This window comes from Arachis hypogaea, chromosome 20, assembly GCF_003086295.3.
Source record: "Arachis hypogaea cultivar Tifrunner chromosome 20, arahy.Tifrunner.gnm2.J5K5, whole genome shotgun sequence".
Classification (NCBI taxonomy): domain Eukaryota; kingdom Viridiplantae; phylum Streptophyta; class Magnoliopsida; order Fabales; family Fabaceae; genus Arachis; species Arachis hypogaea.
In genome coordinates, this window is record NC_092055.1 from 90,948,821 (window position 1) to 91,017,984 (window position 69,164).

Consider the following 69,164-nt stretch of genomic DNA (forward strand, 5'->3'; position numbering starts at 1 on the left):
TGTAATCATACAACTGGCTGACAAAACTCCGAAGCAAGCTGAAGGGGTAGTTGAGAATGTGCTGGTGAAAGTGGGAGATTATTACTTCCCCACAGACTTTGTCATTTTGGACATGGAGGAAAGCTACCTACACCCTATCATTCTGGGAAGACCATTTCTAGCCACTACTAGAGCGCTCATAGATGTAGAACAAGGAGAGCTAATTCTGAGAATACATGATGAACAGCTCATTTTCAAAGTTTTCAAACCTGCATCTGAGCCTGAACCAGAACCTGAAAAGCCTAAGGATGATAGTAGCCATCTGTGTTTGGAGGAAAGTAATCCAGCAGCTGAAACTCTAAAACAGTCTTTGGAAGGCAAACAGGAGTTGCAAGAGTTAAAGCCACAAGAATCAATGGAAACAGATCAGAAGGATCCTCCTGGCATAAGGGTCAATGAAGAAAGCTTCAAGAGAAAGGGAAGAATTGTAAAGAAATTGCCAAGAGGGTGGAGAAACAAGAAAATTCCCACTGAAGGTTTTTCTCCGGGAGATAAAGTGATATCAAGTCATTATCTGCCAATCCCACCTGACCTCAAAACCATTCCTTCCCAGCTCCCTCAAGTGTTCACAATCAGGAAAGTTCTTTCTATGGAACATTTAGAGGTCATGAAGGAATCAAGTGGGGACGTTTGCATAGTGAGAGGAGAAAACGTCAAGCACTACAATCCACCCTAACAAGGGACAACCGTCAAGCTAGTGACGTTAAAGAAGCGCTTCATGGGAGGCAACCCATGTTTTTAATATCCTTACTCTTTTTTTTGTTTTGTTTTGCATCTAATAAAGCATGGTTTCTTATGCATGAACTTGAATCCTCAGGACAACTGCTGAAAGAGTGCACTAAACATTGCATATAAAATACAATTTGTCTCTAAGTTTGGTGTACCTGAAGGCACCCCAAACTTTATTCAAAATGCATTCAATTTTTCATGCAAAGAGCACAACCAAACATTAAGTTTGGTGTTCCTCCTTGAACACGGTTCATGAAAAGCAAGAAGTTCCTCTGGATTTCGAAATTCATGACAAGTAGACCATTCGCATGTTTTTGGTTTCAATTACTTAGGGTAGTAAATTTGTTTAGAATCAAAGAGCCAAAGTGACTATGATTTATTAGAATTATGCACATTCATTAAGGACAACCAATATGGATTTAATGTCATCAGGAGACTTTACCAAACACTAAGTTTGGTGTCCAATAATAAGTGTACATACATACAAAAGTCACGGCTATAAGCTCATGAAGTCAATCATTGATTTACATGTGCAAGTACTATTCATCATTCACATGGACTGAAAAATGATAGCAAACTTGTTTGTTTGTGCAGGTACAAAAGAAAAGACAAAAATGGAGGAAAAAGACAAAGGAAGCACAAGTGGTCAAAAAGAGGCAGGAAGCAAGAAGAAGCAGGATCCCAAGAATTAAGAAGAACCAAGCAATAAATAAGAGGTGGTCTCGTTCCTTAATAATCAAATGATAATTGGTGAATTGTCTTTATGAGCTTTCTTTCATCACAAGTCATTTAAGTGTTATGTGGAGTTTTTTTTTTTAGTATGAGTGTCTGTTTATTGCTTTGAATAAAGTGAATGCCTAGATGTTTGGATATAACTTCACCTTCTTAATCAAATGCTTGCCATGCTTGTTCTGTTTCCAAAAATAAAAGAAAAGTTTGAACAAAAGTAACTTGGCTCAATTAGTGACAAATTAAGTAGAATTAAGTGGTGGTATGCATGCTTGATTGTTTAAGTCACATCACTGGAAATAGAGTGTAGAATTATCATTTTTTTTGTGTAGAAATTGAAAACTGTCTATGGATCTTGATGAATAAATGTCTTTGGCCATGAAAAAGAAAGAAAAAGAAGAAGAAAAAGCCACTGAAAAAGGGCAACCAAAAAGCAAAAAAAATTGAGAAAATAAGCTAGGCACCAATGGTTTGAACTTCTGAGACAAATGCCTGTGGTGTTTATGTATTAAGGATATGCTTGGATGAATAGGTTCTGAGGAGTGTTTCAACACTCGGTAACTTGGGTTAACTAACCCGGGATTATCAACCAAAAGTCCATTATCAAGAGCAACCTAAATACAAAACATTTAGTCACACAAAGAGGTGCTGGGCACCAATGTCTCAAGAAGAAATGTGAACTAAAATGCCTAAAGTGGATATGTGTAGTGCACTGATAAGAAAAAGAAAATGCCAAAGGCTTGTGCAACACATGACACTAAGCAAACAAGGAGCAAAGGAGCTCTAAGAAAAAGAAAAGAAAAACAAAGAAGAGAAAAGTGCCAAGGACATAAGAATAACAAGAGGCCATAGCAGTGTTTGATGGATGCAATGAAAAAGTGATAATCTTACCTGATAAGAATAAAAAAGTGATGCTGCAACTTTCTGCATAAAACCCTTCTGAAGAACTTCAAATGCTTGCTAATATAGCCAATGTAATTGCTTTCTGTTTCATACTTTCTTCTCAAATAACTCAGGACTTGCTTAGGGACAAGCAAGTATTAAGTTTGGTGTTGTGATGCCAAGGCATCTTAGGCTAGTTTCACTAGCATTTTTCTGTTAGTTTTAGTTGTTTTATGCATTTTCTTGAGCTTAAAGTAACCAAGAATGGTTAAAATAAGAACAAAGCAATGAACCATCCAAACAGTATGATTTTGATGCAAATTCCATGAGTTTTTAGTTATATTACTTGAATGCTATGAATGGAAGATTTCTCATGAAATTTTGCAAGACTTTGATGCAATTGTTTGGATGATTTCAGGGAAGAAGAGGCTAGGCAAGGAAGCAACAAAGTCAATAAAGGAAGCTTGAATATCACATGTGGAGTTTAAGTTCCAGTTTAAGCCTAAACTGGAGCTTAAACGCCAGAATCATGAAGGCTAAGAAATGCTGGAATTGAAGTTTAACCTCCAGTTTAACCTTAAACTGGAGGTTAAACGCCAGAATTAGAATTCCAATCAGGAAGCACTTCCACGTTTAACCTCCAGTTTAACCTTAAACTGGAGGTTAAACGCCAGAAGTGAGAAGGACACCAAGGGGGGCAGTTCCACGTTTAACCTCCAGTTTAACCTTAAACTGGAGGTTAAACGCCAGAAAGGGGAAAAGCACCAGGGAGCCATTTCCACGTTTAAGCTCCAGTTTGACCTTAAACTGGAGCTTTAAACGTGTTCGACCAAGTTTCTCCTCCAGGGTTGCTTTCTCCATTTCCACGTTTAAGCTCCAGTTTAACCTTAAACTGGAGCTTAAACGTGTTCGACACCTCCAGGGCTACCTTTCTAAGCTTCCACGTTTAAGCTCCAGTTTAACCTTAAACTGGAGCTTAAACGTGTTCGACCTCCAGGGCTACCTTTCTCAGCTTCCACGTTTAAGCTCCAGTTTAACCTTAAACTGGAGCTTAAACGTGTTCGACCTCCAGGATGCCTTCTTCCATTCCCACGTTTAAGCTCCAGTTTAACCTTAAACTGGAGCTTAAACGTGTTCGACCTCCAGGGCTGCCCTTTCTATCTCCACGTTTAAGCTTCAGTTTAACCTTAAATTGAAGCTTAAACGTGTTCGACTAAGTTACCCTCCAGGGCTGCCTTCTTCCATTTCCACGTTTAAGCTTCCGTTTAACCTTAAACTGAAGCTTAAACGTGCTCCCACAAAAGGCATCACTGGAAGTGTCTGACGTTTAAGCTGCAGTTTAAGCTTAAACTGCAACTTAAACGCCACTCTTGGAAAAGGTTTCTGGGCCAAAAATATTGTGGTTTAAGTTAGTATTTGAACACAAACATTAACTTAAACTTACTCTGGTATGAAACCCAATTGAATATCATGGTTTATGGGATTGGGCCTGAAGGATTGATGAGTCTGAAATTTCAATTTATTGAGTCATGTGTCATTATTTGATTATCACTAAGTTGGCTCAATGAATGTTACAGAATTTGGATCAGCAGCCTCATCAAGATTATGGATCATAAACCCAAGGCAAAAGGAAAGCAGGGAGAGGCCTCAAAGCCCAAGAAACACGACAGAAGCTCAATATAGAAAGTGTATAAATAGGATAGAATTGAAGTTAGGAAGGACTTTTGAACGTTTACCTTTTCATTTGGCTAGTTTTCATATCTTTGTAATTGAATTCAGAGCTATGACTCACTAAACCCCCTTTCATTGGGTTAGGGAGCTCTATTGTAATTCAATGAATCAATAATAGTTTATCTTCTTCTTCAATCTTTTCTCTTGAATTTTGTTAGAAAGCTTCTCAATCTAATTCCATTGGGTAGTTGTCTTGGGAAAGAAACTACCCATAATTGGAATCCTTCGGAACCTTGGGAAAGGAATGGAGGATTCATGCTAGAGAAGCTTTCTCACAGTGAATTGGATTGGGGTTTGGATGGATATTGTGACATGTAATCCTACCAAATTGTGGTTCATGAAGCTGTGTGGTATAATCAGTGATCGAGCATCATCTCTTCTTATGAACATTTAAACCAAGGGATTGGGAATTTGTTTGTTTTTAGAGAGAATTGGTGAGCCAAGGGATTGGGATCCAATCATATAAGATTGCCAAGCAAAATTCAATGAACGCATTGGTTGAGGAAGAGATAAACATATTTTGATTCGGAGATCTCAATATCTCCTAACACCCAATGAATTCCCCATTTCTGATTTCCACTTTCTCTTTACATTCTGCAACTCAATTCATGCAATCACCCCCATTCCCTTTTAATTTCAGCAATTTAGCTTTTGCTCTTTAATTCATGCAATTTAAGATTCCGCCATTTCAATTTCTTGTCATTTACTTTTCCCGCCAATTTTACATTCCGCAATTCTCATCTAAATCTTGATTCCGCTCAACTAGAACACACTTCTAATCTGAATTGCTCACTCAACCAATCCTTGTGGGATTCGACCTCACTCTATTGTGAGTTTTTACTTGACGATAACCGCTGCACTTGCCGGAAGGAATTTTGCCGATCGTGCAATTTCCTAAATCGTAGCATAACTAGTTTATGCCGCATCAAGTTTATGGCGCCGTTGCCGGGGAATTGGTTTTCGATTGACAATTCTCAAATTGGAAGTTAACTAGATTGAGCATTTTTTTTTGTTTTGATTAATTCAGTACAAGTTGCTTGTTGAATTTTAATTTCTGCACTCTGTTACATGCTTTCTTTCTTTATGCCTTTAAATTCAAGCAACTAACTCACTGACTCACTAACTGTTTGAATTAATTCCTCAATTGCTCTAACCATACTCTTCCATTAACCAAGAGTATTTCACTTGTTTCTTGCCTGTGCTGTGTTCTTGTATGACAGGTAGGAGAGGAGAGACATCAACTCCTCCATATACCGAACCAGAGAGGACCCTTCATAGACTTAGAAGGGAAGCAAGAGGGAAGAGAGTACTGGGAGAAGAAGAATCTGAAGGAGAATCTGAGGACAATTTTGAGGAAGCTCTAGATCTCAACATGGATAGAGAAGTTCACAACCATGAAAGAGCTGATGGAAACAATGCCATTCCTGAGAGGAGGGTTCTTAGTTCATACATAAACCCAACCTCTGGGAATTGTGGTAGCAGCATTCAGAAACCACCCATTCAGGCCAACAATTTTGAACTCAAACCACAGCTAATATCACTTGTGGAGAATCATTGTTCATTTGGTGGGAGTGCTAATGAAGATCCCAACCAACATCTCACAAAATTCCTGAGAATTTGTGACACTGTGAAGTCCAATGGAGTCCAGGAAGATGCCTATAAACTGCTTTTGTTCCCATTTTCACTTAGGGACAAAGCAGCTAAGTGGCTGGAATCATTCCCAAGGGGGAGTCTAACAACATGGGATGAGGTGGAAAGCAAGTTTCTGGCACGTTTCTACCCCCCACAAAAGGTCAATAGGCTTCGATCTGAGGTTCAGACTTTTAGACAACAAGATGGTGAAACTCTCTACGAGGCATGGGAGAGATTCAAGGATTTGACAAGGAAATGCCCACCAGACATGTTCCATGATTGGGTGCAATTGCATATTTTCTATGATGGACTCTCTTATGAATCAAGGAAGGCTGTAGACCATTCATCAGGAGGTTCATTGAACAGGAAAAAGACTGTGGAAGAAGCCATTGAAGTGATTGAGACAGTGGCTGAGAATGAGTACTACTATGCATCAGAGAGGCACAACACTAAGGGAGTCATGGAGCTGAACCATGTTGATACAATTCTAGCCCAAAACAAGGTGTTTGCCAAGCAACTAGCAGAGCTTACCAGGCAATTAGAAACAAAGCAAGTGGCTGCAATACACACACAAGATCAAGAGGAAGTAAGCATTGAAGGAGGTGATTGGGAAGAGGCCAACTATGTGGGAAACCAACAAAGGCAATCATATGATCCACATTCCAACACTTACAACCCAGGATGGAAAAATCACCCAAACTTTGGGTGGGGGAACCAACAAACCCAACCACAAAACCACAAACCTTACAACCACAACCAACATAACAATTCCACATACCAAAACTCCAACCAAAGATCATACCAAGCCACACAAAACACTTACTCTCAACCACCATATCATGGCCAAAATAATCAACCTACCCAACCTAATCCGAACCAACAATTTCAAGATCAATTAAACCGGATAGAAGGAATGATGGCAACCATGAGTCAAGACATAACCGAATTGAAAAGCTTCAGGGATGATGTGAGAGCTACCTTAAGAAACCATGGTGAAAAACTCAAGAGGATGGAGTCTCAAGTAGGAGAGCTATCTCAACAGGCCCCCAAATCAACTGCAGTGTTCCCTAGTGACACAGAAAAGAATCCTAAAGGGGAACAAAAGAGAGTGAGATGGGAAGAATGCAAAGCCATCACCATATTGAAAGAAGTCTCAGAAGAAGAAGGAATCAGATCCTCAGAACAGGAGCCAGAAATCTTGAAGGAAGGTGTAGAGGAAGCTAAGCAGGAAAGTGAAACTGAGCAAGCCAAGGAACTGCAAAAAGGCACGATGGAAACATACCAACCAAAAGCACCATTTCCTCAGAGGTTAGGAGGAGGTGAAAAAGGGAAAACCTATTCAAGGTTTTTAGAGACATTTAAGTCTCTCCATATCAATATTCCCTTTCTTGAGATTCTCCATCAAATGCCTACACACATCAAGTATTTAAAGGAATTGTTGAGCAAGAAAAGAGTTTTGAAGGGAGGACAAATGGTAACAATGAACAAAGAATGCAGTGCTCTCATCAAGAAGGACACAGTCTCTAAGAAAACAGACCCAGGAAGTTTTCATATTCCTTGCATCATAGGAGAAACAAAAATTGACAGAGGATTCTGTGATCTAGGAGCTAGCATAAATGTGATGCCTCTAACTCTTATGAAGAGGCTACAACTGAATGAGGTGAGATCCACTGATGTAATCATACAACTGGCTGACAAAACTCAGAAGCAAGCTGAAGGGGTAGTTGAGAATGTGCTGGTGAAAGTGGGAGATTATTACTTCCCCACAGACTTTGTCATTTTGGACATGGAGGAAAGCTACCTACACCCTATCATTCTGGGAAGACCATTTCTAGCCACTACTAGAGCGCTCATAGATGTAGAACAAGGAGAGCTAATTCTGAGAATACATGATGAACAGCTCATTTTCAAAGTTTTCAAACCTGCATCTGAGCCTGAACCAGAACCTGAAAAGCCTAAGGATGATAGTAGCCATCTGTGTTTGGAGGAAAGTAATCCAGCAGCTGAAACTCTAAAACAGTCTTTGGAAGGCAAACAGGAGTTGCAAGAGTTAAAGCCACAAGAATCAATGGAAACATATCAGAAGGATCCTCCTGGCATAAGGGTCAATGAAGAAAGCTTCAAGAGAAAGGGAAGAATTGTAAAGAAATTGCCAAGAGGGTGGAGAAACAAGAAAATTCCCACTGAAGGTTTTTCTCCGGGAGATAAAGTGATATCAAGTCATTATCTGCCAATCCCACCTGACCTCAAAACCATTCCTTCCCAGCTCCCTCAAGTGTTCACAATCAGGAAAGTTCTTTCTATGGAACATTTAGAGGTCATGAAGGAATCAAGTGGGGACGTTTGCATAGTGAGAGGAGAAAACGTCAAGCACTACAATCCACCCTAACAAGGGACAACCGTCAAGCTAGTGACGTTAAAGAAGCGCTTCATGGGAGGCAACCCATGTTTTTAATATCCTTACTCTTTTTTTTGTTTTGTTTTGCATCTAATAAAGCATGGTTTCTTATGCATGAACTTGAATCCTCAGGACAACTGCTGAAAGAGTGCACTAAACATTGCATATAAAATACAATTTGTCTCTAAGTTTGGTGTGCCTGAAGGCACCCCAAACTTTATTCAAAATGCATTCAATTTTTCATGCAAAGAGCACAACCAAACATTAAGTTTGGTGTTCCTCCTTGAACACGGTTCATGAAAAGCAAGAAGTTCCTCTGGATTTCGAAATTCATGACAAGTAGACCATTCGCATGTTTTTGGTTTCAATTACTTAGGGTAGTAAATTTGTTTAGAATCAAAGAGCCAAAGTGACTATGATTTATTAGAATTATGCACATTCATTAAGGACAACCAATATGGATTTCATGTCATCAGGAGACTTTACCAAACACTAAGTTTGGTGTCCAATAATAAGTGTACATACATACAAAAGTCACGGCTATAAGCTCATGAAGTCAATCATTGATTTACATGTGCAAGTACTATTCATCATTCACATGGACTGAAAAATGATAGCAAACTTGTTTGTTTGTGCAGGTACAAAAGAAAAGACAAAAATGGAGGAAAAAGACAAAGGAAGCACAAGTGGTCAAAAAGAGGCAGGAAGCAAGAAGAAGCAGGATCCCAAGAATTAAGAAGAACCAAGCAATAAATAAGAGGTGGTCTCATTCCTTAATAATCAAATGATAATTGGTGAATTGTCTTTATGAGCTTTCTTTCATCACAAGTCATTTAAGTGTTATGTGGAGTTTTTTTTTTAGTATGAGTGTCTGTTTATTGCTTTGAATAAAGTGAATGCCTAGATGTTTGGATATAACTTCACCTTCTTAATCAAATGCTTGCCATGCTTGTTCTGTTTCCAAAAATAAAAGAAAAGTTTGAACAAAAGTAACTTGGCTCAATTAGTTACAAATTAAGTAGAATTAAGTGGTGGTATGCATGCTTGATTGTTTAAGTCACATCACTGGAAATAGAGTGTAGAATTATCATTTTTTTTGTGTAGAAATTGAAAACTGTCTATGGATCTTGATGAATAAATGTCTTTGGCCATGAAAAAGAAAGAAAAAGAAGAAGAAAAAGCCACTGAAAAAGGGCAACCAAAAAGCAAAAAAAATTGAGAAAATAAGCTAGGCACCAATGGTTTGAACTTCTGAGACAAATGCCTGTGGTGTTTATGTATTAAGGATATGCTTGGATGAATAGGTTCTGAGGAGTATTTCAACACTCGGTAACTTGGGTTAACTAACCCGGGATTATCAACCAAAAGTCCATTATCAAGAGCAACCTAAATACAAAACATTTAGTCACACAAAGAGGTGCTGGGCACCAATGTCTCAAGAAGAAATGTGAACTAAAATGCCTAAAGTGGATATGTGTAGTGCACTGATAAGAAAAAGAAAATGCCAAAGGCTTGTGCAACACATGACACTAAGCAAACAAGGAGCAAAGGAGCTCTAAGAAAAAGAAAAGAAAAACAAAGAAGAGAAAAGTGCCAAGGACATAAGAATAACAAGAGGCCATAGCAGTGTTTGATGGATGCAATGAAAAAGTGATAATCTTACCTGATAAGAATAAAAAAGTGATGCTGCAACTTTCTGCATAAAACCCTTCTGATGAACTTCAAATGCTTGCTAATATAGCCAATGTAATTGCTTTCTGTTTCATACTTTCTTCTCAAATAACTCAGGACTTGCTTAGGGACAAGCAAGTATTAAGTTTGGTGTTGTGATGCCAAGGCATCTTAGGCTAGTTTCACTAGCATTTTTCTGTTAGTTTTAGTTGTTTTATGCATTTTCTTGAGCTTAAAGTAACCAAGAATGGTTAAAATAAGAACAAAGCAATGAACCATCCAAACAGTATGATTTTGATGCAAATTCCATGAGTTTTTAGTTATATTACTTGAATGCTATGAATGGAAGATTTCTCATGAAATTTTGCAAGACTTTGATGCAATTGTTTGGATGATTTCAGGGAAGAAGAGGCTAGGCAAGGAAGCAACAAAGTCAATAAAGGAAGCTTGAATATCACATGTGGAGTTTAAGTTCCAGTTTAAGCCTAAACTGGAGCTTAAACGCCAAAATCATGAAGGCTAAGAAATGCTGGAATTGAAGTTTAACCTCCAGTTTAACCTTAAACTGGAGGTTAAACGCCAGAATGAAAGTCTCACCAAAGAAGCATTTCCACGTTTAACCTCCAGTTTAACCTTAAACTGGAGGTTAAACGCCAGAAGTGAGAAGGACACCAAGGGGGGCAGTTCCACGTTTAACCTCCAGTTTAACCTTAAACTGGAGGTTAAACGCCAGAAAGGGGAAAAGCACCAGGGAGCCATTTCCACGTTTAAGCTCCAGTTTGACCTTAAACTGGAGCTTAAACGTGTTCGACCAAGTTTCTCCTCCAGGGTTGCTTTCTCCATTTCCACGTTTAAGCTCCAGTTTAACCTTAAACTGGAGCTTAAACGTGTTCGACACCTCCAGGGCTACCTTTCTAAGCTTCCACGTTTAAGCTCCAGTTTAACCTTAAACTGGAGCTTAATCGTGTTCGACCTCCAGGGCTACCTTTCTCAGCTTCCACGTTTAAGCTCCAGTTTAACCTTAAACTGGAGCTTAAACGTGTTCGACCTCCAGGATGCCTTCTTCCATTTCCACGTTTAAGCTCCAGTTTAACCTTAAACTGGAGCTTAAACGTGTTCGACCTCCAGGGCTGCCTTTCTATCTCCACGTTTAAGCTTCAGTTTAACCTTAAACTGAAGCTTAAACGTGTTCGACTATATTACCCTCCAGGGCTGCCTTCTTCCATTTCCACGTTTAAGCTTCAGTTTAACCTTAAACTGAAGCTTAAACGTGCTCCCACAAAAGGCATCACTGGAAGTGTCTGACGTTTAAGCTGCAGTTTAAGCTTAAACTGCAACTTAAACGCCACTCTTGGAAAAGGTTTCTGGGCCAAAAATATTGTGGTTTAAGTTAGTATTTGAACACAAACATTAACTTAAACTTACTCTGGTATGAAACCCAATTGAATATCATGGTTTATGGGATTGGGCCTGAAGGATTGATGAGTCTGAAATTTCAATTTATTGAGTCATGTGTCATTATTTGATTATCACTAAGTTGGCTCAATGAATGTTACAGAATTTGGATCAGCAGCCTCATCAAGATTATGGATCATAAACCCAAGGCAAAAGGAAAGCAGGGAGAGGCCTCAAAGCCCAAGAAACACAACAGAAGCTCAATATAGAAAGTGTATAAATAGGATCGAATTGAAGTTAGCAAGGACTTTTGAACTTTTACCTTTTCATTTGGCTAGTTTTCATATCTTTGTAATTGAATTCAGAGCTATGACTCACTAAACCCCCTTTCATTGGGTTAGGGAGCTCTATTGTAATTCAATGAATCAATAATAGTTTATCTTCTTCTTCAATCTTTTCTCTTGAATTTTGTTAGAAAGCTTCTCAATCTAATTCCATTGGGTAGTTGTCTTGGGAAAGAAACTACCCATAATTGGAATCCTTCGGAACCTTGGGAAAGGAATGGAGGATTCATGCTAGAGAAGCTTTCTCACAGTGAATTGGATTGGGGTTTGGATGGATATTGTGACATGTAATCCTACCAAATTGTGGTTCATGAAGCTGTGTGGTATAATCAGTGATCGAGCATCATCTCTTCTTATGAACATTTAAACTAAGGGATTGGGAATTTGTTTGTTTTTAGAGAGAATTGGTGAGCCAAGGGATTGGGATCCAATCATATAAGATTGCCAAGCAAAATTCAATGAACGCATTGGTTGAGGAAGAGATAAACATGTTTTGATTCGGAGATCTCAATATCTCCTAACACCCAATGAATTCCCCATTTCTGATTTCCACTTTCTCTTTACATTCTGCAACTCAATTCATGCAATCACCCCCATTCCCTTTTAATTTCAGCAATTTAGCTTTTGCTCTTTAATTCATGCAATTTAAGATTCCGCCATTTCAATTTCTTGTCATTTACTTTTCCCGCCAATTTTACATTCCGCAATTCTCATCTAAATCTTGATTCCGCTCAACTAGAACACACTTCTAATCTGAATTGCTCACTCAACCAATCCTTGTAGGATTCGACCTCACTCTATTGTGAGTTTTTACTTGACGATAACCGGTGCACTTGCCGGAAGGAATTTTGCCGATCGTGCAATTTCCTAAATCGTAGCATAACTAGTTTATGCGCATCAAGTTTATGGCGCCGTTGCCGGGGATTGGTTTTCGATTGACAATTCTCCAATTGGAAGTTAACTAGATTGAGCAATTTTTCTTTTCTTTTGTTAATAGTTTTTGTTTCAGTTTATTACTGCTAATTTCTGCAAATTTTAATTTGTTTTCTTTGCTTATTCACTTGTTAGCATACTAACCACTAGCTGTTTGTGATATTGCCTCACTATGGAATTTCCACTATCTTTGGATGAGTATTGTTTGAGACTGAGCACATTGCAAAAAAGAAAGGAGTATCCATCATCTTTTGGTCAATCAAAATTCATGAGAAACTCTCCACCACCACAGAATGATTCATGTTATTATGCTCATGGTGGGTGGGAGTATCAGGAACAGGAAACGGGGTACTTCCCAGAGCCACAAAATGATCCATGTTTTGGTGAATTTGATCACTACTCAAGTTGTGGCTGGGAAGATCAAAACCAAAGAGATTTCACTTATTCACACCCCATTCATCAAGAGCCATCAACTCTGAATTATCCAACCTCACCTCCTAGTTTTACATATCCAAATTCTTCATCACTTGAGCATTTCTCAGCACAAAATTCCTTCTCAAATTCATACAATTCATTCCACTATCCACAAGACTCATTCCACTACACACAAGAGTCATACCACTACCAACACTCCAACCAAAGACTCTATCAGCCCACACAAAACACATACTCCCAGCCACCATATCACAGCCAAGATAATCAACCTCATCAACCCAATCCGAACCAACAATTTCAAGATCAATTAAACAGGATAGAAGGAATGATTGCAACTATGGGCAGAGATGTGGCCGATTTGAAAGGCTTTAAGGAAGAAGTGATATCCAACTTACAAAATCAAGGTGCTGCCATTCAAAAGCTAGAAGCACAAATTGGATATCTATCAAAGCAAATCCCTACCCACAATTCTTCTAGTGATACCATGGCAAACCCAAGGGAGGAATCAGAAGAACAAGAAAGGGAGAAAGTCAATCAAGGGAGATCACACTCCAATGAAACAGAGAGTTGCAAAGAGGAAGGGTTCATTGAACCACAAATTCAGGAAGCTTTTGATGAACAGGATACTCCAAATGTCCAACAACAACCAAGTTCTGAGATCAAGGATGTGAAGGCAGTAGAAACAAGCACCAAAATGAGGATTGTGACCGAGAAACAAAGGACCATATCCATGAAGAAGAGAAGGTCGAAGAACAATCCAACTCCTGAGCCAACAAGCAAGTTCACTCAAGCCAATCACAAGGGAAAGCTTGCTGGAAAGAAGCATTCACAACAAGGGGCACTAACTAGCTCCTTTATCCACTTGAAGTCATTCCTCTTAACAAACTGGAGGAAGAGGAAGAAAGTCAGGAACAGCATGTCAAGCTAATGACGTTAAAGAAGCGCTTGTTGGGAGGCAACCCAACCAAAGGTAGTTTTTCTTTTCTAGTTATTTCAATAAAAGAGTTAAGTAGATTTATCTGTATTGCAAGGAGCTAAGTTTGGTGTTGCACACCAAAATAATTCAAGGGTGAATGTGAGATTCTAAGTTTGGTGTTCCACCAAAAAACTTCATTAAAAGCACATTTCTACCTCAGCATGACTAGTCACTAGCTCCAACCAATCAGGGAAACTACTTAAACAATAGTTTAATTTCTAGTTCATAGTTTCTTTTTCTAGTTCATAGTTATTTTCTTAATAAAAGCACATGAGGTTTTCTGCATATGATCCCAATTGCTGCACATGGCAAGGAACTAAGTTTCGTGTTCACACACCAATCTAAGTTCAGAGGCCTACAAACATCCATGCATGCTAACCAATTCTCAAAGTGCTTGGGGAACAAGCAACTTCTAATAGCTTTGCAGGAAGACAATCAATCTCATGGAAGGAATATACATCATCATCAAAGAGAACACCAAGGCTAGGAAGGATGATGAACAACAAAGAAGATGCTAAAAGGTTGTATTGTCACTTAATTACTTGTACTTTGAATTGCTGATATTTGAAGTTTGCATGCACCCCTGCTTTAAGTTTGAGTCATTGCAGTTTTTGTTTGTCTGTTTGTTTAATTTTCAAATAAGTGATAGTCTAAGTGTCTGGATAACTTCATCTTCTTAAACAAATGCTTGCCATGCTTGTTCTGTTTCCATAAAATAAAAGAAATGTTTGAACAAAAGTAACTCAATTCCATTTGGTAAGAAATCAAATAAGATTAAGTGTTGGTATGCATGTTTGATTGAATAGTCAGCTCACTAAGAAATAAAGTTAGAATTGTCACTTTTAGTGGAAATTAGGATGCTGTCTATGGATCTTGATGAATAAATGTCTTTGGCCATGAAAAAGAAAGAAAAAGAAGAAGAAAAAAAAACCACTGAAAAAGGGCAACCAAAAAGCAAAAAAAAATTGAGAAAATAAGCTAGGCACCAATGGTTTGAACTTCTGAGACAAATGCCTGTGGTGTTTATGTATTAAGGATATGCTTGGATGAATAGGTTCTGAGGAGTGTTTCAACACTTGGTAACTTGGGTTAACTAACCCGGGATTATCAACCAAAAGTCCATTATCAAGAGCAACCTAAATACAAAACATTTAGTCACACAAAGAGGTGCTGGGCACCAATGTCTCAAGAAGAAATGTGAACTAAAATGCCTGTAGTGGATATGTGTAGTGCACTAATAAGAAAAAGAAAATGCCAAAGGCTTGAGCAACACATGACACTGAGCAACAAGGAGCAAATAAGCTCAAAGAAAAAGAAAAACAAAGAAAAGAAACTTGCCAAGGATATGTGAATAACAAGAGGCCATAAGCAGTGTTTTAGTGGAAACATAAAAAGTGACATTCTTACCTAAGAAACAATAAAGTGATGCTGCAACAACTTTCTGCATGAACACCCCATTAATCAATGTCAATTACTTACTGATATGGCTAATGAATTTACTTTCTGTTTCATTCTTTCTTCTCAATAATTCAGAACTTGCTTGGGGACAAGCAAGGATTAAGTTTGGTGTTGTGATGCCAAGGCATCTTAGGCTAGTTTCACTAGCCTTTTTCTTTTATTTTTAGTTGTTTTATGCATTTTGTTGAGCCTTAAGTAATCATTTGGGCCAAATAGTCATGCTTGTCTTAAATCATTCAACATGAAGATTTTGATGCAAATTCCATGAGTTTTTAGTTATATTACTTGAATGCTATGAATGGAAGATTTCTCATGAAATTTTGCAAGACTTTGATGCAATTGTTTGGATGATTTCAGGGAAGAAGAGGCTGGGCAAGGAAGCAACAAAATCAATAAAGGAAGCTTGAATATCACATGTGGAGTTTAAGTTCCAGTTTAAGCTTAAACTGGAACTTAAACTACCAAGCCATATAATGCTGGAATTGAAGTTTAACCTCCAGTTTAACCTTAAACTGGAGGTTAAACGCCAGAAGTAAGAAAGGCACCAGGAGCATTCCACGTTTAAGCTCCAGTTTAACCTTAAACTGGAGCTTAAACGTGTTCGACTATTTTTCTCCTCCAGGGTTGCTTTCTCATTTCCACGTTTAAGCTTCAGTTTGCTCGAGCTTGTGCCTCCAGGGAGTGCCAGCGTTTAAGCTCCAGTTTAAGCTTAAACTGGAGCTTAAACGTGTTATATGGAACAGCTTGACCATGCCTTCTTCAAACATAAATAACTTGAGCTACAAAATTCCAAATGAGGTGATTCAAAATGCATTGGAAAGGAGACATCTAGAGCTTTCCAAGCATATATGGCATGCATGGTGGATACTAAAAATTGAGGGAGAAAACAGCCCCGTAATGTGCATAGAAGAGCATAGTACCAACATGCAATCAGGCCAGCTGACCTCTTCACCTTCCATGGAGTATAACTCGAGTTGTAGAAATCCAATTGAGGTGCTTCCAGTTGCGTTAGAAAGCTGACATCCATAGCTTTCCAACGAGGTATAATAGTCTATATTTGGCATCAAATTGGCAAGGTTGACAAGAGAACAAAGTGACGACTCAAGAAAGGGGGGTGCAACATTTGAGTGTAGTTTAATGGATCATTATCCTTTTTGGATCAATTATGTCACTCTACCCTTCAAGCAAGCAAGGCCCATCAACAACACCAAATCAAGGCCACAAGAATCATCTAGAATAGTTTATTTTCATTTGATTGTAATTTGCTTTGAATTTCATTTTCATTTTGTAATTTAGGGAGCCTATTTAAAGGCCTTAGTTTCTGCATTTGAGAGACGGGGGATTGAAGGGGAATCCAGCCCCTGAGGGGGACTAACTTTTACCTTTTCATTTGGCTAGTTTTCATATCTTTGTAATTGAATTCAGAGCTATGACTCACTAAACCCCCTTTCATTGGGTTAGGGAGCTCTATTGTAATTCAATGAATCAATAATAGTTTATCTTCTTCTTCAATCTTTTCTCTTGAATTTTGTTACAAAGCTTCTCAATCTAATTCCATTGGGTAGTTGTCTTGGGAAAGAAACTACCCATAATTGGAATCCTTCGGAACCTTGGGAAAGGAATGGAGGATTCATGCTAGAGAAGCTTTCTCACAGTGAATTGGATTGGGGTTTGGATGGATATTGTGACATGTAATCCTACCAAATTGTGGTTCATGAAGCTGTGTGGTATAATCAGTGATGCGCATAAACTTGTTATGCTACGATTTAGGAAATTGCACGATCGGCAAAATTCCTTCCGGCAAGTGCACCGGTTATCGTCAAGTAAAAACTCACAATAGAGTGAGGTCGAATCCCACAAGGATTGGTTGAATGAGCAATTCGGATTAGAAGTGTGTTCTAGTTGAGCGGAATCAAGATTTAGATGAGAATTGCGGAATGTAAAATTGGCGGGAAAACGTAAATGACAAGAAATTGAAATGGCAGAATCTTAAATTGCATGAATTAAAGAGCAGAAGCTAAATTGCTGAAATTAAAAGGGAATGGGGGTGATTGCATGAATTGAGTTGCAGAATGTAAAGAGAAAGTGGAAATCAGAAATGGGGAATTCATTGGGTGTTAGGAGATATTGAGATCTCCGAATCAAAACATGTATATCTCTTCCTCAACCAATGCGTTCATTGAATTTTGCTTGGCAATCTTATATGATTGGATCCCAATCCCTTGGCTCACCAATTCTCTCTAAAAACAAACAAATTCCCAATCCCTTGGTTTAAATGTTCATAAGAAGAGATGATGCTCGATCACTGATTATACCACACAGTTTCATGAACCACAATTTGGTAGGATTACATGTCACAATATCCATCCAAACCCCAATCCAATTCACTGTGAGAAAGCTTCTCTAGCATGAATCCTCCATTCCTTTCCCAAGGTTCCGAAGGATTCCAATTATGGGTAGTTTCTTTCCCAAGACAACTACCCAATGGAATTAGATCGAGAAGCTTTCTAACAAAATTCAAGAGAAAAGATTGAAGAAGAAGATAAACTATTATTGATTCATTGAATTACAATAGAGCTCCCTAACCCAATGAAAGGGGGTTTAGTGAGTCATAGCTCTGAATTCAATTACAAAGATATGAAAACTAGCTCAATGAAAAGGTAAAAGTTCTCTCTAACTTAAATTCTATCCTATTTATACACTTTCTATATTGAGCTTCTGTTGTGTTTCTTGGGCTTTGAGGCCTCTTCCTGCTTTCCTTTTGCCTTGGGTTTATGATCCATAATCTTGATGAGGCTGTTGATCCAAATTCTGTAACATTCATTGAGCCAACTTAGTGATAATCAAATAATGACACATGACTCAATAAATGGAAATTTCAGACTCATCAATCCTTCAGGCCCAATCCTATAAACCATGATATTCAATTGGGTTTCATACCAGAGTAAGTTTAAGTTAATGTTTGTGCTCAAATACTAACTTAAACCGCAATATTTTTGGCCCAGAAACCCTTTTCCAAGAGTGGCGTTTAAGTTGCAGTTTAAGCTTAAACTGCAGCTTAAACGCCAGACACTTCCAGTGATGCCTTTTGTGGAAGCACGTTTAAGCTTCAGTTTAAGGTTAAACTGAAGCTTAAACGTGGAAATGGAATAAGGCAGCCCTGGAGGGTAATATAGTCGAACACGTTTAAGCTTCAGTTTAAGGTTAAACTGAAGCTTAAACGTGGAGATAGAAAAGGCAGCCCTGGAGGTCGAACACGTTTAAGCTCCAGTTTAAGGTTAAACTGGAGCTTAAACGTGGAAATGGAAGAAGGCATCCTGGAGGTCGAACACGTTTAAGCTCCAGTTTAAGGTTAAACTGGAGCTTAAACGTGGAAGCTGAGAAAGGTAGCCCTGGAGGTCGAACACGTTTAAGCTCCAGTTTAAGGTTAAACTGGAGCTTAAACGTGGAAGCTTAGAAAGGTAGCCCTGGAGGTGTCGAACACGTTTAAGCTCCAGTTTAAGGTTAAACTGGAGCTTAAACGTGGAAATGGAGAAAGCAACCCTGGAGGAGAAACTTGGTCGAACACGTTTAAGCTCCAGTTTAAGGTCAAACTGGAGCTTAAACGTGGAAATGGCTCCCTGGTGCTTTTCCCCTTTCTGGCGTTTAACCTCCAGTTTAAGGTTAAACTGGAGGTTAAACGTGGAACTGCCCCCCTTGGTGTCCTTCTCACTTCTGGCGTTTAACCTCCAGTTTAAGGTTAAACTGGAGGTTAAACGTGGAAATGCTTCTATGGTGAGACTTTCATTCTGGCGTTTAACCTCCAGTTTAAGGTTAAACTGGAGGTTAAACTTCAATTCCAGCATTTCTTAGCCTTCATGATTTTGGCGTTTAAGCTCCAGTTTAGGCTTAAACTGGAACTTAAACTCCACATGTGATATTCAAGCTTCCTTTATTGACTTTGTTGCTTCCTTGCCTAGCCTCTTCTTCCCTGAAATCATCCAAACAATTGCATCAAAGTCTTGCAAAATTTCATGAGAAATCTTCCATTCATAGCATTCAAGTAATATAACTAAAACTCATGGAATTTGCATCAAAATCATACTGTTTGGATGGTTCATTGCTTTGTTCTTATTTAACCATTCTTGGTTACTTTAAACTCAAGAAAATGCATAAAACAACTAAAACTAACAGAAAAATGCTAGTGAAACTAGCCTAAGATGCCTTGGCATCACAACACCAAACTTAATACTTGCTTGTCCCTAAGCAAGTCCTGAGTTATTTGAGAAGAAAGTATGAAACAGAAAGCAATTACATTGGCTATATTAGCAAGCATTTGAAGTTCATCAGAAGGGTTTTATGCAGAAAGTTGCAGCATCACTTTTTCATACTTATCAGGTAAGATTATCACTTTTTCATTGCATCCATCAAACACTGCTATGGCCTCTTGTTATTCTTATGTCCTTGGCACTTTTCTCTTCTTTGTTTTTCTTTTCTTTTTCTTAGAGCTCCTTTGCTCCTTGTTTGCTTAGTGTCATGTGTTGCACAAGCCTTTGGCATTTTCTTTTTCTTATCAGTGCACTACACATATCCACTTTAGGCATTTTAGTTCACATTTCTTCTTGAGACATTGGTGCCCAGCACCTCTTTGTGTGACTAAATGTTTTGTATTTAGGTTGCTCTTGATAATGGACTTTTGGTTGATAATCCCGGGTTAGTTAACCCAAGTTACCGAGTGTTGAAATACTCCTCAGAACCTATTCATCCAAGCATATCCTTAATACATAAACACCACAGGCATTTGTCTCAGAAGTTCAAACCATTGGTGCCTAGCTTATTTTCTCAATTTTTTTTGCTTTTTGGTTGCCCTTTTTCAGTGGCTTTTTCTTCTTCTTTTTCTTTCTTTTTCATGGCCAAAGACATTTATTCATCAAGATCCATTGACAGTTTTCAATTTCTACACAAAAAAAATGATAATTCTACACTCTATTTCCAGTGATGTGACTTAAACAATCAAGCATGCATACCACCACTTAATTCTACTTAATTTGTAACTAATTGAGCCAAGTTACTTTTGTTCAAACTTTTCTTTTATTTTTGGAAACAGAACAAGCATGGCAAGCATTTGATTAAGAAGGTGAAGTTATATCCAAACATCTAGGCATTCACTTTATTCAAAGCAATAAACAGACACTCATACTAAAAAAAAAACTCCACATAACACTTAAATGACTTGTGATGAAAGAAAGCTCATAAAGACAATTCACCAATTATCATTTGATTATTAAGGAACGAGACCACCTCTTATTTATTGCTTGGTTCTTCTTAATTCTTGGGATCCTGCTTCTTCTTGCTTCCTGCCTCTTTTTGACCACTTGTGCTTCCTTTGTCTTTTTCCTCCATTTTTGTCTTTTCTTTTGTACCTGCACAAACAAACAAGTTTGCTATCATTTTTCAGTCCATGTGAATGATGAATAGTACTTGCACATGTAAATCAATGATTGACTTCATGAGCTTATAGCCGTGACTTTTGTATGTATGTACACTTATTATTGGACACCAAACTTAGTGTTTGGTAAAGTCTCCTGATGACATGAAATCCATATTGGTTGTCCTTAATGAATGTGCATAATTCTAATAAATCATAGTCACTTTGGCTCTTTGATTCTAAACAAATTTACTACCCTAAGTAATTGAAACCAAAAACATGCGAATGGTCTACTTGTCATGAATTTCGAAATCCAGAGGAACTTCTTGCTTTTCATGAACCGTGTTCAAGGAGGAACACCAAACTTAATGTTTGGTTGTGCTCTTTGCATGAAAAATTGAATGCATTTTGAATAAAGTTTGGGGTGCCTTCAGGCACACCAAACTTAGAGACAAATTGTATTTTATATGCAATGTTTAGTGCACTCTTTCAGCAGTTGTCCTGAGGATTCAAGTTCATGCATAAGAAACCATGCTTTATTAGATGCAAAACAAAACAAAAAAAAGAGTAAGGATATTAAAAACATGGGTTGCCTCCCATGAAGCGCTTCTTTAACGTCACTAGCTTGACGGTTGTCCCTTGTTAGGGTGGATTGTAGTGCTTGACGTTTTCTCCTCTCACTATGCAAACGTCCCCACTTGATTCCTTCATGACCTCTAAATGTTCCATAGAAAGAACTTTTCTGATTGTGAACACTTGAGGGAGCTGGGAAGGAATGGTTTTGAGGTCAGGTGGGATTGGCAGATAATGACTTGATATCACTTTATCTCCCGGAGAAAAACCTTCAGTGGGAATTTTCTTGTTTCTCCACCCTCTTGGCAATTTCTTTACAATTCTTCCCTTTCTCTTGAAGCTTTCTTCATTGACCCTTATGCCAGGAGGATCCTTCTGATCTGTTTCCATTGATTCTTGTGGCTTTAACTCTTGCAACTCCTGTTTGCCTTCCAAAGACTGTTTTAGAGTTTCAGCTGCTGGATTACTTTCCTCCAAACACAGATGGCTACTATCATCCTTAGGCTTTTCAGGTTCTGGTTCAGGCTCAGATGCAGGTTTGAAAACTTTGAAAATGAGCTGTTCATCATGTATTCTCAGAATTAGCTCTCCTTGTTCTACATCTATGAGCGCTCTAGTAGTGGCTAGAAATGGTCTTCCCAGAATGATAGGGTGTAGGTAGCTTTCCTCCATGTCCAAAATGACAAAGTCTGTGGGGAAGTAATAATCTCCCACTTTCACCAGCACATTCTCAACTACCCCTTCAGCTTGCTTCTGAGTTTTGTCAGCCAGTTGTATGATTACATCAGTGGATCTCACCTCATTCAGTTGTAGCCTCTTCATAAGAGTTAGAGGCATCACATTTATGCTAGCTCCTAGATCACAGAATCCTCTGTCAATTTTTGTTTCTCCTATGATGCAAGGAATATGAAAACTTCCTGGGTCTGTTTTCTTAGAGACTGTGTCCTTCTTGATGAGAGCACTGCATTCTTTGTTCATTGTTACCGTTTGTCCTCCCTTCAAAACTCTTTTCTTGCTCAACAATTCCTTTAAATACTTGATGTGTGTAGGCATTTGATGGAGAATCTCAAGAAAGGGAATATTGATATGGAGAGACTTAAATGTCTCTAAAAACCTTGAATAGGTTTTCCCTTTTTCACCTCCTCCTAACCTCTGAGGAAATGGTGCTTTTGGTTGGTATGTTTCCATCGTGCCTTTTTGCAGTTCCTTGGCTTGCTCAGTTTCACTTTCCTGCTTAGCTTCCTCTACACCTTCCTTCAAGATTTCTGGCTCCTGTTCTGAGGATCTGATTCCTTCTTCTTCTGAGACTTCTTTCAATATGGTGATGGCTTTGCATTCTTCCCATCTCACTCTCTTTTGTTCCCCTTTAGGATTCTTTTCTGTGTCACTAGGGAACACTGCAGTTGATTTGGGGGCCTGTTGAGATAGCTCTCCTACTTGAGACTCCATCCTCTTGAGTTTTTCACCATGGTTTCTTAAGGTAGCTCTCACATCATCCCTGAAGCTTTTCAATTCGGTTATGTCTTGACTCATGGTTGCCATCATTCCTTCTATCCGGTTTAATTGATCTTGAAATTGTTGGTTCGGATTAGGTTGGGTAGGTTGATTATTTTGGCCATGATATGGTGGTTGAGAGTAAGTGTTTTGTGTGGCTTGGTATGATCTTTGGTTGGAGTTTTGGTATGTGGAATTGTTATGTTGGTTGTGGTTGTAAGGTTTGTGGTTTTGTGGTTGGGTTTGTTGGTTCCCCCACCCAAAGTTTGGGTGATTTTTCCATCCTGGGTTGTAAGTGTTGGAATGTGGATCATATGATTGCCTTTGTTGGTTTCCCACATAGTTGGCCTCTTCCCAATCACCTCCTTCAATGCTTACTTCCTCTTGATCTTGTGTGTGTATTGCAGCCACTTGCTTTGTTTCTAATTGCCTGGTAAGCTCTGCTAGTTGCTTGGCAAACACCTTGTTTTGGGCTAGAATTGTATCAACATGGTTCAGCTCCATGACTCCCTTAGTGTTGTGCCTCTCTGATGCATAGTAGTACTCATTCTCAGCCACTGTCTCAATCACTTCAATGGCTTCTTCCACAGTCTTTTTCCTGTTCAATGAACCTCCTGATGAATGGTCTACAGCCTTCCTTGATTCATAAGAGAGTCCATCATAGAAAATATGCAATTGCACCCAATCATGGAACATGTCTGGTGGGCATTTCCTTGTCAAATCCTTGAATCTCTCCCATGCCTCGTAGAAAGTTTCACCATCTTGTTGTCTAAAAGTCTGAACCTCAGATCGAAGCCTATTGACCTTTTGTGGGGGGTAGAAACGTGCCAGAAACTTGCTTTCCACCTCATCCCATGTTGTTAGACTCCCCCTTGGGAATGATTCCAGCCACTTAGCTGCTTTGTCCCTAAGTGAAAATGGGAACAAAAGCAGTTTATAGGCATCTTCCTGGACTCCATTGGACTTCACAGTGTCACAAATTCTCAGGAATTTTGTGAGATGTTGGTTGGGATCTTCATTAGCACTCCCACCAAATGAACAATGATTCTCCACAAGTGATATTAGCTGTGGTTTGAGTTCAAAATTGTTGGCCTGAATGGGTGGTTTCTGAATGCTGCTACCACAATTCCCAGAGGTTGGGTTTATGTATGAACTAAGAACCCTCCTCTCAGGAATGGCATTGTTTCCATCAGCTCTCTCATGGTTGTGAACTTCTCTATCCATGTTGAGATCTAAAGCTTCCTCAAAATTGTCCTCAGATTCTCCTTCAGATTCCTCTTCTCCCAGTACTCTCTTCCCTCTTGCTTCCCTTCTCAGTCTATGAAGGGTCCTCTCTGGTTCGGTATATGGAGGAGTTGATGTCTCTCCTCTCCTACCTGTCATACAAGAACACAGCACAGGCAACAAACAAGTGAAATACTCTTGGTTAATGGAAGAGTATGGTTAGAGCAATTGAGGAATTAATTCAAACAGTTAGTGAGTCAGTGAGTTAGTTGCTTGAATTTAAAGGCATAAAGAAAGAAAGCATGTAACAGAGTGCAGAAAGGGGGTTTAGTGAGTCATAGCTCTGAATTCAATTACAAAGATATGAAAACTAGCCAAATGAAAAGGTAAAAGTTCAAAAGTCCTTCCTAACTTCAATTCTATCCTATTTATACACTTTCTATATTGAGCTTCTGTCGTGTTTCTTGGGCTTTGAGGCCTCTCCCTGCTTTCCTTTTGCCTTGGGTTTATGATCCATAATCTTGATGAGGCTGCTGATCCAAATTCTGTAACATTCATTGAGCCAACTTAGTGATAATCAAATAATGACACATGACTCAATAAATTGAAATTTCAGACTCATCAATCCTTCAGGCCCAATCCCATAAACCATGATATTCAATTGGGTTTCATACCAGAGTAAGTTTAAGTTAATGTTTGTGTTCAAATACTAACTTAAACCACAATATTTTTGGCCCAGAAACCTTTTCCAAGAGTGGCGTTTAAGTTGCAGTTTAAGCTTAAACTGCAGCTTAAACGTCAGACACTTCCAGTGATGCCTTTTGTGGGAGCACGTTTAAGCTTCAGCTTAAGGTTAAACTGAAGCTTAAACGTGGAAATGGAAGAAGGCAGCCCTGGAGGGTAACTTAGTCGAACACGTTTAAGCTTCAGTTTAAGGTTAAACTGAAGCTTAAACGTGGAGATAGAAAGGGCAGCCCTGGAGGTCGAACACGTTTAAGCTCCAGTTTAAGGTTAAACTGGAGCTTAAACGTGGAAATGGAAGAAGGCATCCTGGAGGTCAAACACGTTTAAGCTCCAGTTTAAGGTTAAACTGGAGCTTAAACGTGGAAGCTGAGAAAGGTAGCCCTGGAGGTTGAACACGTTTAAGCTCCAGTTTAAGGTTAAACTGGAGCTTAAACGTGGAAGCATAGAAAGGTAGCCCTGGAGGTGTCGAACACGTTTAAGCTCCAGTTTAAGGTTAAACTGGAGCTTAAACGTGGAAATGGAGAAAGCAACCCTGGAGGAGAAACTTGGTCGAACACGTTTAAGCTCCAGTTTAAGGTCAAACTGGAGCTTAAACGTGGAAATGGCTCCCTGGTGCTTTTCCCCTTTCTGGCGTTTAACCTCCAGTTTAAGGTTAAACTGGAGGTTAAACGTGGAACTGCCCCCCTTGGTGTCCTTCTCACTTCTGGCGTTTAACCTCCAGTTTAAGGTTAAACGTGGAAGTGCTTCCTGATTGGAATTCTAATTCTGGCGTTTAACCTCCAGTTTAAGGTTAAACTGGAGGTTAAACTTCAATTCCAGCATTTCTTAGCCTTCATGATTCTGGCGTTTAAGCTCCAGTTTAGGCTTAAACTGGAACTTAAACTCCACATGTGATATTCAAGCTTCCTTTATTGACTTTGTTGCTTCCTTGCCTAGCCTCTTCTTCCCTGAAATCATCCAAACAATTGCATCAAAGTCTTGCAAAATTTCATGAGAAATCTTCCATTCATAGCATTCAAGTAATATAACTAAAAACTCATGAAATTTGCATCAAATCATACTGTTTGGATGGTTCATTGCTTTGTTCTTATTTTAACCATTCTTGGTTACTTTAAGCTCAAGAAAATGCATAAAACAACTAAAACTAACAGAAAAATGCTAGTGAAACTAGCCTAAGATACCTTGGCATCACAACACCAAACTTAATACTTGCTTGTCCCTAAGCAAGTCCTGAGTTATTTGAGAAGAAAGTATGAAACAGGAAGCAATTACATTGGCTATATTAGCAAGCATTTGAAGTTCATCAGAAGGGTTTTATGCAGAAAGTTGCAGCATCACTTTTTTATTCTTATCAGGTAAGATTATCACTTTTTCATTGCATCCATCAAACACTGCTATGGCCTCTTGTTATTCTTATGTCCTTGGCACTTTTCTCTTCTTTGTTTTTCTTTTTTTTTCTTAGAGCTCCTTTGCTCCTTGTTTGCTTAGTGTCATGTGTTGCACAAGCCTTTGGCATTTTCTTTTTCTTATCAGTGCACTACACATATCCACTTTAGGCATTTTAGTTCACATTTCTTCTTGAGACATTGGTGCCCAGCACCTCTTTGTGTGACTAAATGTTTTGTATTTAGGTTGCTCTTGATAATGGACTTTTGGTTGATAATCCTGGGTTAGTTAACCCAAGTTACCGAGTGTTGAAACACTCCTCAGAACCTATTCATCCAAGCATATCCTTAATACATAAACACCACAGGCATTTGTCTCAGAAGTTCAAACCATTGGTGCCCAGCTTATTTTCTCAATTTTTTTGCTTTTTGGTTGCCCTTTTTCAGTGGCTTTTTCTTCTTCTTTTTCTTTCTTTTTTTATGGCCAAAGACATTTATTCATCAAGATCCATAGACAGTTTTCAATTTCTACACAAAAAATATGATAATTCTACACTCTATTTCCAGTGATCTGACTTAAACAATCAAGCATGCATACCACCACTTAATTCTACTTGATTTGTCACTAATTGAGCCAAGTCACTTTTGTTCAACTTTTCTTTTATTTTTGGAAACAGAACAAGCATGGCAAGCACTTGTTTAAGAAGGTGAAGTTATATCCAAACATCTAGGCATTCACTTTATTCAAAGCAATAAACAGACACTCATACTAAAAAACTTCACATTCCAGAAAGATTCAACATTTACAGTTTAAACCAGAACAAGCATGCTTTTGTTTTGCCCTTTTTAAAGAATTATCAAGGAACAATACCACCTTGTGAAATTCCTTGTTTTCTCTTTGTTGCCAGGAAACACTTTGATTTCTCCTTCTTCTCCTAATTGTTGCTTCATGCTTTAAAATCCTTGTTTCCTTTCCTGCAAAGAGTGATGAAGTTGCTTGCTTCTCAAGCACTTGAGTGGTTAGCTCAACTATGTGTGGGTAAGTATCTGAGTCTTAAGTTGGTGTGTGAACACCAAACTTAGTCTCCCACTTACTTCTCTGTTCTTTGAATCCTTGAGTTCTCTTTGGAATGAAGTTGCTGCTAAGGGTTTTAAGCATTTCTGTGACTGCTTAGAATGGTTGTTCCTTTCATACAATTCAAAGGTTGTTGTGTTCAGTTGATCTTTATGGTGGAACACCAAACTTAGAGTCACACATTCCCCTTTGAATTATTGATCCACGAATTCATTGTTTGGTGTGAAACACCAAACTTAATTCTTTGCAATGCACAGAAACTACTTCACCCTTTTTATTGAAACAAATAAAAGAAACAGCAAAAGGGTATTACCTCAGGTTGGGTTGCCTCCCAACAAGCGCTTCTTTAACGTCATTAGCTTGACGGTCAGCTTCCTCAGTTGAGGTGATATTTAACTTTGTCCTTCTCCTCCACATCTCCCAAGTAATGTTTGAGTCTTTGACCGTTCACAATGAAGGTTCGTTGTGACTTTTCTTCCATGATTTCTACTTGTCCATATTTGGAGACCTTGGTGACAAGGAATGGTCCAGACCACCTTGATTTTAGCTTCCCTGGAAATAGCTTTAGCCTAGAATTGTAGAGCAATACTTTTTGTCCTTCTTCAAAATTCCTTGGGGCTATGTTGCTGTCATGCTTCTTCTTTGCTCTTTCTTTGTAAATTTTGGCATTCTCATAAGCTTCCGCTCTGAATTCTTCCAACTCTTGAATTTGCAACATCCTTCTTTCTCCAGCAGCTTTGTTGTCCAAGTTCAAAAGTTTCAAGGCCCAGTATGCCTTGTGCTCCAACTCCAGTGGCAAATGGCAAGCCTTTCCATATACTAGTTGGTAAGGAGACATTCCAATTGGTGTTTTGAAAGCTGTCCTATATGCCCAAAGAGCATCATCTAGCTTAATCGACCAGTCCTTCCTTGAAGTTCCCACAGTCTTTTCCAGGATCCTTTTGAGTTCTCTGTTAGATATTTCGGCTTGCCCACTTGTCTGTGGATGGTATGGTGTGGCTACTGTGTTTGACTCCATATTTTAGAAGCAATGCCTCTAATGGTTTGTTGCAGAAGTGGCTTCCTCCATCACTGATGATTGCTCTTGGAACCCCAAACGGCAAAAAATGTATTTTCTGAGGAAGTTCATGACTACCTTATTATCATTGGTTGGAGTTGCTATTGCTTCAACCCATTTGGAGACATAGTCTACTGCCACAAGAATGTAATTATTTGAGTATGAGGAGGGAAAGGGTCCCTGAAATCTATCCCCCATACATCAAACAATTCAAGTTCCAGAATGAATTGTTGTGGCATTTCATTTCTTCTTGGCAGGTTCCCCGCTTTCTGGCATTCATGGCAGTGCTTCACTAATTTTTTTGCATCTTTGAAGATAGTGGGCCAATAAAAACCACACTGCAACACCTTAGCTGCTGTTCTTTCTCCTGCAAAATGTCCTCCATAAGTGGAGCCATGGCAGTCCCATAAGACTTCCCTTCCTTCTTCCTCGGATATGCATCTTCTGAGTATGCCATCGGAACATTTTTTGAACAAGTATGGTTTGTCCCAGATGAAGTATTTGGCATCATTTACCAATTTCTTCCTTTGATGTTTGTTAAATTCCAACGGTAAACTCCCAATGGCCTTGAAGTTTGCTATGTCTGCAAACCAGGGTGCTTTGTGAATTACCATGAGTTGTTCATCAGGGAAGCACTCATTTATATGTGTGCTTTGTGCCTTCCTTCTTCACATGGTATCCTTGATAAATGGTCTGCCACCTTGTTTTCTACACCCTTCTTGTCTTTGATTTCAATGTCAAATTCCTGCAACAAAAGAACCCATCTAATAAGTCTTGGTTTGGATTCTTGTTTAGCAAGTAAGTACTTTAAAGCTGAATGATCAGTGAAGACAATGACTTTAGATCCAATGAGATAGGATCTAAATTTGTCAAATGCAAAGACTATTGCCAAGAGTTCTTTTTCAGTGGTTGTGTAATTCCTTTGGTTATCATTCAAGACTTTACTGGCATAATAAATCACATGTACCAAATTGTCTTTCCTTTGTCCTAACACTGCCCCAATAGCAAGGTCTGATGCATCACACATCAGTTCAAAAGGTAAGTTCCAATCAGGTGGGGCAATGATAGGTGCAGAGGAAAGTTTTTGCTTCAAAAGTTCATAGGCTAGCATGCAATTTTTATCAAATACAAAGGGTGTATCAGAGACAAGCAAGTTACTCAAAGGTTTGGCTATTTTAGAAAAGTCTCTAATAAACCTTCTGTAAAAACCAGCGTGTCCCAAAAAACTCCTAACTGCCTTGACATTACTTGGTGGAGGTAGTTTTTCAATGAGTTCCACCTTAGCTCTGTCCACCTCAATGCCTCTATTAGAGATTTTGTGGCCAAGGACTATTCCTTCTGTGACCATGAAATGACATTTTTCCCAGTTTAATACTAGGTTAGTCTCTTGGCACCTCTTAAGCACCAAGGCAAGGTGGTGTAGGCAGCTAGGAAAAGAATCTCCAAACACAGAAAAATTGTCCATGAAGACCTCAATAAATTTTTCAATCATGTCCGAAAAGATGGACAGCATGCATCTTTGGAAAGTGGCAGGTGCATTGCACAATCCAAAGGGCATGCGTCTATAAGCAAAAACTCCATATGGACAAACAAATGATGTTTTCTCTTGAACTCTAGGATCAACTACTATTTGATTGTAGCCTGAATATCCATCCAAAAAGCAATAGTAAGCATGTCCGGCAAGCCTTTCAAGCATCTGATCCATGAATGGGAGTGGGAAATGATCTTTTCTGGTGGCTTCATTGAGCTTCCTGTAGTCTATGCACATCCTCCACCCAGTGACAGTTCTTGTGGGTATGAGTTCGTTCCTCTCATTTGGCACCACAGTTATGCCACCTTTCTTGGGAACTACATGGATGGGACTAACCCATGGGCTATCAGAAATGGGGTAGATTACCCTGCCTGCCATAACTTCATGACCTCCTTTTGTACCACTTCTTTCATGACGGGATTCAATCTTCTCTGAGCTTGGATGGAGGGTCTAGCATCCTCTTCTAACAAGATTTTATGCATGCATATGGATGAACTTATCCCCTTCAAATCAGCTAGGGTCCATCCAATGGCATCTTGATGAGTTTGTAGCACCTTGATCAATTCTTCTTCCTGTTCTTGACTCAGGGCAGAGCTAATGATAACAGGATGACTCTCATCACTACCCAAGTATGCATACTTGAGATTAGGGGGCAATGCTTTGAGCTCAGGTTTTGGTGCTTCCTTCTCTTCTTTCACTATCTCTGGCATGTTTGGCATGGTTGTTTCAGCAGCCTTGATGTCACTAACTTCTATGTCCTTGGTGAACTCCTCCTCTGCCACTTCCTTTGTTGTTTCCTCAAAGGTTTCTTGTACTGCAATGTCCACTACATCCACCCTCATGCATTCCCTTAGTGATTCTGATGGATAGCTCATTGCCTTGAATACGTTAAACACCAATTTCTCATCATGTAGTCTAAGAGTGAGTTCACCCTTTTGTACATCTATGATGGCTCCAGCAGTAGCTAGGAAGGGTCTTCCCAGAATTATTGAAGCTTTGGCTTCTTCCTCCATATCTAACACCACAAAATCAGCAGGAAATATAAAATCTCCCACTTTCACCAACAAATCTTCAACTATCCCATGAGGGAATTTAAAAGTTCGATCTGCCAATTGGAGGGCCATTCTTGTTGGTTTGGCTTCCTCAATCTTCATTCTTCTCATCATTGTTAGAGACATCAAATTGATGCTGGCCCCTAAGTCACACAAGGCCTTCTCCACCATGACTTCTCCTATGATGCCGGGGATTGGTTTTCGATTGACAATTCTCCAATTGGAAGTTAACTAGATTGAGCATTTTTTTTTGTTTTGATTAATTCAGTACAAGTTACTTGTTGAATTTTAATTTCTGCACTCTGTTACATGCTTTCTTTCTTTATGCCTTTAAATTCAAGCAACTAACTCACTGACTCACTAACTGTTTGAATTAATTCCTCAATTGCTCTAACCATACTCTTCATTAACCAAGAGTATTTCACTTGTTTGTTGCCTGTGCTGTGTTCTTGTATGACAGGTAGGAGAGGAGAGACATCAACTCCTCCATATACCGAACCAGAGAGGACCCTTCATAGACTTAGAAGGGAAGCAAGAGGGAAGAGAGTACTGGGAGAAGAAGAATCTGAAGGAGAATCTGAGGACAATTTTGAGGAAGCTCTAGATCTCAACATGGATAGAGAAGTTCACAACCATGAAAGAGCTGATGGAAACAATGCCATTCCTGAGAGGAGGGTTCTTAGTTCATACATAAACCCAACCTCTGGGAATTGTGGTAGCAGCATTCAGAAACCACCCATTCAGGCCAACAATTTTGAACTCAAACCACAGCTAATATCACTTGTGGAGAATCATTGTTCATTTGGTGGGGAGTGCTAATGAAGATCCCAACCAACATCTCACAAAATTCCTGAGAATTTGTGACACTGTGAAGTCCAATGGAGTCCAGGAAGATGCCTATAAACTGCTTTTGTTCCCATTTTCACTTAGGGACAAAGCAGCTAAGTGGCTGGAATCATTCCCAAGGGGGAGTCTAACAACATGGGATGAGGTGGAAAGCAAGTTTCTGGCACGTTTCTACCCCCCACAAAAGGTCAATAGGCTTCGATCTGAGGTTCAGACTTTTAGACAACAAGATGGTGAAACTCTCTACGAGGCATGGGAGAGATTCAAGGATTTGACAAGGAAATGCCCACCAGACATGTTCCATGATTGGGTGCAATTGCATATTTTCTATGATGGACTCTCTTATGAATCAAGGAAGGCTGTAGACCATTCATCAGGAGGTTCATTGAACAGGAAAAAGACTGTGGAAGAAGCCATTGAAGTGATTGAGACAGTGGCTGAGAATGAGTACTACTATGCATCAGAGAGGCACAACACTAAGGGAGTCATGGAGCTGAACCATGTTGATACAATTCTAGCCCAAAACAAGGTGTTTGCCAAGCAACTAGCAGAGCTTACCAGGCAATTAGAAACAAAGCAAGTGGCTGCAATACACACACAAGATCAAGAGGAAGTAAGCATTGAAGGAGGTGATTGGGAAGAGGCCAACTATGTGGGAAACCAACAAAGGCAATCATATGATCCACATTCCAACACTTACAACCCAGGATGGAAAAATCACCCAAACTTTGGGTGGGGGAACCAACAAACCCAACCACAAAACCACAAACCTTACAACCACAACCAACATAACAATTCCACATACCAAAACTCCAACCAAAGATCATACCAAGCCACACAAAACACTTACTCTCAACCACCATATCATGGCCAAAATAATCAACCTACCCAACCTAATCCGAACCAACAATTTCACGATCAATTAAACCGGATAGAAGGAATAATGGCAACCATGAGTCAAGACATAACCGAATTGAAAAGCTTCAGGGATGATGTGAGAGCTACCTTAAGAAACCATGGTGAAAAACTCAAGAGGATGGAGTCTCAAGTAGGAGAGCTATCTCAACAGGCCCCCAAATCAACTGCAGTGTTCCCTAGTGACACAGAAAAGAATCCTAAAGGGGAACAAAAGAGAGTGAGATGGGAAGAATGCAAAGCCATCACCATATTGAAAGAAGTCTCAGAAGAAGAAGGAATCAGATCCTCAGAACAGGAGCCAGAAATCTTGAAGGAAGGTGTAGAGGAAGCTAAGCAGGAAAGTGAAACTGAGCAAGCCAAGGAACTGCAAAAAGGCACGATGGAAACATACCAACCAAAAGCACCATTTCCTCAGAGGTTAGGAGGAGGTGAAAAAGGGAAAACCTATTCAAGGTTTTTAGAGACATTTAAGTCTCTCCATATCAATATTCCCTTTCTTGAGATTCTCCATCAAATGCCTACACACATCAAGTATTTAAAGGAATTGTTGAGCAAGAAAAGAGTTTTGAAGGGAGGACAAACGGTAACAATGAACAAAGAATGCAGTGCTCTCATCAAGAAGGACACAGTCTCTAAGAAAACAGACCCAGGAAGTTTTCATATTCCTTGCATCATAGGAGAAACAAAAATTGACAGAGGATTCTGTGATCTAGGAGCTAGCATAAATGTGATGCCTCTAACTCTTATGAAGAGGCTACAACTGAATGAGGTGAGATCCACTGATGTAATCATACAACTGGCTGACAAAACTCAGAAGCAAGCTGAAGGGGTAGTTGAGAATGTGCTGGTGAAAGTGGGAGATTATTACTTCCCCACAGACTTTGTCATTTTGGACATGGAGGAAAGCTACCTACACCCTATCATTCTGGGAAGACCATTTCTAGCCACTACTAGAGCGCTCATAGATGTAGAACAAGGAGAGCTAATTCTGAGAATACATGATGAACAGCTCATTTTCAAAGTTTTCAAACCTGCATCTGAGCCTGAACCAGAACCTGAAAAGCCTAAGGATGATAGTAGCCATCTGTGTTTGGAGGAAAGTAATCCAGCAGCTGAAACTCTAAAACAGTCTTTGGAAGGCAAACAGGAGTTGCAAGAGTTAAAGCCACAAGAATCAATGGAAACAGATCAGAAGGATCCTCCTGGCATAAGGGTCAATGAAGAAAGCTTCAAGAGAAAGGGAAGAATTGTAAAGAAATTGCCAAGAGGGTGGAGAAACAAGAAAATTCCCACTGAAGGTTTTTCTCCGGGAGATAAAGTGATATCAAGTCATTATCTGCCAATCCCACCTGACCTCAAAACCATTCCTTCCCAGCTCCCTCAAGTGTTCACAATCAGGAAAGTTCTTTCTATGGAACATTTAGAGGTCATGAAGGAATCAAGTGGGGACGTTTGCATAGTGAGAGGAGAAAACGTCAAGCACTACAATCCACCCTAACAAGGGACAACCGTCAAGCTAGTGACGTTAAAGAAGCGCTTCATGGGAGGCAACCCATGTTTTTAATATCCTTACTCTTTTTTTGTTTTGTTTTGCATCTAATAAAGCATGGTTTCTTATGCATGAACTTGAATCCTCAGGACAACTGCTGAAAGAGTGCACTAAACATTGCATATAAAATACAATTTGTCTCTAAGTTTGGTGTGCCTGAAGGCACCCCAAACTTTATTCAAAATGCATTCAATTTTTCATGCAAAGAGCACAACCAAACATTAAGTTTGGTGTTCCTCCTTGAACACGGTTCATGAAAAGCAAGAAGTTCCTCTGGATTTCGAAATTCATGACAAGTAGACCATTCGCATGTTTTTGGTTTCAATTACTTAGGGTAGTAAATTTGTTTAGAATCAAAGAGCCAAAGTGACTATGATTTATTAGAATTATGCACATTCATTAAGGACAACCAATATGGATTTCATGTCATCAGGAGACTTTACCAAACACTAAGTTTGGTGTCCAATAATAAGTGTACATACACACAAAAGTCACGGCTATAAGCTCATGAAGTCAATCATTGATTTACATGTGCAAGTACTATTCATCATTCACATGGACTGAAAAATGATAGCAAACTTGTTTGTTTGTGCAGGTACAAAAGAAAAGACAAAAATGGAGGAAAAAGACAAAGGGAGGTACGGTGCTTGGTCAAAAAGAAAAGTTCACAAGTCTTTGAAACTAACACATGGGAAAAGGAAGTTCTGCAAGAAAAGATAGCTACATGTACAACTTAATGCACCCAGAATACTTCCAAGAAAATGAAAAGCAATTCGTCCTTCTCCCTAATTCATATATTTACCATCAAGCCACCCTTCACAAACCACCCTAGCCGTCCATTTTTCACTTATGGGCACTATAAAGAACCACTTGGGGAACGAGTTCCACACCACCAATTCTCCTTCATGCACATTTTCCTTCATCATAGCATAACTATCTCTTGCCGAAAACAACCTCACCACACTTCCAACAACACTTCTTGCTTCACCTTGTCAACTTTAGCTTGTAACTTACCAAAACCAAAGAACCAATGGCAGCCTCATCTAGCCACAAAAGAAGAAAAGACAAGCAACCAATGGAGGAGAACAGGGAATTCGATGCAAGGAGATACAAATCAGTTTTCCATGAGATTCAAGCCGAATGGATGAGACCTAAAAGGGTACTAGCTGAGGTTCCCTTTGACCTTGAAAAGGATGAGTTCCCAGGTGTTTGGGAGAAGATCAAAAAGAGGAAGTGGGAGCTCCTGACTAAGCCAATCACTAAAATCAACATCAACTTGGTGAAGGAGTTCTATGCAAATGCAGTGAGGGAAGACTCAACCAAGAAACCCACATACAAAAGCTATGTGAGAGGGGTGGAAGTTGACTTCAGTCCCAAAGCAATCATGAAAACTCTTGGCCTGAAAAACATACATTTCAGCCAAGCAAGTTATGAAGAAAGGATGATAGGAGAACCTGACTATACAACTATTGCTGAAGACCTTTGTGCCATCAGAGCTGAATGGGTGAGAAAAACAAGAGGGGCTCCAAGAGTCTTGAGAAGGGGAGACCTAACACCGGAAGCTAAAGGGTGGTATGCAATAGTTAGGAGATCCATCCTACCCACTGCAAACTCTTCAGAAATAGTCCCTAAAAGAGCCATCTTGCTACATTGCATTATGGTGGGAGGGGAAATCAAAGTTCATAAACTCATTGCTGAACAGATACAAGAGTTTAGTGAGAAAAGTGACCCTGAATCCTGGCTCCACTTCCCTAGCACCATCATTAGACTATGCATCGATGCCCAAGTACCACTTGAAGATGAAAGACCTAATTGGCTATATCCGGGACTGGCCATAACTGCGTACAGAATGACTCTTGCCCCAACTGCTCCAAGACATACAAGAAGAAGAAATGAAGAAGGGCAACAAGCGGAAGCAGAGCAAGAAGCAGAACAAGAAGGACAGGAAGGGGAAGACAGAGAAGAAGAGCAAGAAGAGCAAGCAATCCCAGAAAGAAGACAACGAATTCCCAGAGACCCCATGGATATGAGCAGAATGCAGGAAATCATGGAAGGAATGTCTCAACAATACATGAGGTCTCAGGAGAGACAAGAGGACTTTCACCTAAAAATGATGGATATGCAAAGGAACTTTGAATCAAGATTCTTAGATCTGCAAAGGGAACAGAATTTACACTTACAGGAATCCTTCAGCCACATATGCCAACACCAAGATGCCAATGTCTTGGCAATCAAGGAAGCCACCACTTTACAGAATGCAAGATACTCAGTCCAAGCTGATTACAACATCAGTTCGCAAATCAAGCTTAACTACATAGGGGAACATCTAACAAGATGGACCCAGCATTCCCAGCTTTTGATGAGTATTTCAAAGGGAGGAAAGAAGGAGAAATAAACAAGGCAATGATCCTTGAAAAAGGAGTGGAAGAAACAATGAAAAAGGCTGGATTCTGGAAAAAGCTCATAAGAAAAGACAAAGGAAGCACAAGTGGTCAAAAAGAGGCAGGAAGCAAGAAGAAGCAGGATCCCAAGAATTAAGAAGAACCAAGCAATAAATAAGAGGTGGTCTCGTTCCTTAATAATCAAATGATAATTGGTGAATTGTCTTTATGAGCTTTCTTTCATCACAAGTCATTTAAGTGTTATGTGGAGTTTTTTTTTTAGTATGAGTGTCTGTTTATTGCTTTGAATAAAGTGAATGCCTAGATGTTTGGATATAACTTCACCTTCTTAATCAAATGCTTGCCATGCTTGTTCTGTTTCAAAAATAAAAGAAAAGTTTGAACAAAAGTAACTTGGCTCAATTAGTGACAAATTAAGTAGAATTAAGTGGTGGTATGCATGCTTGATTGTTTAAGTCACATCACTGGAAATAGAGTGTAGAATTATCATTTTTTTTGTGTAGAAATTGAAAACTGTCTATGGATCTTGATGAATAAATGTCTTTGGCCATGAAAAAGAAAGAAAAAGAAGAAGAAAAAGCCACTGAAAAAGGGCAACCAAAAAGCAAAAAAAATTGAGAAAATAAGCTAGGCACCAATGGTTTGAACTTCTGAGACAAATGCCTGTGGTGTTTATGTATTAAGGATATGCTTGGATGAATAGGTTCTGAGGAGTGTTTCAACACTCGGTAACTTGGGTTAACTAACCCGGGATTATCAACCAAAAGTCCATTATCAAGAGCAACCTAAATACAAAACATTTAGTCACACAAAGAGGTGCTGGGCACCAATGTCTCAAGAAGAAATGTGAACTAAAATGCCTAAAGTGGATATGTGTAGTGCACTGATAAGAAAAAGAAAATGCCAAAGGCTTGTGCAACACATGACACTAAGCAAACAAGGAGCAAAGGAGCTCTAAGAAAAAGAAAAGAAAAACAAAGAAGAGAAAAGTGCCAAGGACATAAGAATAACAAGAGGCCATAGCAGTGTTTGATGGATGCAATGAAAAAGTGATAATCTTACCTGATAAGTATGAAAAAGTGATGCTGCAACTTTCTGCATAAAACCCTTCTGATGAACTTCAAATGCTTGCTAATATAGCCAATGTAATTGCTTTCTGTTTCATACTTTCTTCTCAAATAACTCAGGACTTGCTTAGGGACAAGCAAGTATTAAGTTTGGTGTTGTGATGCCAAGGCATCTTAGGCTAGTTTCACTAGCATTTTTCTGTTAGTTTTAGTTGTTTTATGCATTTTCTTGAGCTTAAAGTAACCAAGAATGGTTAAAATAAGAACAAAGCAATGAACCATCCAAACAGTATGATTTTGATGCAAATTCCATGAGTTTTTAGTTATATTACTTGAATGCTATGAATGGAAGATTTCTCATGAAATTTTGCAAGACTTTGATGCAATTGTTTGGATGATTTCAGGGAAGAAGAGGCTAGGCAAGGAAGCAACAAAGTCAATAAAGGAAGCTTGAATATCACATGTGGAGTTTAAGTTCCAGTTTAAGCCTAAACTGGAGCTTAAACGCCAGAATCATGAAGGCTAAGAAATGCTGGAATTGAAGTTTAACCTCCAGTTTAACCTTAAACTGGAGGTTAAACGCCAGAATTAGAATTCCAATCAGGAAGCACTTCCACGTTTAACCTCCAGTTTAACCTTAAACTGGAGGTTAAACGCCAGAAGTGAGAAGGACACCAAGGGGGGCAGTTCCACGTTTAACCTCCAGTTTAACCTTAAACTGGAGGTTAAACGCCAGAAAGGGGAAAAGCACCAGGGAGCCATTTCCACGTTTAAGCTCCAGTTTGACCTTAAACTGGAGCTTAAACGTGTTCGACCAAGTTTCTCCTCCAGGGTTGCTTTCTCCATTTCCACGTTTAAGCTCCAGTTTAACCTTAAATGGAGCTTAAACGTGTTCGACACCTCCAGGGCTACCTTTCTAAGCTTCCACGTTTAAGCTCCAGTTTAACCTTAAACTGGAGCTTAAACGTGTTCGACCTCCAGGGCTACCTTTCTCAGCTTCCACGTTTAAGCTCCAGTTTAACCTTAAACTGGAGCTTAAACATGTTTGACCTCCAGGATGCCTTCTTCCATTTCCACGTTTAAGCTCCAGTTTAACCTTAAACTGGAGCTTAAACGTGTTCGACCTCCAGGGCTGCCCTTTCTATCTCCACGTTTAAGCTTCAGTTTAACCTTAAACTGAAGCTTAAACGTGTTCGACTAAGTTACCCTCCAGGGCTGCCTTCTTCCATTTCCACGTTTAAGCTTCAGTTTAACCTTAAACTGAAGCTTAAACGTGCTCCCACAAAAGGCATCACTGGAAGTGTCTGACGTTTAAGCTGCAGTTTAAGCTTAAACTGCAACTTAAACGCCACTCTTGGAAAAGGTTTCTGGGCCAAAAATATTGTGGTTTAAGTTAGTATTTGAACACAAACATTAACTTAAACTTACTCTGGTATGAAACCCAATTGAATATCATGGTTTATGGGATTGGGCCTGAAGGATTGATGAGTCTGAAATTTCAATTTATTGAGTCATGTGTCATTATTTGATTATCACTAAGTTGGCTCAATGAATGTTACAGAATTTGGATCAGCAGCCTCATCAAGATTATGGATCATAAACCCAAGGCAAAAGGAAAGCAGGGAGAGGCCTCAAAGCCCAAGAAACACGACAGAAGCTCAATATAGAAAGTGTATAAATAGGATAGAATTGAAGTTAGGAAGGACTTTTGAACTTTACCTTTTCATTTGGCTAGTTTTCATATCTTTGTAATTGAATTCAGAGCTATGACTCACTAAACCCCCTTTCATTGGGTTAGGGAGCTCTATTGTAATTCAATGAATCAATAATAGTTTATCTTCTTCTTCAATCTTTTCTCTTGAATTTTGTTAGAAAGCTTCTCAATCTAATTCCATTGGGTAGTTGTCTTGGGAAAGAAACTACCCATAATTGGAATCCTTCGGAACCTTGGGAAAGGAATGGAGGATTCATGCTAGAGAAGCTTTCTCACAGTGAATTGGATTGGGGTTTGGATGGATATTGTGACATGTAATCCTACCAAATTGTGGTTCATGAAGCTGTGTGGTATAATCAGTGATCGAGCATCATCTCTTCTTATGAACATTTAAACCAAGGGATTGGGAATTTGTTTGTTTTTAGAGAGAATTGGTGAGCCAAGGGATTGGGATCCAATCATATAAGATTGCCAAGCAAAATTCAATGAACGCATTGGTTGAGGAAGAGATAAACATGTTTTGATTCGGAGATCTCAATATCTCCTAACACCCAATGAATTCCCCATTTCTGATTTCCACTTTCTCTTTACATTCTGCAACTCAATTCATCAATCACCCCCATTCCCTTTTAATTTCAGCAATTTAGCTTTTGCTCTTTAATTCATGCAATTTAAGATTCCGCCATTTCAATTTCTTGTCATTTACTTTTCCCGCCAATTTTACATTCCGCAATTCTCATCTAAATCTTGATTCCGCTCAACTAGAACACACTTCTAATCTGAATTGCTCACTCAACCAATCCTTGTGGGATTCGACCTCACTCTATTGTGAGTTTTTACTTGACGATAACCGTGCACTTGCCGGAAGGAATTTTGCCGATCGTGCAATTTCCTAAATCGTAGCATAACTAGTTTATGCGCATCAAGTTTATGGCGCCGTTGCCGGGGATTGGTTTTCGATTGACAATTCTCAAATTGGAAGTTAACTAGATTGAGCATTTTTTTTGTTTTGATTAATTCAGTACACGTTACTTGTTGAATTTCAATTTCTGCACTCTGTTACATGCTTTCTTTCTTTATGCCTTTAAATTCAAGCAACTAACTCACTGACTCACTAACTGTTTGAATTAATTCCTCAATTGCTCTAACCATACTCTTCCATTAACCAAGAGTATTTCACTTGTTTGTTGCCTGTGCTGTGTTCTTGTATGACAGGTAGGAGAGGAGAGACATCAACTCCTCCATATACCGAACCAGAGAGGACCCTTCATAGACTTAGAAGGGAAGCAAGAGGGAAGAGAGTACTGGGAGAAGAAGAATCTGAAGGAGAATCTGAGGACAATTTTGAGGAAGCTCTAGATCTCAACATGGATAGAGAAGTTCACAACCATGAAAGAGCTGATGGAAACAATGCCATTCCTGAGAGGAGGGTTCTTAGTTCATACATAAACCCAACCTCTGGGAATTGTGGTAGCAGCATTCAGAAACCACCCATTCAGGCCAACAATTTTGAACTCAAACCACAGCTAATATCACTTGTGGAGAATCATTGTTCATTTGGTGGGAGTGCTAATGAAGATCCCAACCAACATCTCACAAAATTCCTGAGAATTTGTGACACTGTGAAGTCCAATGGAGTCCAGGAAGATGCCTATAAACTGCTTTTGTTCCCATTTTCACTTAGGGACAAAGCAGCTAAGTGGCTGGAATCATTCCCAAGGGGAGTCTAACAACATGGGATGAGGTGGAAAGCAAGTTTCTGGCACGTTTCTACCCCCCACAAAAGGTCAATAGGCTTCGATCTGAGGTTCAGACTTTTAGACAACAAGATGGTGAAACTCTCTACGAGGCATGGGAGAGATTCAAGGATTTGACAAGGAAATGCCCACCAGACATGTTCCATGATTGGGTGCAATTGCATATTTTCTATGATGGACTCTCTTATGAATCAAGGAAGGCTGTAGACCATTCATCAGGAGGTTCATTGAACAGGAAAAAGACTGTGGAAGAAGCCATTGAAGTGATTGAGACAGTGGCTGAGAATGAGTACTACTATGCATCAGAGAGGCACAACACTAAGGGAGTCATGGAGCTGAACCATGTTGATACAATTCTAGCCCAAAACAAGGTGTTTGCCAAGCAACTAGCAGAGCTTACCAGGCAATTAGAAACAAAGCAAGTGGCTGCAATACACACACAAGATCAAGAGGAAGTAAGCATTGAAGGAGGTGATTGGGAAGAGGCCAACTATGTGGGAAACCAACAAAGGCAATCATATGATCCACATTCCAACACTTACAACCCAGGATGGAAAAATCACCCAAACTTTGGGTGGGGGAACCAACAAACCCAACCACAAAACCACAAACCTTACAACCACAACCAACATAACAATTCCACATACCAAAACTCCAACCAAAGAGCATACCAACCACACAAAACACTTACTCCCAACCATCATATCATGGCCAAAATAATCAACCTACCCAACCTAATCCGAACCAACAATTTCAAGATCAATTAAACTGGATAGAAGGAATGCTTGCAACCATGAGTCAAGACATAACCGAATTGAAAGCTTTTAAGGAAGAAGTAAATTTAACCTGCAAAACCAAGGAGCTGCCATCAGAAGCTAGAAAATCAAATTTTGTATTTGTCTAAGCAAACCCCTGGGACAAGCGTTTCTCATGCTGCCAAGGCTATTGCAAGGGAAGAATGTAAGGCCATAACCCTCAGAAGTGGAAAGAATCTAAAGGAGATCTCAAAGGAAACCGCAGAGGATGAAGCAAGGGAACATGTGAGAGACAAGGAACAAGGACAATCCTTTACACCGTCCGCAACAAAAGAAAAAGAAAAAGAGGTCCTGAAGCCTTATACACCTAAGCACCATATCCTCAACGTTTGATGAAAAGTGAAAAGGATGGTCAATTCTCCAGGTTCTTGGAGATTTTCAAGAAGCTCCAAATCAACATTCCGTTTGCTGAGGCAATAGAGCAAATGCCACTCTATGCAAAATTCTTAAAAGAATTAATGACCAAGAAGAGAAGCTGGAGAAATGAGGAAACTGTGTTGTTAACTGAAGAATGCAGTGCCATCATTCAGCACAAATTGCCTCAGAAATTGAAGGACCCAGGCAGTTTCCAAATCCCCTGCATCATAGGAGAAGTCATGGTGGAGAAGGCCTTGTGTGACTTAGGGGCCAGCATCAATTTGATGTCTCTAACAATGATGAGAAGAATGAAGATTGAGGAAGCCAAACCAACAAGAATGGCCCTCCAATTGGCAGATCGAACTTTTAAATTCCCTCATGGGATAGTTGAAGATTTGTTGGTGAAAGTGGGAGATTTTATATTTCCTGCTGATTTTGTGGTGTTAGATATGGAGGAAGAAGCCAAAGCTTCAATAATTCTGGGAAGACCCTTCCTAGCTACTGCTGGAGCCATCATAGATGTACAAAAGGGTGAACTCACTCTTAGACTACATGATGAGAAATTGGTGTTTAACGTATTCAAGGCAATGAGCTATCCATCAGAATCACTAAGGGAATGCATGAGGGTGGATGTAGTGGACATTGCAGTACAAGAAACCTTTGAGGAAACAACAAAGGAAGTGGCAGAGGAGGAGTTCACCAAGGACATAGAAGTTAGTGACATCAAGGCTGCTGAAACAACCATGCCAAACATGCCAGAGATAGTGAAAGAAGAGAAGGAAGCACCAAAACCTGAGCTCAAAGCATTGCCCCCTAATCTCAAGTATGCATACTTGGGTAGTGATGAGAGTCATCCTGTTATCATTAGCTCTGCCCTGAGTCAAGAACAGGAAGAAGAATTGATCAAGGTGCTACAAACTCATCAAGATGCCATTGGATGGACCCTAGCTGATTTGAAGGGGATAAGTTCATCCATATGCATGCATAAAATCTTGTTAGAAGAGGATGCTAGACCCTCCATCCAAGCTCAGAGAAGATTGAATCCCGTCATGAAAGAAGTGGTACAAAAGGAGGTCATGAAGTTATGGCAGGCAGGGGTAATCTACCCCATTTCTGATAGCCCATGGGTTAGTCCCATCCATGTAGTTCCCAAGAAAGGTGGCATAACTGTGGTGCCAAATGAGAGGAACGAACTCATACCCACAAGAACTGTCACTGGGTGGAGGATGTGCATAGACTACAGGAAGCTCAATGAAGCCACCAGAAAAGATCATTTCCCACTCCCATTCATGGATCAGATGCTTGAAAGGCTTGCCGGACATGCTTACTATTGCTTTTTGGATGGATATTCAGGCTACAATCAAATAGTAGTTGATCCTAGAGATCAAGAGAAAACATCATTTGTTTGTCCATATGGAGTTTTTGCTTATAGACGCATGCCCTTTGGATTGTGCAATGCACCTGCCACTTTCCAAAGATGCATGCTGTCCATCTTTTCGGACATGATTGAAAAATTTATTGAGGTCTTCATGGACGATTTTTCTGTGTTTGGAGATTCTTTTCCTAGCTGCCTACACCACCTTGCCTTGGTGCTTAAGAGGTGCCAAGAGACTAACCTAGTATTAAACTGGGAAAAATGTCATTTCATGGTCACAGAAGGAATAGTCCTTGGCCACAAAATCTCTAATAGAGGCATTGAGGTGGACAGAGCTAAGGTGGAACTCATTGAAAAACTACCTCCACCAAGTAATGTCAAGGCAGTTAGGAGTTTTTTGGGACACGCTGGTTTTTACAGAAGGTTTATTAGAGACTTTTCTAAAATAGCCAAACCTTTGAGTAACTTGCTTGTCTCTGATACACCCTTTGTATTTGATAAAAATTGCATGCTAGCCTATGAACTTTTGAAGCAAAAACTTTCCTCTGCACCTATCATTGCCCCACCTGATTGGAACTTACCTTTTGAACTGATGTGTGATGCATCAGACCTTGCTATTGGGGCAGTGTTAGGACAAAGGAAAGACAATTTGGTACATGTGATTTATTATGCCAGTAAAGTCTTGAATGATAACCAAAGGAATTACACAACCACTGAAAAAGAACTCTTGGCAATAGTCTTTGCATTTGACAAATTTAGATCCTATCTCATTGGATCTAAAGTCATTGTCTTCACTGATCATTCAGCTTTAAAGTACTTACTTGCTAAACAAGAATCCAAACCAAGACTTATTAGATGGGTTCTTTTGTTGCAGGAATTTGACATTGAAATCAAAGACAAGAAGGGTGTAGAAAACAAGGTGGCAGACCATTTATCAAGGATACCATGTGAAGAAGGAAGCGCACAAAGCACACATATAAATGAGTGCTTCCCTGATGAACAACTCATGGTAATTCACAAAGCACCCTGGTTTGCAGACATAGCAAACTTCAAGGCCACTGGGAGTTTACCGTTGGAATTTAACAAACATCAAAGGAAGAAATTGGTAAATGATGCCAAATACTTCATCTGGGACGAACCATACTTGTTCAAAAAATGTTCCGATGGCATACTCAGAAGATGCATATCCGAGGAAGAAGGAAGGGAAGTCTTATGGGACTGCCATGGCTCCACTTATGGAGGACATTTTGCAGGAGAAAGAACAGCAGCTAAGGTGTTGCAGTGTGGTTTTTATTGGCCCACTATCTTCAAAGATGCAAAAGAATTAGTGAAGCACTGCCATGAATGCCAGAAAGCGGGGAACCTGCCAAGAAGAAATGAAATGCCACAACAATTCATTCTGGAACTTGAATTGTTTGATGTATGGGGGATAGATTTCATGGGACCCTTTCCCTCCTCATACTCAAATAATTACATTCTTGTGGCAGTAGACTATGTCTCCAAATGGGTTGAAGCAATAGCAACTCCAACCAATGATAATAAGGTAGTCATGAACTTCCTCAGAAAACACATTTTTTGCCGTTTTGGGGTTCCAAGAGCAATCATCAGTGATGGAGGAAGCCACTTCTGCAACAAACCATTAGAGGCATTGCTTCTAAAATATGGAGTCAAACACAAGGTAGCCACACCATACCATCCACAGACAAGTGGGCAAGCCGAAATATCTAACAGAGAACTCAAAAGGATCCTGGAAAAGACTGTGGGAACTTCAAGGAAGGACTGGTCGATTAAGCTAGATGATGCTCTTTGGGCATATAGGACAGCTTTCAAAACACCAATTGGAATGTCTCCTTACCAACTAGTATATGGAAAGGCTTGCCATTTGCCACTGGAGTTGGAGCACAAGGCATACTGGGCCTTGAAACTTTTGAACTTGGACAACAAAGCTGCTGGAGAAAGAAGGATGTTGCAAATTCAAGAGTTGGAAGAATTCAGAGCGGAAGCTTATGAGAATGCCAAAATTTACAAAGAAAGAGCAAAGAAGAAGCATGACAGCAACATAGCCCCAAGGAATTTTGAAGAAGGACAAAAAGTATTGCTCTACAATTCTAGGCTAAAGCTATTTCCAGGGAAGCTAAAATCAAGGTGGTCTGGACCATTCCTTGTCACCAAGGTCTCCAAATATGGACAAGTAGAAATCATGGAAGAAAAGTCACAACGAACCTTCATTGTGAACGGTCAAAGACTCAAACATTACTTGGGAGATGTGGAGGAGAAGGACAAAGTTAAATATCACCTCAACTGAGGAAGCTGACCGTCAAGCTAATGACGTTAAAGAAGCGCTTGTTGGGAGGCAACCCAACCTGAGGTAATACCCTTTTGCTGTTTCTTTTATTTGTTTCAATAAAAAGGGTGAAGTAGTTTCTGTGCATTGCAAAGAATTAAGTTTGGTGTTTCACACCAAACAATGAATTCGTGGATCAATAATTCAAAGGGGAATGTGTGACTCTAAGTTTGGTGTTCCACCATAAAGATCAACTGAACACAACAACCTTTGAATTGTATGAAAGGAACAACCATTCTAAGCAGTCACAGAAATGCTTAAAACCCTTAGCAGCAACTTCATTCCAAAGAGAACTCAAGGATTCAAAGAACAGAGAAGTAAGTGGGAGACTAAGTTTGGTGTTCACACACCAACTTAAGACTCAGATACTTACCCACACATAGTTGAGCTAACCACTCAAGTGCTTGAGAAGCAAGCAACTTCATCACTCTTTGCAGGAAAGGAAACAAGGATTTTAAAGCATGAAGCAACAATTAGGAGAAGAAGGAGAAATCAAAGTGTTTCCTGGCAACAAAGAGAAAACAAGGAATTTCACAAGGTGGTATTGTTCTTGATAATTCTTTAAAAAGGGCAAAACAAAAGCATGCTTGTTCTGGTTTAAACTGTAAATGTTGAATCTTTCTGGAATGTGAAGTTTTTTAGTATGAGTGTCTGTTTATTGCTTTGAATAAAGTGAATGCCTAGATGTTTGGATATAACTTCACCTTCTTAAACAAGTGCTTGCCATGCTTGTTCTGTTTCCAAAAATAAAAGAAAAGTTGAACAAAAGTGACTTGGCTCAATTAGTGACAAATCAAGTAGAATTAAGTGGTGGTATGCATGCTTGATTGTTTAAGTCAGATCACTGGAAATAGAGTGTAGAATTATCATATTTTTTGTGTAGAAATTGAAAACTGTCTATGGATCTTGATGAATAAATGTCTTTGGCCATAAAAAAAGAAAGAAAAAGAAGAAGAAAAAGCCACTGAAAAAGGGCAACCAAAAAGCAAAAAAATTGAGAAAATAAGCTGGGCACCAATGGTTTGAACTTCTGAGACAAATGCCTGTGGTGTTTATATATTAAGGATATGCTTGGATGAATAGGTTCTGAGGAGTGTTTCAACACTCGGTAACTTGGGTTAACTAACCCGGGATTATCAACCAAAAGTCCATTATCAAGAGCAACCTAAATACAAAACATTTAGTCACACAAAGAGGTGCTGGGCACCAATGTCTCAAGAAGAAATGTGAACTAAAATGCCTAAAGTGGATATGTGTAGTGCACTGATAAGAAAAAGAAAATGCCAAAGGCTTGTGCAACACATGACACTAAGCAAACAAGGAGCAAAGGAGCTCTAAGAAAAAGAAAAGAAAAACAAAGAAGAGAAAAGTGCCAAGGACATAAGAATAACAAGAGGCCATAGCAGTGTTTGATGGATGCAATGAAAAAGTGATAATCTTACCTGATAAGAATAAAAAAGTGATGCTGCAACTTTCTGCATAAAACCCTTCTGATGAACTTCAAATGCTTGCTAATATAGCCAATGTAATTGCTTCTTGTTTCATACTTTCTTCTCAAATAACTCAGGACTTGCTTAGGGACAAGCAAGTATTAAGTTTGGTGTTGTGATGCCAAGGCATCTTAGGCTAGTTTCACTAGCATTTTTCTGTTAGTTTTAGTTGTTTTATGCATTTTCTTGAGCTTAAAGAAACCAAGAATGGTTAAAATAAGAACAAAGCAATGAACCATCCAAACAGTATGATTTTGATGCAAATTCCATGAGTTTTTAGTTATATTACTTGAATGCTATGAATGGAAGATTTCTCATAAAATTTTGCAAGACTTTGATGCAATTGTTTGGATGATTTCAGGGAAGAAGAGGCTAGGCAAGGAAGCAACAAAGTCAATAAAGGAAGCTTGAATATCACATGTGGAGTTTAAGTTCCAGTTTAAGCCTAAACTGGAGCTTAAACGCCAGAATCATGAAGGCTAAGAAATGCTGGAATTGAAGTTTAACCTCCAGTTTAACCTTAAACTGGAGGTTAAACGCCAGAATTAGAATTCCAATCAGGAAGCACTTCCACGTTTAACCTCCAGTTTAACCTTAAACTGGAGGTTAAACGCCAGAAGTGAGAAGGACACCAAGGGGGCAGTTCCACGTTTAACCTCCAGTTTAACCTTAAACTGGAGGTTAAACGCCAGAAAGGGGAAAAGCACCAGGGAGCCATTTCCACGTTTAAGCTCCAGTTTGACCTTAAACTGGAGCTTAAACGTGTTCGACCAAGTTTCTCCTCCAGGGTTGCTTTCTCCATTTCCACGTTTAAGCTCCAGTTTAACCTTAAACTGGAGCTTAAACGTGTTCGACACCTCCAGGGCTACCTTTCTAAGCTTCCACGTTTAAGCTCCAGTTTAACCTTAAACTGGAGCTTAAACGTGTTCGACCTCCAGGGCTACCTTTCTCAGCTTCCACGTTTAAGCTCCAGTTTAACCTTAAACTGGAGCTTAAACGTGTTCGACCTCCAGGATGCCTTCTTCCATTTCCACGTTTAAGCTCCAGTTTAACCTTAAACTGGAGCTTAAACGTGTTCGACCTCCAGGGCTGCCCTTTCTATCTCCACGTTTAAGCTTCAGTTTAACCTTAAACTGAAGCTTAAACGTGTTCGACTAAGTTACCCTCCAGGGCTGCCTTCTTCCATTTCCACGTTTAAGCTTCAGTTTAACCTTAAACTGAAGCTTAAACGTGCTCCCACAAAAGGCATCACTGGAAGTGTCTGACGTTTAAGCTGCAGTTTAAGCTTAAACTGCAACTTAAACGCCACTCTTGGAAAAGGTTTCTGGGCCAAAAATATTGTGGTTTAAGTTAGTATTTGAACACAAACATTAACTTAAACTTACTCTGGTATGAAACCCAATTGAATATCATGGTTTATGGGATTGGGCCTGAAGGATTGATGAGTCTGAAATTTCAATTTATTGAGTCATGTGTCATTATTTGATTATCACTAAGTTGGCTCAATGAATGTTACAGAATTTGGATCAGCAGCCTCATCAAGATTATGGATCATAAACCCAAGGCAAAAGGAAAGCAGGGAGAGGCCTCAAAGCCCAAGAAACACGACAGAAGCTCAATATAGAAAGTGTATAAATAGGATAGAATTGAAGTTAGGAAGGACTTTTGAACTTTTACCTTTTCATTTGGCTAGTTTTCATATCTTTGTAATTGAATTCAGAGCTATGACTCACTAAACCCCCTTTCTGCACTCTGTTACATGCTTTCTTTCTTTATGCCTTTAAATTCAAGCAACTAACTCACTGACTCACTAACTGTTTGAATTAATTCCTCAATTGCTCTAACCATACTCTTCCATTAACCAAGAGTATTTCACTTGTTTGTTGCCTGTGCTGTGTTCTTGTATGACAGGTAGGAGAGGAGAGACATCAACTCCTCCATATACCGAACCAGAGAGGACCCTTCATAGACTGAGAATGGAAGCAAGAGGGAAGAGAGTACTGGGAGAAGAGGAATCTGAAGGAGAATCTGAGGACAATTTTGAGGAAGCTTTAGATCTCAACATGGATAGAGAAGTTCACAACCATGAGAGAGCTGATGGAAACAATGCCATTCCTGAGAGGAGGGTTCTTAGTTCATACATAAACCCAACCTCTGGGAATTGTGGTAGCAGCATTCAGAAACCACCCATTCAGGCCAACAATTTTGAACTCAAACCACAGCTAATATCACTTATGGAGAATCATTGTTCATTTGGTGGGAGTGCTAATGAAGATCCCAACCAACATCTCACAAAATTCCTGAGAATTTGTGACACTGTGAAGTCCAATGGAGTCCAGGAAGATGCCTATAAACTGCTTTTGTTCCCATTTTCACTTAGGGACAAAGCAGCTAAGTGGCTGGAATCATTCCCAAGGGGGAGTCTAACAACATGGGATGAGGTGGAAAGCAAGTTTCTGGCACGTTTCTACCCCCTACAAAAGGTCAATAGGCTTCGATCTGAGGTTCAGACTTTTAGACAACAAGATGGTGAAACTCTCTACGAGGCATGGGAGAGATTCAAGGATTTGACAAGGAAATTCCCACCAGACATGTTCCATGATTGGGTGCAATTGCATATTTTCTATGATGGACTCTCTTATGAATCAAGGAAGGCTGTAGACCATTCATCAGGAGGTTCATTGAACAGGAAAAAGACTGTGGAAGAAGCCATTGAAGTGATTGAGACAGTGGCTGAGAATGAGTACTACTATGCATCAGAGAGGCACAACACTAAGGGAGTCATGGAGCTGAACCATGTTGATACAATTCTAGCCCAAAACAAGGTGTTTGCCAAGCAACTAGCAGAGCTTACCAGGCAATTAGAAACAAAGCAAGTGGCTGCAATACACACACAAGATCAAGAGGAAGTAAGCATTGAAGGAGGTGATTGGGAAGAGGCCAACTATGTGGGAAACCAACAAAGGCAATCATATGATCCACATTCCAACACTTACAACCCAGGATGGAAAAATCACCCAAACTTTGGGTGGGGGAACCAACAAACCCAACCACAAAACCACAAACCTTACAACCACAACCAACATAACAATTCCACATACCAAAACTCCAACCAAAGATCATACCAAGCCACACAAAACACTTACTCTCAACCACCATATCATGGCCAAAATAATCAACCTACCCAACCTAATCCGAACCAACAATTTCAAGATCAATTAAACCGGATAGAAGGAATGATGGCAACCATGAGTCAAGACATAACCGAATTGAAAAGCTTCAGGGATGATGTGAGAGCTACCTTAAGAAACCATGGTGAAAAACTCAAGAGGATGGAGTCTCAAGTAGGAGAGCTATCTCAACAGGCCCCCAAATCAACTGCAGTGTTCCCTAGTGACACAGAAAAGAATCCTAAAGGGGAACAAAAGAGAGTGAGATGGGAAGAATGCAAAGCCATCACCATATTGAAAAAAGTCTCAGAAGAAGAAGGAATCAGATCCTCAGAACAGGAGCCAGAAATCTTGAAGGAAGGTGTAGAGGAAGCTAAGCAGGAAAGTGAAACTGAGCAAGCCAAGGAACTGCAAAAAGGCACGATGGAAACATACCAACCAAAAGCACCATTTCCTCAGAGGTTAGGAGGAGGTGAAAAAGGGAAAACCTATTCAAGGTTTTTAGAGACATTTAAGTCTCTCCATATCAATATTCCCTTTCTTGAGATTCTCCATCAAATGCCTACACACATCAAGTATTTAAAGGAATTGTTGAGCAAGAAAAGAGTTTTGAAGGGAGGACAAACGGTAACAATGAACAAAGAATGCAGTGCTCTCATCAAGAAGGACACAGTCTCTAAGAAAACAGACCCAGGAAGTTTTCATATTCCTTGCATCATAGGAGAAACAAAAATTGACAGAGGATTCTGTGATCTAGGAGCTAGCATAAATGTGATGCCTCTAACTCTTATGAAGAGGCTACAACTGAATGAGGTGAGATCCACTGATGTAATCATACAACTGGCTGACAAAACTCAGAAGCAAGCTGAAGGGGTAGTTGAGAATGTGCTGGTGAAAGTGGGAGATTATTACTTCCCCACAGACTTTGTCATTTGGACATGGAGGAAAGCTACCTACACCCTATCATTCTGGGAAGACCATTTCTAGCCACTACTAGAGCGCTCATAGATGTAGAACAAGGAGAGCTAATTCTGAGAATACATGATGAACAGCTCATTTTCAAAGTTTTCAAACCTGCATCTGAGCCTGAACCAGAACCTGAAAAGCCTAAGGATGATAGTAGCCATCTGTGTTTGGAGGAAAGTAATCCAGCAGCTGAAACTCTAAAACAGTCTTTGGAAGGCAAACAGGAGTTGCAAGAGTTAAAGCCACAAGAATCAATGGAAACAGATCAGAAGGATCCTCCTGGCATAAGGGTCAATGAAGAAAGCTTCAAGAGAAAGGGAAGAATTGTAAAGAAATTGCCAAGAGGGTGGAGAAACAAGAAAATTCCCACTGAAGGTTTTTCTCCGGGAGATAAAGTGATATCAAGTCATTATCTGCCAATCCCACCTGACCTCAAAACCATTCCTTCCCAGCTCCCTCAAGTGTTCACAATCAGGAAAGTTCTTTCTATGGAACATTTAGAGGTCATGAAGGAATCAAGTGGGGACGTTTGCATAGTGAGAGGAGAAAACGTCAAGCACTACAATCCACCCTAACAAGGGACAACCGTCAAGCTAGTGACGTTAAAGAAGCGCTTCATGGGAGGCAACCCATGTTTTTAATATCCTTACTCTTTTTTTTGTTTTGTTTTGCATCTAATAAAGCATGGTTTCTTATGCATGAACTTGAATCCTCAGGACAACTGCTGAAAGAGTGCACTAAACATTGCATATAAAATACAATTTGTCTCTAAGTTTGGTGTGCCTGAAGGCACCCCAAACTTTATTCAAAATGCATTCAATTTTTCATGCAAAGAGCACAACCAAACATTAAGTTTGGTGTTCCTCCTTGAACACGGTTCATGAAAAGCAAGAAGTTCCTCTGGATTTCGAAATTCATGACAAGTAGACCATTCGCATGTTTTTGGTTTCAATTACTTAGGGTAGTAAATTTGTTTAGAATCAAAGAGCCAAAGTGACTATGATTTATTAGAATTATGCACATTCATTAAGGACAACCAATATGGATTTCATGTCATCAGGAGACTTTTTACCAAACACTAAGTTTGGTGTCCAATAATAAGTGTACATACATACAAAAGTCACGACTATAAGCTCATGAAGTCAATCATTGATTTACATGTGCAAGTACTATTCATCATTCACATGGACTGAAAAATGATAGCAAACTTGCTTGTTTGTGCAGGTACAAAAGAAAAGACAAAAATGGAGGAAAAAGACAAAGGAAGCACAAGTGGTCAAAAAGAGGCAGGAAGCAAGAAGAAGCAGGATCCCAAGAATTAAGAAGAACCAAGCAATAAATAAGAGGTGGTCTCGTTCCTTAATAATCAAATGATAATTGGTGAATTGTCTTTATGAGCTTTCTTTCATCACAAGTCATTTAAGTGTTATGTGGAGTTTTTTTTTTTAGTATGAGTGTCTGTTTATTGCTTTGAATAAAGTGAATGCCTAGATGTTTGGATATAACTTCACCTTCTTAATCAAATGCTTGCCATGCTTGTTCTGTTTCCAAAAATAAAAGAAAAGTTTGAACAAAAGTAACTTGGCTCAATTAGTGACAAATTAAGTAGAATTAAGTGGTGGTATGCATGCTTGATTGTTTAAGTCACATCACTGGAAATAGAGTGTAGAATTATCATTTTTTTTGTGTAGAAATTGAAAACTGTCTATGGATCTTGATGAATAAATGTCTTTGGCCATGAAAAAGAAAGAAAAAGAAGAAGAAAAAGCCACTGAAAAAGGGCAACCAAAAAGCAAAAAAAATTGAGAAAATAAGCTAGGCACCAATGGTTTGAACTTCTGAGACAAATGCCTGTGGTGTTTATGTATTAAGGATATGCTTGGATGAATAGGTTCTGAGGAGTGTTTCAACACTCGGTAACTTGGGTTAACTAACCCGGGATTATCAACCAAAAGTCCATTATCAAGAGCAACCTAAATACAAAACATTTAGTCACACAAAGAGGTGCTGGGCACCAATGTCTCAAGAAGAAATGTGAACTAAAATGCCTAAAGTGGATATGTGTAGTGCACTGATAAGAAAAAGAAAATGCCAAAGGCTTGTGCAACACATGACACTAAGCAAACAAGGAGCAAAGGAGCTCTAAGAAAAAGAAAAGAAAAACAAAGAAGAGAAAAGTGCCAAGGACATAAGAATAACAAGAGGCCATAGCAGTGTTTGATGGATGCAATGAAAAAGTGATAATCTTACCTGATAAGAATAAAAAAGTGATGCTGCAACTTTCTGCATAAAACCCTTCTGATGAACTTCAAATGCTTGCTAATATAGCCAATGTAATTGCTTTCTGTTTCATACTTTCTTCTCAAATAACTCAGGACTTGCTTAGGGACAAGCAAGTATTAAGTTTGGTGTTGTGATGCCAAGGCATCTTAGGCTAGTTTCACTAGCATTTTTCTGTTAGTTTTAGTTATTTTATGCATTTTCTTGAGCTTAAAGTAACCAAGAATGGTTAAAATAAGAACAAAGCAATGAACCATCCAAACAGTATGATTTTGATGCAAATTCCATGAGTTTTTAGTTATATTACTTGAATGCTATGAATGGAAGATTTCTCATGAAATTTTGCAAGACTTTGATGCAATTGTTTGGATGATTTCAGGGAAGAAGAGGCTAGGCAAGGAAGCAACAAAGTCAATAAAGGAAGCTTGAATATCACATGTGGAGTTTAAGTTCCAGTTTAAGCCTAAACTGGAGCTTAAACGCCAGAATCATGAAGGCTAAGAAATGCTGGAATTGAAGTTTAACCTCCAGTTTAACCTTAAACTGGAGGTTAAACGCCAGAATTAGAATTCCAATCAGGAAGCACTTCCACGTTTAACCTCCAGTTTAACCTTAAACTGGAGGTTAAACGCCAGAAGTGAGAAGGACACCAAGGGGGGCAGTTCCACGTTTAACCTCCAGTTTAACCTTAAACTGGAGGTTAAACGCCAGAAAGGGGAAAAGCACCAGGGAGCCATTTCCACGTTTAAGCTCCAGTTTGACCTTAAACTGGAGCTTAAACGTGTTCGACCAAGTTTCTCCTCCAGGGTTGCTTTCTCCATTTCCACGTTTAAGCTCCAGTTTAACCTTAAACTGGAGCTTAAACGTGTTCGACACCTCCAGGGCTACCTTTCTAAGCTTCCACGTTTAAGCTCCAGTTTAACCTTAAACTGGAGCTTAAACGTGTTCGACCTCCAGGGCTACCTTTCTCAGCTTCCACGTTTAAGCTCCAGTTTAACCTTAAACTGGAGCTTAAACGTGTTCGACCTCCAGGATGCCTTCTTCCATTTCCACGTTTAAGCTCCAGTTTAACCTTAAACTGGAGCTTAAACGTGTTCGACCTCCAGGGCTGCCCTTTCTATCTCCACGTTTAAGCTTCAGTTTAACCTTAAACTGAAGCTTAAACGTGTTCGACTAAGTTACCCTCCAGGGCTGCCTTCTTCCATTTCCACGTTTAAGCTTCAGTTTAACCTTAAACTGAAGCTTAAACGTGCTCCCACAAAAGGCATCACTGGAAGTGTCTGACGTTTAAGCTGCAGTTTAAGCTTAAACTGCAACTTAAACGCCACTCTTGGAAAAGGTTTCTGGGCCAAAAATATTGTGGTTTAAGTTAGTATTTGAACACAAACATTAACTTAAACTTACTCTGGTATGAAACCCAATTGAATATCATGGTTTATGGGATTGGGCCTGAAGGATTGATGAGTCTGAAATTTCAATTTATTGAGTCATGTGTCATTATTTGATTATCACTAAGTTGGCTCAATGAATGTTACAGAATTTGGATCAGCAGCCTCATCAAGATTATGGATCATAAACCCAAGGCAAAAGGAAAGCAGGGAGAGGCCTCAAAGCCCAAGAAACATGACAGAAGCTCAATATAGAAAGTGTATAAATAGGATAGAATTGAAGTTAGGAAGGACTTTTGAACTTTTACCTTTTCATTTGGCTAGTTTTCATATCTTTGTAATTGAATTCAGAGCTATGACTCACTAAACCCCATTTCATTGGGTTAGGGAGCTCTATTGTAATTCAATGAATCAATAATAGTTTATCTTCTTCTTCAATCTTTTCTCTTGAATTTTGTTAGAAAGCTTCTCAATCTAATTCCATTGGGTAGTTGTCTTGGGAAAGAAACTACCCATAATTGGAATCCTTCGGAACCTTGGGAAAGGAATGGAGGATTCATGCTAGAGAAGCTTTCTCACAGTGAATTGGATTGGGGTTTGGATGGATATTGTGACATGTAATCCTACCAAATTGTGGTTCATGAAGCTGTGTGGTATAATCAGTGATCGAGCATCATCTCTTCTTATGAACATTTAAACCAAGGGATTGGGAATTTGTTTGTTTTTAGAGAGAATTGGTGAGCCAAGGGATTGGGATCCAATCATATAAGATTGCCAAGCAAAATTCAATGAACGCATTGGTTGAGGAAGAGATAAACATGTTTTGATTCGGAGATCTCAATATCTCTTAACACCCAATGAATTCCCCATTTCTGATTTCCACTTTCTCTTTACATTCTGCAACTCAATTCATGCAATCACCCCCATTCCCTTTTAATTTCAGCAATTTAGCTTTTGCTCTTTAATTCATGCAATTTAAGATTCCGCCATTTCAATTTCTTGTCATTTACTTTTCCCGCCAATTTTACATTCCGCAATTCTCATCTAAATCTTGATTCCGCTCAACTAGAACACACTTCTAATCTGAATTGCTCACTCAACCAATCCTTGTGGGATTCGACCTCACTCTATTGTGAGTTTTTACTTGACGATAACCGGTGCACTTGCCGGAAGGAATTTTGCCGATCGTGCAATTTCATAAATAGTAGCATAACTAGTTTATGCCGCATCAAGTTTATGGCGCCGTTGCCGGGGAATTGGTTTTCGATTGACAATTCTCAAATTGGAAGTTAACTAGATTGAGCATTTTTTTTTGTTTTGATTAATTCAGTACAAGTTACTTGTTGAATTTTAATTTCTGCACTCTGTTACATGCTTTCTTTCTTTATGCCTTTAAATTCAAGCAACTAACTCACTGACTCACTAACTGTTTGAATTAATTCCTCAATTGCTCTAACCATACTCTTCCATTAACCAAGAGTATTTCACTTGTTTGTTGCCTGTGCTGTGTTCTTGTATGACAGGTAGGAGAGGAGAGACATCAACTCCTCCATATACCGAACCAGAGAGGACCCTTCATAGACTTAGAAGGGAAGCAAGAGGGAAGAGAGTACTGGGAGAAGAAGAATCTGAAGGAGAATCTGAGGACAATTTTGAGGAAGCTCTAGATCTCAACATGGATAGAGAAGTTCACAACCATGAAAGAGCTGATGGAAACAATGCCATTCCTGAGAGGAGGGTTCTTAGTTCATACATAAACCCAACCTCTGGGAATTGTGGTAGCAGCATTCAGAAACCACCCATTCAGGCCAACAATTTTGAACTCAAACCACAGCTAATATCACTTGTGGAGAATCATTGTTCATTTGGTGGGAGTGCTAATGAAGATCCCAACCAACATCTCACAAAATTCCTGAGAATTTGTGACACTGTGAAGTCCAATGGAGTCCAGGAAGATGCCTATAAACTGCTTTTGTTCCCATTTTCACTTAGGGACAAAGCAGGTAAGTGGCTGGAATCATTCCCAAGGGGGAGTCTAACAACATGGGATGAGGTAGAAAGCAAGTTTCTGGCACGTTTCTACCCCCCACAAAAGGTCAATAGGCTTCGATCTGAGGTTCAGACTTTTAGACAACAAGATGGTGAAACTCTCTACGAGGCATGGGAGAGATTCAAGGATTTGACAAGGAAATGCCCACCAGACATGTTCCATGATTGGGTGCAATTGCATATTTTCTATGATGGACTCTCTTATGAATCAAGGAAGGCTGTAGACCATTCATCAGGAGGTTCATTAAACAGGAAAAAGACTGTGGAAGAAGCCATTGAAGTGATTGAGACAGTGGCTGAGAATGAGTACTACTATGCATCAGAGAGGCACAACACTAAGGGAGTCATGGAGCTGAACCATGTTGATACAATTCTAGCCCAAAACAAGGTGTTTGCCAAGCAACTAGCAGAGCTTACCAGGCAATTAGAAACAAAGCAAGTGGCTGCAATACACACACAAGATCAAGAGGAAGTAAGCATTGAAGGAGGTGATTGGGAAGAGGCCAACTATGTGGGAAACCAACAAAGGCAATCATATGATCCACATTCCAACACTTACAACCCAGGATGGAAAAATCACCCAAACTTTGGGTGGGGGAACCAACAAACCCAACCACAAAACCACAAACCTTACAACCACAACCAACATAACAATTCCACATACCAAAACTCCAACCAAAGATCATACCAAGCCACACAAAACACTTACTCTCAACCACCATATCATGGCCAAAATAATCAACCTACCCAACCTAATCCGAACCAACAATTTCAAGATCAATTAAACCGGATAGAAGGAATGATGGCAACCATGAGTCAAGACATAACCGAATTGAAAAGCTTCAGGGATGATGTGAGAGCTACCTTAAGAAACCATGGTGAAAAACTCAAGAGGATGGAGTCTCAAGTAGGAGAGCTATCTCAACAGGCCCCAAATCAACTGCAGTGTTCCCTAGTGACACAGAAAAGAATCCTAAAGGGGAACAAAAGAGAGTGAGATGGGAAGAATGCAAAGCCATCACCATATTGAAAGAAGTCTCAGAAGAAGAAGGAATCAGATCCTCAGAACAGGAGCCAGAAATCTTGAAGGAAGGTGTAGAGGAAGCTAAGCAGGAAAGTGAAACTGAGCAAGCCAAGGAACTGCAAAAAGGCACGATGGAAACATACCAACCAAAAGCACCATTTCCTCAGAGGTTAGGAGGAGGTGAAAAAGGGAAAACCTATTCAAGGTTTTTAGAGACATTTAAGTCTCTCCATATCAATATTCCCTTTCTTGAGATTCTCCATCAAATGCCTACACACATCAAGTATTTAAAGGAATTGTTGAGCAAGAAAAGAGTTTTGAAGGGAGGACAAACGGTAACAATGAACAAAGAATGCAGTGCTCTCATCAAGAAGGACACAGTCTCTAAGAAAACAGACCCAGGAAGTTTTCATATTCCTTGCATCATAGGAGAAACAAAAATTGACAGAGGATTCTGTGATCTAGGAGCTAGCATAAATGTGATGCCTCTAACTCTTATGAAGAGGCTACAACTGAATGAGGTGAGATCCACTGATGTAATCATACAACTGGCTGACAAAACTCAGAAGCAAGCTGAAGGGGTAGTTGAGAATGTGCTGGTGAAAGTGGGAGATTATTACTTCCCCACAGACTTTGTCATTTTGGACATGGAGGAAAGCTACCTACACCCTATCATTCTGGGAAGACCATTTCTAGCCACTACTAGAGCGCTCATAGATGTAGAACAAGGAGAGCTAATTCTGAGAATACATGATGAACAGCTCATTTTCAAAGTTTTCAAACCTGCATCTGAGCCTGAACCAGAACCTGAAAAGCCTAAGGATGATAGTAGCCATCTGTGTTTGGAGGAAAGTAATCCAGCAGCTGAAACTCTAAAACAGTCTTTGGAAGGCAAACAGGAGTTGCAAGAGTTAAAGCCACAAGAATCAATGGAAACAGATCAGAAGGATCCTCCTGGCATAAGGGTCAATGAAGAAAGCTTCAAGAGAAAGGGAAGAATTGTAAAGAAATTGCCAAGAGGGTGGAGAAACAAGAAAATTCCCACTGAAGGTTTTTCTCCGGGAGATAAAGTGATATCAAGTCATTATCTGCCAATCCCACCTGACCTCAAAACCATTCCTTCCCAGCTCCCTCAAGTGTTCACAATCAGGAAAGTTCTTTCTATGGAACATTTAGAGGTCATGAAGGAATCAAGTGGGGACGTTTGCATAGTGAGAGGAGAAAACGTCAAGCACTACAATCCACCCTAACAAGGGACAACCGTCAAGCTAGTGACGTTAAAGAAGCGCTTCATGGGAGGCAACCCATGTTTTTAATATCCTTACTCTTTTTTTTGTTTTGTTTTGCATCTAATAAAGCATGGTTTCTTATGCATGAACTTGAATCCTCAGGACAACTGCTGAAAGAGTGCACTAAACATTGCATATAAAATACAATTTGTCTCTAAGTTTGGTGTGCCTGAAGGCACCCCAAACTTTATTCAAAATGCATTCAATTTTTCATGCAAAGAGCACAACCAAACATTAAGTTTGGTGTTCCTCCTTGAACACGGTTCATGAAAAGCAAGAAGTTCCTCTGGATTTCGAAATTCATGACAAGTAGACCATTCGCATGTTTTTGGTTTCAATTACTTAGGGTAGTAAATTTGTTTAGAATCAAAGAGCCAAAGTGACTATGATTTATTAGAATTATGCACATTCATTAAGGACAACCAATATGGATTTCATGTCATCAGGAGACTTTACCAAACACTAAGTTTGGTGTCCAATAATAAGTGTACATACATACAAAAGTCACGGCTATAAGCTCATGAAGTCAATCATTGATTTACATGTGCAAGTACTATTCATCATTCACATGGACTGAAAAATGATAGCAAACTTGTTTGTTTGTGCAGGTACAAAAGAAAAGACAAAAATGGAGGAAAAAGACAAAGGAAGCACAAGTGGTCAAAAAGAGGCAGGAAGCAAGAAGAAGCAGGATCCCAAGAATTAAGAAGAACCAAGCAATAAATAAGAGGTGGTCTCGTTCCTTAATAATCAAATGATAATTGGTGAATTGTCTTTATGAGCTTTCTTTCATCACAAGTCATTTAAGTGTTATGTGGAGTTTTTTTTTTAGTATGAGTGTCTGTTTATTGCTTTGAATAAAGTGAATGCCTAGATGTTTGGATATAACTTCACCTTCTTAATCAAATGCTTGCCATGCTTGTTCTGTTTCCAAAAATAAAAGAAAAGTTTGAACAAAAGTAACTTGGCTCAATTAGTTACAAATTAAGTAGAATTAAGTGGTGGTATGCATGCTTGATTGTTTAAGTCACATCACTGGAAATAGAGTGTAGAATTATCATTTTTTTTGTGTAGAAATTGAAAACTGTCTATGGATCTTGATGAATAAATGTCTTTGGCCATGAAAAAGAAAGAAAAAGAAGAAGAAAAAGCCACTGAAAAAGGGTAACCAAAAAGCAAAAAAAATTGAGAAAATAAGCTAGGCACCAATGGTTTGAACTTCTGAGACAAATGCCTGTGGTGTTTATGTATTAAGGATATGCTTGGATGAATAGGTTCTGAGGAGTGTTTCAACACTCGGTAACTTGGGTTAACTAACCCGGGATTATCAACCAAAAGTCCATTATCAAGAGCAACCTAAATACAAAACATTTAGTCACACAAAGAGGTGCTGGGCACCAATGTCTCAAGAAGAAATGTGAACTAAAATGCCTAAAGTGGATATGTGTAGTGCACTGATAAGAAAAAGAAAATGCCAAAGGCTTGTGCAACACATGACACTAAGCAAACAAGGAGCAAAGGAGCTCTAAGAAAAAGAAAAGAAAAACAAAGAAGAGAAAAGTGCCAAGGACATAAGAATAACAAGAGGCCATAGCAGTGTTTGATGGATGCAATGAAAAAGTGATAATCTTACTTGATAAGAATAAAAAAGTGATGCTGCAACTTTCTGCATAAAACCCTTCTGATGAACTTCAAATGCTTGCTAATATAGCCAATGTAATTGCTTTCTGTTTCATACTTTCTTCTCAAATAACTCAGGACTTGCTTAGGGACAAGCAAGTATTAAGTTTGGTGTTGTGATGCCAAGGCATCTTAGGCTAGTTTCACTAGCATTTTTCTGTTAGTTTTAGTTGTTTTATGCATTTTCTTGAGCTTAAAGTAACCAAGAATGGTTAAAATAAGAACAAAGCAATGAACCATCCAAACAGTATGATTTTGATGCAAATTCCATGAGTTTTTAGTTATATTACTTGAATGCTATGAATGGAAGATTTCTCATGAAATTTTGCAAGACTTTGATGAAATTGTTTGGATGATTTTAGGGAAGAAGAGGCTAGGCAAGGAAGCAACAAAGTCAATAAAGGAAGCTTGAATATCACATGTGGAGTTTAAGTTCCAGTTTAAGCCTAAACTGGAGCTTAAACGCCAGAATCATGAAGGCTAAGAAATGCTGGAATTGAAGTTTAACCTCCAGTTTAACCTTAAACTGGAGGTTAAACGCCAGAATGAAAGTCTCACCAAAGAAGCATTTCCACGTTTAACCTCCAGTTTAACCTTAAACTGGAGGTTAAACGCCAGAAGTGAGAAGGACACCAAGGGGGGCAGTTCCACGTTTAACCTCCAGTTTAACCTTAAACTGGAGGTTAAACGCCAGAAAGGGGAAAAGCACCAGGGAGCCATTTCCACGTTTAAGCTCCAGTTTGACCTTAAACTGGAGCTTAAACGTGTTCGACCAAGTTTCTCCTCCAGGGTTGCTTTCTCCATTTCCACGTTTAAGCTCCAGTTTAACCTTAAACTGGAGCTTAAACGTGTTCGACACCTCCAGGGCTACCTTTCTAAGCTTCCACGTTTAAGCTCCAGTTTAACCTTAAACTGGAGCTTAAACGTGTTCGACCTCCAGGGCTACCTTTCTCAGCTTCCACGTTTAAGCTCCAGTTTAACCTTAAACTGGAGCTTAAACGTGTTCGACCTCCAGGATGCCTTCTTCCATTTCCACGTTTAAGCTCCAGTTTAACCTTAAACTGGAGCTTAAACGTGTTCGACCTCCAGGGCTGCCCTTTCTATCTCCACGTTTAAGCTTCAGTTTAACCTTAAACTGAAGCTTAAACGTGTTCGACTAAGTTACCCTCCAGGGCTTCCTTCTTCCATTTCCACGTTTAAGCTTCAGTTTAACCTTAAACTGAAGCTTAAACGTGCTCCCACAAAAGGCATCACTGGAAGTGTCTGACGTTTAAGCTGCAGTTTAAGCTTAAACTGCAACTTAAACGCCACTCTTGGAAAAGGTTTCTGGGCCAAAAATATTGTGGTTTAAGTTAGTATTTGAACACAAACATTAACTTAAACTTACTCTGGTATGAAACCCAATTGAATATCATGGTTTATGGGATTGGGCCTGAAGGATTGATGAGTCTGAAATTTCAATTTATTGAGTCATGTGTCATTATTTGATTATCACTAAGTTGGCTCAATGAATGTTACAGAATTTGGATCAGCAGCCTCATCAAGATTATGGATCATAAACCCAAGGCAAAAGGAAAGCAGGGAGAGGCCTCAAAGCCCAAGAAACACGACAGAAGCTCAATATAGAAAGTGTATAAATAGGATAGAATTGAAGTTAGGAAGGACTTTTGAACTTTTACCTTTTCATTTGGCTAGTTTTCATATCTTTGTAATTGAATTCAGAGCTATGACTCACTAAACCCCCTTTCATTGGGTTAGGGAGCTCTATTGTAATTCAATGAATCAATAATAGTTTATCTTCTTCTTCAATCTTTTCTCTTGAATTTTGTTAGAAAGCTTCTCAATCTAATTCCATTGGGTAGTTGTCTTGGGAAAGAAACTACCCATAATTGGAATCCTTCGGAACCTTGGGAAAGGAATGGAGGATTCATGCTAGAGAAGCTTTCTCACAGTGAATTGGATTGGGGTTTGGATGGATATTGTGACATGTAATCCTACCAAATTGTGGTTCATGAAGCTGTGTGGTATAATCAGTGATCGAGCATCATCTCTTCTTATGAACATTTAAACCAAGGGATTGGGAATTTGTTTGTTTTTAGAGAGAATTGGTGAGCCAAGGGATTGGGATCCAATCATATAAGATTGCCAAGCAAAATTCAATGAACGCATTGGTTGAGGAAGAGATAAACATGTTTTGATTCGGAGATCTCAATATCTCCTAACACCCAATGAATTCCCCATTTCTGATTTCCACTTTCTCTTTACATTCTGCAACTCAATTCATACAATCACCCCCATTCCCTTTTAATTTCAGCAATTTAGCTTTTGCTCTTTAATTCATGCAATTTAAGATTCCGCCATTTCAATTTCTTGTCATTTACTTTTCCCGCCAATTTTACATTCCGCAATTCTCATCTAAATCTTGATTCCGCTCAACTAGAACACACTTCTAATCTGAATTGCTCACTCAACCAATCCTTGTGGGATTCGACCTCACTCTATTGTGAGTTTTTACTTGACGATAACCGGTGCACTTGCCGGAAGGAATTTTGCCGATCGTGCAATTTCCTAAATCGTAGCATAACTAGTTTATGCGCATCAAGTTTATGGCGCCGTTGCCGGGGATTGGTTTTCGATTGACAATTCTCAAATTGGAAGTTAACTAGATTGAGCAATTTTTCTTTTCTTTTGTTAATAGTTTTTGTTTCAGTTTATTACTGCTAATTTCTGCAAATTTTAATTTGTTTTCTTTGCTTATTCACTTGTTAGCATACTAACCACTAGCTGTTTGTGATATTGCCTCACTATGGAATTTCCACTATCTTTGGATGAGTATTGTTTGAGACTGAGCACATTGCAAAAAAGAAAGGAGTATCCATCATCTTTTGGTCAATCAAAATTCATGAGAAACTCTCCACCACCACAGAATGATTCATGTTATTATGCTCATGGTGGGTGGGAGTATCAGGAACAGGAAACGGGGTACTTCCCAGAGCCACAAAATGATCCATGTTTTGGTGAATTTGATCACTACTCAAGTTGTGGCTGGGAAGATCAAAACCAAAGAGATTTCACTTATTCACACCCCATTCATCAAGAGCCATCAACTCTGAATTATCCAACCTCACCTCCTAGTTTTACATATCCAAATTCTTCATCACTTGAGCATTTCTCAGCACAAAATTCCTTCTCAAATTCATACAATTCATTCCACTATCCACAAGACTCATTCCACTACACACAAGAGTCATACCACTACCAACACTCCAACCAAAGACTCTATCAGCCCACACAAAACACATACTCCCAGCCACCATATCACAGCCAAGATAATCAACCTCATCAACCCAATCCGAACCAACAATTTCAAGATCAATTAAACAGGATAGAAGGAATGATTGCAACTATGGGCAGAGATGTGGCCGATTTGAAAGGCTTTAAGGAAGAAGTGATATCCAACTTACAAAATCAAGGTGCTGCCATTCAAAAGCTAGAAGCACAAATTGGATATCTATCAAAGCAAATCCCTACCCACAATTCTTCTAGTGATACCATGGCAAACCCAAGGGAGGAATCAGAAGAACAAGAAAGGGAGAAAGTCAATCAAGGGAGATCACACTCCAATGAAACAGAGAGTTGCAAAGAGGAAGGGTTCATTGAACCACAAATTCAGGAAGCTTTTGATGAACAGGATACTCCAAATGTCCAACAACAACCAAGTTCTGAGATCAAGGATGTGAAGGCAGTAGAAACAAGCACCAAAATGAGGATTGTGACGAGAAACAAAGGACCATATCCATGAAGAAGAGAAGGTCGAAGAACAATCCAACTCCTGAGCCAACAAGCAAGTTCACTCAAGCCAATCACAAGGGAAAGCTTGCTGGAAAGAAGCATTCACAACAAGGGGCACTAACTAGCTCCTTTATCCACTTGAAGTCATTCCTCTTAACAAACTGGAGGAAGAGGAAGAAAGTCAGGAACAGCATGTCAAGCTAATGACGTTAAAGAAGCGCTTGTTGGGAGGCAACCCAACCAAAGGTAGTTTTTCTTTTCTAGTTATTTCAATAAAAGAGTTAAGTAGATTTATCTGTATTGCAAGGAGCTAAGTTTGGTGTTGCACACCAAAATAATTCAAGGGTGAATGTGAGATTCTAAGTTTGGTGTTCCACCAAAAAACTTCATTAAAAGCACATTTCTACCTCAGCATGACTAGTCACTAGCTCAACCAATCAGGGAAACTACTTAAACAATAGTTTAATTTCTAGTTCATAGTTTCTTTTTCTAGTTCATAGTTATTTTCTTAATAAAAGCACATGAGGTTTTCTGCATATGATCCCAATTGCTGCACATGGCAAGGAACTAAGTTTCGTGTTCACACACCAATCTAAGTTCAGAGGCCTACAAACATCCATGCATGCTAACCAATTCTCAAAGTGCTTGGGGAACAAGCAACTTCTAATAGCTTTGCAGGAAGACAATCAATCTCATGGAAGGAATATACATCATCATCAAAGAGAACACCAAGGCTAGGAAGGATGATGAACAACAAAGAAGATGCTAAAAGGTTGTATTGTCACTTAATTACTTTACTTTGAATTGCTGATATTTGAAGTTTGCATGCACCCCTGCTTTAAGTTTGAGTCATTGCAGTTTTTGTTTGTCTGTTTGTTTAATTTTCAATAAGTGATAGTCTAAGTGTCTGGATAACTTCATCTTCTTAAACAAATGCTTGCCATGCTTGTTCTGTTTCCATAAAATAAAAGAAATGTTTGAACAAAAGTAACTCAATTCCATTGGTAAAATCAAATAAGATTAAGTGTTGGTATGCATGTTTGATTGAATAGTCAGCTCACTAAGAAATAAAGTTAGAATTGTCACTTTTAGTGGAAATTAGGATGCTGTCTATGGATCTTGATGAATAAATGTCTTTGGCCATGAAAAGAAAGAAAAGAAGAAGAAAAAAAAACCATGAAAAGGGCAACCAAAAAGCAAAAAAAAATTGAGAAAATAAGCTGGCACAATGGTTTGAACTTCTGAGACAAATGCCTGTGGTGTTTATGTATTAAGGATATGCTTGGATGAATAGGTTCTGAGGAGTGTTTCAACACTTGGTAACTTGGGTTAACTAACCCGGATTATCAACCAAAAGTCCATTATCAAGAGCAACCTAAATACAAAACATTTAGTCACAAAAGAGGTGCTGGGCACCAATGTCTCAAGAAGAAATGTGAACTAAAATGCCTGTAGTGGATATTGTAGTGCACTAATAGAAAAAGAAAATGCCAAAGGCTTGAGCAACACATGACACTGAGCAACAAGGAGCAAATAAGCTCAAAGAAAAAGAAAAACAAGAAAAGAAACTTGCCAAGGATATGTGAATAACAAGAGGCCATAAGCAGTGTTTAGTGGAAACATAAAAAGTGACATTCTTACCTAAGAAACAATAAAGTGATGCTGCAACAACTTTCTGCATGAACACCCCATTAATCAATGTCAATTACTTACTGATATGGCTAATGAATTTACTTTCTGTTTCATTCTTTCTTCTCAATAATTCAGAACTTGCTTGGGGACAAGCAAGGATTAAGTTTGGTGTTGTGATGCCAAGGCATCTTAGGCTAGTTTCACTAGCCTTTTTCTTTTATTTTTAGTTGTTTTATGCATTTTGTTGAGCCTTAAGTAATCATTTGGGCCAAATAGTCATGCTTGTCTTAAATCATTCAACATGAAGATTTTGATGCAAATTCCTTGAGTTTTTAGTTATATTACTTGAATGCTATGAATGGAAGATTTCTCATGAAATTTTGCAAGACTTTGATGCAATTGTTTGGATGATTTCAGGGAAGAAGAGGCTGGGCAATGAAGCAACAAAATCAATAAAGGAAGCTTGAATATCACATGTGGAGTTTAAGTTCCAGTTTAAGCTTAAACTGGAACTTAACTACCAAGCCATATAATGCTGGAATTGAAGTTTAACCTCCAGTTTAACCTTAAACTGGAGGTTAAACGCCAGAAGTGAGAATCTCACCAGGGGAGCATTTCCACGTTTAACCTCCAGTTTAACCTTAAACTGGAGGTTAAACGCCAGAAGTAAGAAAGGCACCAGGAGCATTCCACGTTTAAGCTCCAGTTTAACCTTAAACTGGAGCTTAAACGTGTTTCGACTATTTTTTCTCTCCAGGGGTTGCTTTCTCATTTCCACGTTTAAGCTTCAGTTTAACCTTAAACTGAAGCTTAAACGTGCTCGAGCTTGTGCCTCCAGGGAGTGCCAGCGTTTAAGCTCCAGTTTAAGCTTAAACTGGAGCTTAAACGTGTTATATGGAACAGCTTGACCATGCCTTCTTCAAACATAAATAACTTGAGCTACAAAATTTCAAATGAGGTGATTCAAAATGCATTGGAAAGGAGACATCTAGAGCTTTCCAAGCATATATGGCATGCATGGTGGATACTAAAAATTGAGGGAGAAAACAGCCCCGTAATGTGCATAGAAGAGCATAGTACCAACATGCAATCAGGCAGCTGACCTCTTCACCTTCCATGGAGTATAACTCGAGTTGTAGAAATCCAATTGAGGTGCTTCCAGTTGCGTTAGAAAGCTGACATCCATAGCTTCCAACGAGGTATAATAGTCTATATTTGGCATCAAATTGGCAAGGTTGACAAGAGAACAAAGTGACGACTCAAGAAAGGGGGGTGCAACGTTTGAGTGTAGTTTAATGGATCATTATCCTTTTTGGATCAATTATGTCACTCTACCCTTCAAGCAAGCAAGGCCCATCCAACAACACCAAATCAAGGCCACAAGAATCATCTAGATAGTTTATTTTCATTTGATTGTATTTGCTTTGAATTTCATTTTCATTTTGTAATTTAGGGAGCCTATTTAAAGGCCTTAGTTTCTGCATTTGAGAGACGGGGGATTGAAGGGGAATCCAGCCCTGAGGGGGACTAACTTTTACCTTTTCATTTGGCTAGTTTTCATATCTTTGTAATTGAATTCAGAGTATGACTCATAAACCCCCTTTCATTGGGTTAGGGAGCTCTATTGTAATTCAATGAATCAATAATAGTTTATCTTCTTCTTCAATCTTTTCTCTTGAATTTTGTTAGAAAGCTTCTCAATCTATTCCATTGGGTAGTTGTCTTGGGAAAGAAACTACCATAATTGGATCCTTCGGAACCTTGGGAAGGAATGGAGATTCATGCTAGAGAAGCTTTCTCACAGTGAATTGGATTGGGGTTTGGATGGATATTGTGACATGTAATCCTACCAAATTGTGGTTCATGAAGCTGTGTGGTATAATCAGTGATGGCGGCAAAACTTGTTATGCTACGATTTAGGAAATTGCACCGATCGGCAAATTCCTTCCGGCAAGTGCACCGGTTATCGTCAGTAAAAACTCACAATAGAGTGAGGTCGAATCCCACAAGGATTGGTTGAATGAGCAATTCGGATTAGAAGTGTGTTCTATTTTAGCGGAATCAAGATTTAGATGAGAATTGCGGAATGTTAAAATTGGCGGAAAAAAACGTAAATGACAAGAAATTGAAATGGCGGAATCTTAAATTGCAATGAATTAAGAGCAGAAGCTAAATTGCTTAAATTAAAAGGGAATGGGGGTGATTGCATTGAATTGAGTTTGCGAAATGTAAAGAGAAAGTGGCAAATCAGAAATGGGGAATTCATTGGGTGTTAGGAGATATTGAGAATCTCCGAATCAAACATGTATATCTCTTCCTCAACCAATGCGTTCATTGAATTTTGCTTGGCAATCTTATATGATTGG

General features: G+C 39.2%; 6 non-coding genes across 6 annotated transcripts; 1 reads left to right on the plus strand and 5 right to left on the minus strand.

Annotated features, from left to right (window-relative positions):
* Positions 1 to 5,908: 5,908 nt before the first annotated feature.
* On the minus strand, positions 5,909 to 6,012 carry LOC112787277 (small nucleolar RNA R71). Its single transcript, XR_003194698.1, has one exon. It is a non-coding gene; the product is annotated as a small nucleolar RNA R71 (small nucleolar RNA).
* A 17,508-nt stretch (positions 6,013 to 23,520) lies between these two features.
* Positions 23,521 to 23,624, plus strand: LOC112788521 (small nucleolar RNA R71). Its single transcript, XR_003195880.1, has one exon. It is a non-coding gene; the product is annotated as a small nucleolar RNA R71 (small nucleolar RNA).
* Positions 23,625 to 31,933: 8,309 nt separating this feature from the next.
* On the minus strand, positions 31,934 to 32,037 carry LOC112787289 (small nucleolar RNA R71). Its single transcript, XR_003194709.1, has one exon. It is a non-coding gene; the product is annotated as a small nucleolar RNA R71 (small nucleolar RNA).
* Positions 32,038 to 41,182: 9,145 nt separating this feature from the next.
* On the minus strand, positions 41,183 to 41,286 carry LOC112787300 (small nucleolar RNA R71). The gene has a single exon (XR_003194720.1). It is a non-coding gene; the product is annotated as a small nucleolar RNA R71 (small nucleolar RNA).
* An 8,731-nt stretch (positions 41,287 to 50,017) lies between these two features.
* Positions 50,018 to 50,121, minus strand: LOC112788555 (small nucleolar RNA R71). The gene has a single exon (XR_003195915.1). It is a non-coding gene; the product is annotated as a small nucleolar RNA R71 (small nucleolar RNA).
* A 7,312-nt stretch (positions 50,122 to 57,433) lies between these two features.
* Positions 57,434 to 57,537, minus strand: LOC112787312 (small nucleolar RNA R71). Its single transcript, XR_003194731.1, has one exon. It is a non-coding gene; the product is annotated as a small nucleolar RNA R71 (small nucleolar RNA).
* Between the last annotated feature and the right edge of the window lie 11,627 nt (positions 57,538 to 69,164).